This window comes from Cupressus sempervirens, chromosome 2, assembly GCF_028749045.1.
Source record: "Cupressus sempervirens isolate cs-2001-9-10 chromosome 2, ASM2874904v1, whole genome shotgun sequence".
Lineage (NCBI taxonomy): Eukaryota > Viridiplantae > Streptophyta > Pinopsida > Cupressales > Cupressaceae > Cupressus > Cupressus sempervirens.
In genome coordinates, this window is record NC_143119.1 from 169,580,224 (window position 1) to 169,652,312 (window position 72,089).

Below are 72,089 nucleotides of genomic sequence, written 5' to 3' on the forward strand. Positions count from 1 at the left end.
CTGGGGTAAATTTGGAAATATTAGAGATGCTCAACTCCAAATCTTAGGGTTACAACTATTTAAATAGTGGTATAGCTAGGGTAATCTAAATAACCCTAAATTAAATGAATGTAATTTTATTTGGCTAACCTTATTATATCAAATGTATATTAGGCTATGGAACTAATTTTAACCCTTATAGATAGATATGGTGCTGTGGAAAGAATTGTCAGGGAGGTAAGAGGAGAGATCTCAAATAGTATAAGTGTAGAATAAATAATAGAAGTTTTTGATACCATTCAGTTATCCCCTTTCCCTAGATGACATAGATCTAAATGAATTTTTGGCTCAATGGACTAAGACTAAAGATATAGTCAGGGATAAGTTCCTTCCCACTCATCTATCTAAAGAACAATATATCATGTAAATTTTTGGATAATTCACTCAAGAGCATTTTCTCTTTATTGGACTTTGCCAACCATCTTCAAGATACATATTATTCTCTAGATAAATTATTAGAGAAACGTACAGGTCACAATATTCCACTAGAGTGTATGGATATGACCATCCAAATATAGCACGCTAGCTTTCTAACAGTTTGTGATTACCCAGGCTTTGTAGAAAAAAATCCATGTTTCCCTATTAGATATGAAGAGGAGGGAAAATATGATCATTTTCTACTACTCCTTTTTGATCCACATGATGTTATTAAAGAATTTTGATTATTTGGTAAGATATATGGTGTTAAATAGGAAGTTGAAAGTAGAACATGTGTATGTATAGACATGGAACACAATGACATCCAAGGAGAGGGATGGGTCTAGTTATCTTGTTTTTTATGAAAACTTTACTTCTAGGATTAGGGCTAGGTTAATATTTCCTAAGTTAGCATAATGCCTAGCTAACTAAGACTTTGGAATCAACAACAATTTATAACAATTGATATGACTCTCTTATATGAATTCATAAAAACTTACCAGCTAGCAATCTCCCACTATCTATTACATTATCAATTGGGGCTAACCTCAATATCTAGATTTATATAATTATTTCAATTCTTCTACATCTATAATTTAGAACATTCATTAATAATATTTTTTACCTTAAATGTATAGTGATAAGAATTAATAATATTCATACAACATCATCATCATATATGATTAAATTAAAACAATAAGTTTGTTGTTGTACTCTATTTGTGATCTACATTCATTTACATATTTTACTTTGAACCATTACTTAAAATTAACTTTTAAACTAATGTATTATTCTGAAATTACAAGTCTCTCCTCTAAGAAATGTTATTCCTTTGTTTCCTTAGTTTGCACATGTACATGACTTTGTTTCTTTAAGAATAACATGAGTGAAAATATTAAAGTATTTAAAATTAAAGGATCCTTTCTAAATTCCTTTTTTTTTTATAAGAATAGGGAAAATTCAAAATTAAAACACTTAATATTTTTCTCTCGCACACAATTTGTCAACCATGTTGGATTTAAAAAAAAAAAGAAACTTTTAGAATGAAAGGAGTGTTGTGAAAGAAATATACATGTATAAAGAAATAGAAAAATATCAATCCTATGATATATTTCAACTATTGAAAAGTATGCTATGTTAAATTAGATGCTATACACTAATCCTAAAGTAAATTAACATGTCCCCATTTTAAGATAGAATTTTAATAATAATAAAATAAAATAATATTATTAAATAAATAATGATTATAAAATCATATGGTATAATTAATATAAAAATATAAAATATAGTAAATAATGATAAAATATTATTATAATATAAATAATATTTAAATAGAAAATAATGGGTTTCTACTATTCCATTCTATTCTTCTGAATTGAACTAAAAATATGGTTAGGTTCACCAATTTGATCTAGGGATTCAATCAAGGCATTCAAGACTATTGGTAATGGGGTGGCCTCCATAACTCCTATTCCTTCTTGCATGTCGAGGAGCATCTATCTAAGGGCCCTTCAGGGGCGAGTGGGGGAGTGAATTTTGAGGTCATAGAGAACACTTGTGCATAGAAAAATAAAATTAATAAGATATAATATGTTATCAATAAAATAAGATTGAAAAATAAATAATACTAAATGAATGAATAAATAAATAAAATTAACTTCAAGAGATAATATTGTAGAAAGTATGTTACCTTTCGATACAAAAATTTATAATAAATTCTAATAAATATAAAATAAGTAACTAACTAAATAATATAATATTTTTTATAAAGAGGTTGTAAAAATTAGATTGGAGAAAGGAGAGAGTTGTGTCTTGCAAGTTTATGTTCTTAACCACATGAGGGTTGGAAAATTGATGGTTAAAATTAATTTTAAAGGATTTTTCTTTTCATAAAAGTGAGAGGATCACTTTCCTATTAACTCCAAATCTCTAATATAGGAGAATCTTGGGTTCTTGGTTTTGTTCCAATTGGACTTTTTTAACATTTTAGTTAGCAAATTATCCAGTGGTTTGATTATCTCATGCAATTCTCATGGTGTCTTACAGACATCCCAATGAGCCTTTTCTAGCTTCACATACTATTTTATTCCTTCTTCGAGAAGTTATTTTAAATTTTATCTGATCCTATTTTGTTCTTCTTGTTCTAACAAACAAGATGACTTGATTTGGCTTGTGATGGTTTTTCACAATGGGTGAAGCTAATTGGATCATTTTACTATGTTTTTATGCATGTGGCCTTGAACCTCTTATGTGTTCGGAAGTCATGATGTATCTATTTGGGGGTGTTCTTATCAATTTGAGTCTTGACCTATTTGGCTGTAATACATTTCCTTATTGATATTTGTGATCTAATAAGATGACTTCTAGCTAGAGATCTTGTATAAAGGCAAGGTAGTTGTTCTTGTTTAGTAATAGAGAAGATATTGGATAACTTGAGGGTTCATATCTAACCTTGTAGACAATTAAGCCTATATGCCTCGAATGTTAGACTACATTTAGATAGGCCAATTTGATATAAATTATTGGTTCTTTGTCAATGTGATTATCAATTTAACTGGCTTAATCTATTAATTGGTATAAGTTATCATTGAGTTTTACTATTTTCCCTTGTTGTAAGGTTGGACATCTCCTTAGGTATTTTTGTGAGCTTGATTGCATCAACATTGTACACAACATTTTTGTAATGGGGTTATAACTCACCCTAACAATGACCTATAGAGTAAAATTTGATCTAAATTTAATGTATTAGGAATGAATGATTAATATAATGATATAAATTCATCTAGAAAAATTATTAATAGATGAAATAAAAATAAGAATTAAAATATTTTGTAGATTCTTAGAATGTATGCATTAAAATTTATACATATTTATAACCCGAATGCAATATTGAGTCTTAGAAATTTTAATCCTTCATCTTCAATTTGATTCCCTCATCTATTATCTATCAATAATTAATTTGTGTGTTTGAAGATAAATGATGTAATATTCATGATTTTAGTTAAAAATAATATAGATAGTATTAACCAATATATCATATAATGCTTTATGCACATGAAATAGAAACCATGAGACCAATATTAATGACTTCTAACCAAAAGTATATTACAATTCTCTATGTACATATGTACATGAAATAGAAACTATGTGGTCAACATAAATGGTTTGGACTATTTTGAATTACTTGAGATGGGATAAATAATTTATTTCCTATATGATTACTTCTCCTAGAAAAGTGCAATAAAATACAATATTTCAAAATTTACATGGCTTCAATTGTTACCATCCTTAAGATCAATACTCAAATAATTAATCTTATATTTGACACAAAGTTGAACTATTTCAAGGTAAATATGATTCAATTATAATCAATTTTTCAAACATGATTTGCACATATTGATATGTTCATGGTGCTAATAATTATGAAAAATTTACAAAGAATATCTAGTACTAAATAATTTGATGATTAATTATATCCTCATGTGAAGATTGTAGATGAAATAAATCTACAACATGAAAAGTAAAGACATGACAAAAAAGAAAAATGTTCAAAAGTTCAATAAACATTTTAACCTTTATTATTATTATTATTTAGTAGTATTTAACTCTTGGGTTTATCTTACATCATTATAACAATGAATGTCTAACAATAGAGTTTGGAAGTTATCTACATGACCTAAGTTCTTGCTGGGTCCCTTAAAAGTTCAAATGATTACTTTGGATTGTCATTGAGTACTTATAGTATGAAATATTGAAGTTTGTGTAAGAAAAGTAACTTTGATATTAGGTGATACATGTGTCCCGTTGAAGGATTGCAATGCAATGAATTGACATACTAAATAGTAAAAATACTTGAGAACAAGAACGACAACCTATAGATATATTTTTACTAACATGGACTATAAATATAGGTGGAATTATGACTTTAAATAACGAAAATAATCAAAAGAGAGCTTAATAAATTATGATCCTCAAATTAAAGAAATTAAAAATAAATAAAATATCATTCAAAATTAAATGACTTGCAAATAACTTGAAACCTAATTTATGTGTCTCTAATCTGTTTGTACTTTTTTTCTAACAAAAGAGAAAAAGAGCCTATATATTTATTATAGTAAAACCTTGAATTACAAGATTACTAAAAATAAAATGCTTGAGACCAAACCATAATACCCAAAAATCTGAACACGACTCATCAAATTACAAGCTAAATCTGATGCCCAAGACTAAAAAATAAAATCTGACAGGCAGTGGTAACTAACCCATAGACTATTAGACCCAGCTCAAGAACTATCCCCAAAAAGTCATCTAATGAATATATGGGCAAACCATATGAGTCAACAGCTATCTACAAGTGAGATAACATGGATGATTCGATACATGAAAAATAAAGTGAACTATCCAACGAAAAACAAACAGAACGCAAATGCCCAACTTGCATACTTACAACAAAGTTGATCGAGGGCCAAAATGTATTCGTCCATCATACTTAAACAGTCATTAGCCTCAAAGTCTAGAATGGGAAGAGCCTGACCCAACGCAGGTGGGTTTTCCTATCCAATGGCACATTGATAGAATGGGAGTCCGAAGCTGCATCATCTGCCAATTCACGCTACCAAGGAAGGTCATTATGTGAATCCAGCTCCAAATTGGGCACTACAAAAGGAGCAAGATGCTCGTCCCCGTGATGCAAAAATTTAGGCTGAAAAAAGAAGAAACCCTAACCCAAATTCACTTGATCACTAAAGGTTTGAGAAGCCAACAATACCTTGCCAAAAAACCATAGATATGCTCCAAATCTTGAGTTTGAAAAGAAATATTAATATTATATCAAAAGTTGATATGAACAGTATTTTCTAAAGAAGCAAGTCCCTTGAAAAAATATCACCCACAAAACTGTCATCCTTCCAAAGGTTATTCTTCAAAAGCTCTGAACACAATATATCATAAGGTACTATCCCTAGAAGGAACGTTTCAGAAAAACCATACGAACAAACTATGGATTTTGCGTAAGCTCATAAACATTCAACAAAACATTTTCCAAGGAAATAGAGCCTGCCATGAAATAGTAGAGAGACCCTCCTTCATCAATGATATTGTGAACAACATTTATGCAGAGTAAACATGAAACATTAAAATACTTGTCTAGTTCTTCATCAGTCACATTTCTCAATGGCCAACTCACAATCTTGCATAACCGGGAAGGAGATTCGCAAGTTGAAGGGATGGTGTTCCATCAGGCAACGAACACATAAACAACAACCTTTAGAAACTTGTATGGGATCCCTACCATTTAGCATCTCAAAACCAGTTGAACAACTAACAAGTGAGGAAGAAATGATTGTGAAAAGCCCAACTCCAAACGTGTGTAAATAAGGCATGAATTTGAATGTACCATCGAAAATACCACATGAGAGTTGCTAAAAATAAAGATCACCTTTCACATGGGATCAGGTTTGGCCTTGGGAAATAGCACACTTCAAATTAGAGGAAAGAGATTGAAAATGATTTAGCAAATATAGGAAGACTATCAAATCATCCAAAAATGGAAGCTTTGTGAAAGCGTTTTCCAAAAGTTTCATCAACCTGTCCTAAGAAAATGGTTTAGCATGATGCAAAGCAAGGTCAGGTCTGATGGATGGGCAGAGGACAAAAAAAAAAAAAAAAACAAAGACACAAAACAATACAATGTGCTGCCGCACAATAAACTGTATTATATTTCATTTCACTGTCTTGTCCATTGTAATTACACTAATTGATGCCTCTATTTATAGAGGTCTTAGATTATTTCTGGAAACATCTTCATTAGCAGACATAGAACAAATAGACTTCTCTAGAACTATTTAAACATAAACATCTTCTAGAACTTTACCTAATCCAATCCAATAATCTTGAAATTTCTAGAATCCTCTATTATTCATTTACTATTCATTTGACTTGAAATTACACATTTCAACACTCCCCTTTAATTTCAACCTCAAATGCTATTACATACAAATGCCAAAATGCTTTCTTTTGCCGAATGCCAAAATGCCATTTTCCAATAGTAATGCCTTAGTTAATGCATGCCTGTCACTTGCCTCATCTACCACAAATGCTGGAAATCTTTTTTCTTCTTCGATGCCATGCTGAAAACATGTTTCTTCTTTGATGACTTGCTCTAATCCATTTCTAAATGCTGCTATATTTCTTCTTACTCTTGAACATTTATACTTAAACAGGCTTTTGATCACACTTGTAATCTTCTGCCAACTCGATCCGTAACTCCATCCACAATTCATTTTGATACAACCTGCCATAGAATCACTTTTGCAATCTCTATTCCAACACATCTTTTCACTATGACTCTTTAAGCCACGAATATTGCATGGATGTAGATCCCAACATTTTTCTTTTGTGTGTCCTTTCCTATTACAATGTGAACATCGCAAAATATTTATGCCTTCAACCAATTTTCTTGAACCTTTATTCATCTTTCCACTACCTGCATCATATCCAAGACCTGCATATTTTGGCCTGACTATAGTCTCAATTGGATTCTTTAATCCTTGTTCATCCTTTCCTAGACCTTTACCTTTGAAATCCATTCTTTCCATAATCTTTAAACCAATACTATTATTATCATAACATATAAATTCTGCAAACTTTTTGTCATTTACTTTCTTACACTTTTCATCAAAAACACTTTTAGCTTCATCAAAATCATATTTCTCAATCCCATAATCACTCAAATAATTTGTGTCACAAGATACATCACACAAAGATGGATTAAACTTTAAATTTCTGCTCTCTTATTTTAGATTAAACAACTCAATCTTCAACATACTATTTTCTTCTTCCAATTTCTTCACCTTTTCTTCTAAAGCTTTGTTCTTTTTTTCAACATCATCAAACACTTTTAATTGTTCTTCTAAATCTTTATTTCTAATCTTAATACCATCAAACAACTTTATTTCTTGTTCTATTTCTTCATTTGCATTTATATAAACACTCATTTGATTTAGAAAATTTTGCCTTTCTACACTTAGGTCATTTCTTAGCTTTGTCAATTCTCCTTGCAAAACATCATTTTCACACAATAATTTTACATTTTCTTTCTTTGCCTTCTTTAATTCTTCTTCTAAAATATTTTTCTTCTCTTTCTGAACTCTACTACCTTTTCCCATTGGAACACAAGAATTTAACACACTTTTCTCTTCTTTCCTTTTAACAACAATAGGGAAATTTCTCAACTGAAATTAAATAAAAATTTGTACCATACCTATTTGCCAAATCCTTTCTCTTCCTTATATCTTCAGCTTTGCTCTCATTTTCCCTTTACCCACAATGAAATCTACTCATAAAACAATGTCAATATTTTTTTACTGCTTAACACTTCCTCTTTTCAAAACAGTTGTCTTTTTTATTACACAAATCAATCCTCCATTTTTCAGCTGCACCAAAACATTGCTTCCTCTTTAATCAACAATTTTGTCTACCTAGCTCTTTTATCACAATTTGAAATTATGTCCAACCTTCTATCCAACCTAGCTCTGATACCAATCTGATGGATGGGCAAAGGACAAAAAAAGAAGAAGACAAAAATAAAGACACAAAACAATATGATGTGTTGCCGCACAATAAACTGTATTATATTTCATTCCACTATCTTGTCCATTGCAATTACACTAATTGATGCCTCTATTTATAGAGGTCTTAGATAATTTCTAGAAGCATCTACATTAGCAGACATAGAACAAATAGACTTCTCTAGAACTATCTAAACATAAAAATCTTCTAGAACTTTACTTAATCCTATCCAGTAATCTTCTTGGAATTTCTAGAATCCTCTATTATTCATTTACTATTCATTTGAGTTGAAATTACACATTCTAACAGGGTCCATTATGATTCTCAATGCATTAGTAATTGCAATAGGTTTCGAAATCCAACATATTAGATTTGTTTTAATACAAGCTCCAGCAAGCCTTAATTCATCATTATTTTACATCAAATTGCTTAAATAGAAGGTTTAAGAAATGATAGTGGAAGTGGATTTAATAGCATTTCATGATCATTTGGGATAAAAGAGTAAGAAATCTTCTATGGAATGTCATGTCATTTAGATGCCACTTGAAACTAAGCTTTTTTAAAAAAATAACTCTAACCAGGCACAAATGCAAAATCTACCACCAATATAACTACCCATATAATCTTTAATGTCCTCATGCCAAAATAAGATTCTGAATTATGACTAGTTGGAAGCCTCTTTATCCAAAATATTAAAAAAATCTAGAAAGAGGTCCCAAAAATGTAAGTTAGATGTGATAGTTAATGGCCCCTTATCAATTGCAAAATTAGCCATGTAATCTACTAGTGAATTTCCCTCTTGATATGTATCTGAGATTGTAAAACAAGAAAATTTATTGATTATAACCCAACAGTGTAGGAATTTTCCTTAGGGAAAAATCACCAAGACCAAGAAGCACAATAACTAGCACAAAATAGACCAATAAAGTATGATCAAAATAACAATACAAAATTCAATTGATTATATAGTACACTAAGAGTGCCTGTACATAAAGGCCTCTAGAATGCTTCTAGAATATCTATGAGTTAACACACTAATAAGTCTTACAACCAAGCACATGTCCACCAGGAGTGGATTATCCTCCGTTAAGCACCAGAGTAAGTGCGATGATGAGAGGATAAACCTACAAAGGTGTATCATGTACAATTATGTTGTAGACACCATGTGTTGAAATAGAGTTGCTTACTCCTATGTTGTCAACATGACAACTCATATAAGTACACAAAATCCTAGGTGTCTAACTTAATAAATAATAAAATAATGCATTTATCCTAAGTAAACTTAAGTAAAACATAATAATAATTATTTACACTAACACCCCCATTTAAGTGCAACTTAGGAAAATGCACTTAAGTTTAGAAAAGCTACGATGAAATGCATAATGGGTCCTAGCTATGAGGCCATGTTAGGCACCCAAGTACAAATGCAATGAAATGAAATCTCTTTGCAAATGGAGAAAGAGGGAAAACCTCATGGGAAAAACCCTCCTCCAAAAAGAGAGATATGTACAATAAAGAAAGATGCATGTATGGATGGAGTAATCAAGATCCTCCCATAATGATATACATCATGGATATATAATAGAAAATCCCTTGATGAAATCCCCTCGTAGTGAAGGATCTCACGATGATGAGTGTTTGAAGATAGAATAAAATCCAATGTCAACAAACAACATTTCTCTCTTTTGGAAGAAGATACACCAAGTATAGGTGCAAGTATGCTTCCCACTATGGATAGGAAGATGGAAGAGGGATCTAGATGTAGTATGCTATCGATGTTGCCTCTAAAGTTTTCTCAAATGTCAACAAGTCCTTGATGAATATAGATGCAACAAACCATTATGGTGACTACCAAAAATAAGGCGGAAAATAAGGTAACATGTCCATGGATGAAACTAAATCAAACTCTAAAGATGACAAATCATCCAGATAGGAAGTTGTAGGAAGAGAAGCAATGTCGCCTCCCCTCAATAATAAATCTACACCCATGATAGAAGCTCCTTGATGACTAAAGAAGCTGGACCATGAAAGCTGAATGAAGTTCCTCCTTGTGGGAAGAAGTGGTGCCATAGGTGTAGTAGAGAGTGCTCCCCAACTAATAGGAAGAATCCTCAAAAAATATGATTTCTGAGGAAAATGGAAGACAGTCTCCAAAGAGTGATATGACTCCTCATAAGTGAAAGAGTCCTTCTCCATCTACTGTAAAGAAATGTCCACAAGCATGTCAAAATAATCAAGTGGTTGAGGGTCAGAGTGTACCCTTGCAATGAGTGAAGAAGTCTCCTCAAAGAGAAGATTTATGTCATTGATGATGTCTCCCACATCTTCAATGTAAGACTCCATGAACAACCCGACAATATCTGGAAGGAAGTCATCCCACAAAGTTGAAGGAGGAAGACATAGTATATCTTATTGCACTGAATCAAGAACATCTGTGGTTGGAACTAGATCAGCAGAATTAATAGGAGTATTAGGACATGTGATCTAATCTAGAGTTGGAGGTATTATATAACTGGAATGATTGAAGATAGAATGTCTTCTAGAAAGGGAGGAATTGTTGGATCTCCATATGCTTTCCAAAGACCCATCCAAATGTCATTAGGATATGTGAACTTGTCAATGACTTCAAAGCAAAAATGAGTGACACTGAAATAAATGACATCTAAAATTGTTTTAACAGGTAGTATATCAATGGTAGAGAGTAGTTTGTTGGAACATAGATAAGGAAATACTTCCTTATGTTCTCTTCTTAGATGGTCAATGATTAAAGCACTCCATTTCTGATAGTTCCTCTTTGTCAACCTCAATCTAACTCCACCCTAACATGTGAAACAAAAATACTTGAGATCAATATATGTATGCCCCCCCCAAAATGCAAAAAAAATCAATGAACCCCCCCTAATGCATGATTTGGCACTTTATAGGTAGTGGGATTAAAATAGGCCACTTGCCAATTTAGGCCTTAGTGGACTTCTGATTTTTCTATTTACAATCTCCTTTTATAGTTCAAATTTGGAACTTCACATTGTAGCTCAAAAATACAACACCTTTGAAGGAATACAAAGCAAAGAAAAGACCTATTTCTAAAAGTGATATTTCTATCCACACAAGCCTATAATTTGATTGCAGATCTAGAAAGTAGACGAAAAATTATGCACTTTAAAAAAAAATGGAACCTAATTTGGAGTCCAAATGAGCCCGTACGGAGCAATTGAAGTTGTAAAATGTAGGATTGGATAGGTATAGTCACCAAAAACTATAATTTCTTACAAATCCATGCACCAAAACTAGAGAATAATATCACCACTAAATTTTTTAGAAAATTCTAGCAAAAAAAAGGAAAATTGTACTTGATTTGGATCCTAGATGACTAATATGGCCTCCCAAAGTCAAATTGTCAAATCAAAATTGAATTTGGATAGGGGTCTGATCAGTAAACTATGAGGTTAAATTTGACATCCAAAAAACCATCACAACTGTGTAATTGTGCTTGCAAATGATGGTCAGATGACCATTAATTTTAAACTAGTAAAATGTTTACATCAACAAAAAATTGGCCCTCCCTAATGATGTGGTAGCGATGTCAGATGCTAATGTCAGTAGTATGGATTGACGTGTCTTGTATGGATTGTATAGTGGTTATGTGTGGCGTTGAGTGTATCCAACATGGTACATGAGTTGGTATTGAGATGTCTTCTCATTGTTGATACGAAGTCAGATATAACTTGGCATAGGTCAAAACCATGTGGAGGGCACTAACTAGTTTCCTTTGGTGACATAGCAAATGAGATATCACCGAGTCAGAGAAGGATGTGGCACTAGTAAATCTTTGCACAACCCAATGCTAGAGTATGTAGTAGTGATGGCTGACAATGAATTTAATATCACTAGGAAGTGTATTCAATGCCCCAAGCATAGTGGATTAGCACCAGGCTTTTGCAATTGCTTGTGAGTTCATAGCAGGGCTGGAAGTCAAAGGCGGTGCTAGGTATCTGAAGTTGCTAGTGTGAAGATGAGGGTCATTGACATGTGTGGGTTTAATCCCACATGTGCAATGTGAAAATTTTCAATGTGTTTATAAATAGTAAATAGTAGGCATTTAAAAAAAATGAAGCTGTCATGGTTTAGGCTCGGTCATCAGTAGTTTTGTGGTGTTGTGGGTTTGACTTGGCAAAAATTATTGTTGAAGCTTACCAGATGGAATAAGATGCTAGATTATGTGTTGAATTGCGATATGGACTATGCTGAAATATTAAGGAATATTCCATTGAATATCCTGGGAGGCTAGGATTTCACCAACTAGTTCCTACAAAAAAAATTCGCTTCAAGCTTGATGGCCTAAAAAAAAATTCAAACAAATTGCTTTCAAAATTGCATAGAAAAAAATGCAGAGAATATAGATCTATAATTAAATTAAATAGATCTAAAAATGATCATACCGTACTTGCAAATCAAGCCTTTGGGTGCTGCTTTGCAAAAAAAATTTGCCTCAAATTTGACTATGGCCTAATATAGGTAAATTTATAGTCAATTTTCACCAATCGATGCTCTAGATGCAATGGTGAGGTTCTCTTTGTCTTTAGATGATCTCAATAGCTACATCTACTCTGGATCTGAATTGAGGTGTCCTTAGAGAGGTGAAGCAAGAACAGTCTCCAATGGCTATGAAATGATACTCTTATGGCTCTAATAGCATGTAAGAATTTTTCTTAAGGAAAAAACACCCAAGACCAAGAAGCACAATAACTAGCACAAAATATACCAATAGAGTATGATCAAAATAACAATATGAAATTCAATTGATCGTATAGTACACTAGGAGTGCCTATATATAAAGGCCTTTGGAATGCTTCTAGAATGTCTAGGAGTCAACACGCTAATAAGTCTTACAACCAAGCACATGTCCACTAGGAGTAGATTATCCTCCATTAAGCACTGGAGTTAGTATGATGATAAGAGGATAAGCCTACAAAGGTGTGTCACATACAATTATGTTGCAGACACCATGTGATAAAATAGAGTTGTTTACTCCTATGTTGTCAACTTGACAAGTCATATGAGTACAAAAACTCCTAGGTGTTAACCTAATAAATAATAAAATAATGTATTTATCTTAAGTAAACTTAAGTAAAGTTTATATAATAATTATTTACACTAACAAACACTACTCAAGAATGTAAAGAATTTTCCAATTCTAGCACGATGTATACCAAGTAGGCCAAATTATCTATTGAGAATCGACCTCAATACCAATTTGTGATATTCCTATCAATAATGTACCTTAAAGACCATGAATACGGGTAAAGACTTTGCTTGGTTATTAGTTCCATGTATAAGTGGGAATATTTTTTCCAAAATTAAGTTCCCTTTAGAATCTTGAAAGCAATATCCATCCCTAGAAGACCCTAGATTTCTCCTTGAGGTATTATTAAAGTTCAACTTGATCAAGGGAGGAAACATACAACACCCCCTTTCTCCTTCCTATTCACCTTCAACTTTGAAATAGTTGAACCAATTCTCGGAATCCTAATACAAGGCTAGATTTTGATCACTTGATTATCCCATGGAGAAAAATGAAAGTTACTAGATGTCTTATTTATCAAGATAATATTTAATGTTTAACTATTGATGATTCAATTCTAGTTTGGACATACATTAAGATTGAAAGGTTATTATGAAATATTTGTTTATTCCTTTTCTACTAGATATACCAAATAACAATAGTAGGGATAATTAACCATAATTTTGCATAAAGAGAGTGTGAGTGCAAAATTGACCATACTTGTAGAAGGTCCCAAATCTTAGGTAGTAATTAAGAAAAATACTAAAGTTTTACCAACATGAATGCCCAACAATGTTTAGCAATATTGCATAGAAGGAAGAGAAGATCTAAGTCTTCAAAAGATTCACCACAAAATACGCATTTAAAAGGATCATATATTTGGGGTTGTCTTAATATATCAACCATGAGGACAGAATGTTTAAAAGCTATTCAAGTAAATGTACAAACTTGTGGTGGAATCCCATTACTCCAATAGAGCTTATAGGAATAATGCAAGCCAATTTGGAGCTGATGCTCTAGAAAAGCTTGGTATGCACCCTTAATCAATTATTGTCCTCAAGAAGATGACAACCAAAAAACTTTATTTAGCTATAGAGAAAGGGAACACAATTCTATTATCCAGAACATGTTTCAACTAAACTTTAATCTAATTATCAAAAGGGAGCACCTCTGCATCCTTCTGATAAACCTTTGTAGAATTGATTTCCACATATTCAACATAATTGAAATCAAACACAAACCCCATATCATAGGGACCCAAGTTCATATATGTCAAGAAATGTAGGCTCTCAAATTAAGGGAATATGACCAATCCATGAATCCAACTAAACAACACATCTTCACCATTGTGAACTTCACATAAAATATAATGTGTAATGAGATGATGAAAGTACATCATGAAGCCCCATATTTAAGACCCTTTTGGGGGATTATCATTAGTAGAACTCTGGTTGGGTTAATAGAATCAAGATATTTATCATGCATCAATCTACACCATGATAGATTTGACTTGCAATAGATCTACCACACTAATTTTGTGCCAAATGCTATATTTCTCTTAGCAATGTCTCCTAAACCCAAGGCCCCAAATTCCTTGGAAGGAGCCATCCTATGGATAGATAATGTGGAAATCCTCTTCTTCCCATCTGTATTATTATTCCATAGGAAATTTTGAATTATTTCTCAATCTTGTTTATAATTGAATCAGGAGGTTTTAAAATAGAAAATAAGTAATTTGGAATCAATGGAAGAACATATTTTACCAATGCTAGTCTTCTACAAAATGATAGCCACATGACAACGCAATTACAATTCATGTCTTGAGCCTATCAATTATTCCAAACCAATATTGCTTCTTGTTGGTGCCTTGGAAAAGTAGAATACCTAAATAAGAGCTGGGTAGCTTGTCTTTCTTGAATTGATTACATGATAATACTTCCTCCTTGATCCTTAAAAAATTGTTAAAAAAGAATATAGATTATTTGTGGTGATTAATTTTTTGGTTAGAATTTTTTTTCATATAGCGAAAGTACCCTCTTCACTTCACAGATTTCCATTATGGAACTACAAAACAAGAATGGATTTTTTGCAAATAGAGTGTGTAGAAACAAAGTATGTTCTTAGGATTCAAATACCCAACCACAATGCTACATGATGAGAAGGAATCATCATTTGACTTAATGCTTCTTTGATAATGATGAATAAGAAACAAGAGAGTGGATCCCCTTGTCTGACTCCTTGAGAGGCCTTAAACTTACCACATGTGACTCCATTAATAATTACCAAGAAACTAGTAACCTTAATTAATGCAAAGATCCACTTAAACCATTTTCTTGAGAAACAAAAATTTAACAAAACCATAATCAAGAAAGACCAATTGACTCTATCATATGCCTTGATCATATCGAGTTTGATAACACAAGTCAAGATATTGTTTTGTTTGATAGAATGCAATACCTCATGAGAACCAATTGTACCATCTAAAGTCTCCCTCCTAGGCAAAAATCTCTTTGATGGGAAGAGATCATGTGAGAAATCAAACCTTGTACCATTAAGTAGATTTCCTTGGAGAATATCTTATAAATAACATTACATAGTGAGATTAGGTAGAAGTCAACAAAATATTTCAGATTTTGTACCTTTGGAACTAGAATAATATTTGTGGTATTAGAGTGTGTCAACATAGAACCACTTTTCTTAGATTCGTCCAAAGATAATAAAAGGTCAAAACCAATAAATTCCCATTATTGTTGGAAAAATAAAGCTATTAAACAATCCAGGGCAAGGGCCTTATTAGCTGGCAAGGAAAAAATTAAACATATGATTTCCTTAAGAAAAATCATCTTATAAAATCAAAGTTATCCTCCCTTTGAAAAGTAGTTAGGCTATTAGCCAATAATTCTTGGACTCCTCAGTAGAATTGTCATCCATCACTTGCTGAGGGGCAAAATTTTATGAAAGAATTTGATTCTCTCTTTATCAATTTCATTCTTATTGAATAGTTAAATACCAAATGATAATTGTTATATTGAATGAATGGACTGGTTTTCTCTTTTAACCTTTTCATAATTATGAAAAAATCATGTGTTCTTATCTCCATATTGTAAGCATGTTTCTTAACAGTTTTTCTATCAAAAAACTTCTTCTCTAGAGCATAACATAAATAAATAATATTTATATATTAAGAAAATCTAGAATGATAGATAAACATTTAAGATAATTATTACATTGATAAAAATCCAGATGACATCAACCTTTCAAAAATTCAATTAGAATTTATAAAAGAAACATTCCACAACAATGAACAATAAAGTTTTCATCTTCTCACATTTAATTCTTTAATTTGTTTAAATTTTATTCTATTTAATAGTTCAACAAAAAGATAGATATAAGAAAAATTGTATATATATATATATATATATATATATATATGGCTACATAAATAAAGTGGGTACGATAAAATGAAAATATTATAAATTTCAAAATCAAGAAAACTTGTGGAAGCCTCATAGTTAGAAAGTGGTCCTTACTATAAGAAAGAAAGTGAAAGTTAAAGCCTATACATATGATTACAATGTTCCTTCAATTTTTTTCCTTTAAAATATTTATATAATAAAATAGGAAGAAATTCACATACATGTTGACATTCCTTGAGAGTGATCTCCCTCTTTGTTCTCAACTCTTGCTCAAAATAATGTCCATGAGAACCAAAATTATGGATTTGAATGAGATACCCTTTGATTCATACAAAAGACTCCTTGCTTGAAGGTCCAGCCATAACAAATGATCAATTTAAAGGAAGGGGAGGATTGGTGACATCGTCCCCATTTACTTCTAGAATTTAAACCACTATGCTCATGCTCAGTCAATCTCTCCAATTGTACTAAATGTACCACATTCCTGCTTTGTAGAGTCTTATTTCCTTATCCTTCTCTTTAAATTCTATTTCTCCTATATAAATTTTTCTCAACCCCCTCTCTAACTTCCCCTTATCCATTAACTCGAATGCCCACTTCAAAAAATATATCTTACTAGAGTGCCTCACTTGCATATCAGAATTATTCCTTCCTCCAACAAGTTCTAGTAATACTATCCCAAAAGCATAAACATTTGACTTGTCTGTCATAGGCCCCAAATCTATATTCCACACCTCTAGAGAAATATATCTTGGGGTTCCTCTTGCAATTTTCATTGACATGTGATCATCTCTCTTCGTGTAGAGTTTAACAAAACCAAAATTAACTATTTTGGGTGTGAGCTCTTCATCTAGTAATATGTTGTGGGGTTTTATGTTTAAATGAATGATATAGTTATCAAAATCTTGGTGCAAATAGGCTATTCTTTGAGCTGTATCCAAATAAATTGAGTACAACTGTGCCCAATTTAGGATTTGTTCCTTGTCTCTTTCTATAAATATAAACTTGTCTAAAGATCCATTAGGCATGTACACATACACCAAAGCATCTCAGTGTTCTTTGAAATAATATCCCATCAAAAAAACCAAATGAACATGATGGATCATACCGATGGTCACTATTTTATTCATGAATTCATTATCACTATGTCTTGATAGATCAAGCATTTTAACCACCACAAGATAGCCACTTAGTAGCTTTCCTTTATAAACCACACCAAAACCTCCTCCAATTTTTTGAGAAAATTTATTGGTGATTTTCTTAAGCTAAGAGTATGAATATATACATGAAATTTAATGAACATAATCTTGCAAGACCTTCCATATGTTCAGAAGATCGAGTTTCTTAGAAATTATGGATAACCTCCTCCTTTGATTAATGAACATAAGAAATAATCGAATCAATAACAATGCACTGGTTTTGATGGTTGTACTTGATTAAAATATTACATCAATGAAACACAAAGATTAAAAGGAGATACATATATGAGTAAACACAAGAAAGAAATGATAGTAGTTTTAGCCATTGAGCTGTCTAGAATGCCCCAATCTATAATAATTTAAATGGTATAAATCTACAAATCAATGTAAGGAATAGGTTGACAATGATGAAAATTAAATTAATATATAGTTTTAATATATTTTTTGTCATCATCCTTAAACATTTTATATTAATGAAAAAATTAATCTTGATAAAAGTAAATCAAATTTAACTACTTAACATTTTTAGAATTCTTAATGTGTGATGGTTAGGAAGGTCTATTTAGAATAGATATTATTTTTGTTGATCTCAAATTGATTTTGACATATGACTGACAATACACTTTAGTCATTTACTAGATCGAACTTATTTCATGCTAAGCATAAGTTGTTAGATAGTGTATGCCAAGTGAGTTATACAATATGTGTTGAGTAAATAGTTAGTGCCGAGTCACTCAAGTGTTGAGTAGACAGTTAGAGATGAGTGATTCAAATGATGAGTGATCAATGGATGTTGAGCTATCTAGAGGCCAAGTTACATCATTGAAGATACAATTTATGTCAAGCACTAGCGACTTCAAGTGTTTAGTAAACAATTTTGGATATAGTTGTTTGTAATGGCACAAACTTCTATGTAAACCCTTTTAAAGCTAAATTAAGGATTATTTTGCAATTCTAGATGATAAGAACAAATCCAAATTGAGTATTCCTATGTGGTACATGTAACCAATCAAATTAAGAGATTAATTAAGTAGCTAAATGGGTGAATCAAATCGTTGACTACTACCTAACCCTAAGTCACCTAGGTCTTCTTAAGGAAGGAAAACCCTAAAATATTGTATGAGTGAAGAGAGAAGTTTGCATGCATAGATAGAGCATTTATGATGACTAAGGAGTTTTGATTGACATATGAATTGAAAAATTAGTTAGAGAGAATAAAGGAAAGGAGTTAGAGGACATAAGTGATACAATTGATTAAAGAGGATCAAAGATAAATGCAAAGAGGTGAACTATTACCTAGTAGTACAGTGCTAACTGCAAGATCAAGTCTCAAACATTCCAATAGGAGAACTAGTAAAAATATCTTAACAGAGTATTCCTAATAGGTTTTTGTAAATCGTAGAGCAAGGTGCTTACTTCATTATAAGTTTAAGTCCTTTTACCAGGCACATTTCTAATAGGGCTTTGAAATCTTTTGACAAGGTAGGATCTAAAAATATTTTTAAGCCTTTAACAGGGCAAACCTTTCATAAGGTAGATCATAGTTTATGGTCAAACATTGTAACCTTCATTGGATACACTTTACAATTGCAGTAGTGAAGATTTTTAGGTATCATTCCCACCCTAGTTTTACCTTCTCATTGGAGGGTTTCTAGGTAACCAAATATCTTTAGACCATATGTGTGGAATGTTTGTTTGTTTTGATGCTATGGATGAGTGTGTTTAGTTTGGTATTTCAGTTTACATACAATTTGGGAGATCGATGTGTGGTGAATGATTTTGTGCTTAAAGTTTAGAAGTACTAATTCACACCCTACCCCCTCTAAGAGTTTACATTTCCTATTGTGTTTCATATACTTTTTTTTTTTTTAATCATGGTAAGCCTTGCAATGTTAATTTAATGCTATATTTTCTTTTTAATGTCTCAAATAATGAACAATTTATGAGATGTCTACTTTAAAAAAATTAGATTGATTGAAATAATTTAATAGATGAATTTTTTCTTAAACTTGTTGAAGAAAATACTTGTAACTATTCTACTAGTATATTTATCCTTGATGTATAAATTATAGAAATTAACAAGATAGGGATACTAACCTAAACCAAAAGCATCCTTAACAATGTTAAGATGAGATGACCACTTTGAAATGATAGATTGATTAAGATACCATAGTAAACTTGGAGAAGAAAATACTAATAACTATTCCACTAGCATATTTATCCTTGATATATAAATTATAGAAATTAACAATAACAAATACCTACCTAGACCAATAGTATTCTTGGTAGTGTTAAGCCAACCTACATGGTCTAAATTACCTACAATGACCTAGACTATATTTAGTATTATGCTTAGGAGATATAGGAAAATATGAAACAAAATAATCTTTCTCTAAATTTAAACATTTTATGCTTTTGCACCATTTGATTAAATAGACAAGGGAGTTACGTCTCTTACCAGGGCTCCATAATTACACTGAGAGGTATAACATTACAATGGTAGTGTTTTCCATTATAGGAGCCCAGAAAATATAACCACATAAGAAAAAATAAATTAACCATCCCACAAACATGACCTTAAAAAATGTTTTAACCATTTCAATGCGTGTTGGCAAAAGAGATAATGAAGTGCTCACTACACATGGCATTAACAATGGCAGCTACCATTTAGATACTCTAGCTATCACACAAGCATAAATATTGTTCAAATGCTCCATTACACCACCTATTGATCCATTTGAACTATGTTTCCATTTTTTCTTGAGAATCTCACTTCAGTACTGAAGACTTCAGTTTGAATTATGCAGTTGAGCATTGCAGTTTTTCATTAGGCTTTGTTTTCAATAATTTTGAAACGACATTCAAATAAGTAAAGCATGGACATTTATTTTAATGAATGTGTTCTACTATGAACAATAAGAAGAAATGGTAAAAGTATTTAATGATGTACAACCACTTACTTAAGCAAACTACAGAAGACAAAATGAATCAAGTGCTTGCTGCACGTGGTTGTTATTTATTATATTACTTCAATATCATTAAAAAACTAGTCAAACAAGAATAATCATCCATCAATTTTTAACATTATAATATGGGAGGGAGATGTCATTTTCTACTTAATAAGAGCTATTATTGAGTAGCTCATAATCAAGGCATTAATTCCAATACTTCAAAATTAACTACATATAAACATACATCGAGTCTGGGAAATGAATCTCCATGTTTTATAATCTTATCTTAATTATCTAGATCACTTAAGAAAGGCTAATGCAACATAAAAACTATAATAAACAACTATCACATGGAAGGCATTTGAGAAGCCTAAAAAGAAGGGGACAAAAGAAAGTATTTTCCATCTAGCATATTAGCTACATGTTTGGTCCAAGTTAATAATTAATCAAAAGGATAAGCATATTAATTTAGATTTACTATACCTACTTTTTTCTTTTAATAAATGTTTCAGCGATGCATTTCAACTTACCATGCATCCAAAATGCATGTGGATGGTGGTATGTATTTGACTATTTAGACTATAGGCAGGAGGTGGGAGATAAAAAATGCAAGTGGGGAAGGTGGAAGAATAAATATGACTGAAAAATAAATTAAGTGGGTCATCTACCCTATTTTGTCTTTCTCAAATGCATTAATAAATTGGAGAAGTAGCATTTTAGATTTTACAGGAAGAAGAAGCTTTCTATTCAACTCACAATCATAGAATTCTAAAATTGTGAGTTTCTTTAACTATATTTCATTTTGATTTTGATTGTGCTAGAATATTTAATTATATAACTTACATTTTCTCTCACTCATGTCTATGCACCAAGCGTGATACTTCACAGTCATATTTTAGCATTTCAGACAAGCATTATTACTGGTATGCTCTTAACATATATTCATTTTTTAAAAAAATAATAGATGTAGTAGAAACATGTTATAATTATATCTCTAATCTTGGAAAAACATCTATATTTTTAGCTCTACAAATTTGATTTTGGATGTTTAGAACATGTGTCTCAACCTTGCAATCTTCTTTTGGAAAATTCCAGAATTTGTTTGTGGAAGTTTTCCACTTGTTTATACATTGGAAATTGGTTAATGATTGTCAAAAATGAGTCTTGTCCATAGTAGAATATAGGTAGGTCATTTTTAGATCCTTGATGACTCATTTTGTCACTTTTATGGGGGTCTAGACAAAGAGACAAAATTGTGGACGGGATTACTATTTTAACCTAGTTCTTTTTCCATATTGGAAATGTAAATGTCAAAAATGGGTAACATGTGTCATGGTAGTTTTTCCCATGGTTTTGTAAAACCACAAGTGGTTTCTAGGTTGTAAAATCGCTATAAAAGAAGGGCTTGGGGAGGTGTTTGTGTAATTGAGTTCAGTTTGCAAGACTGGTGCTAGAAGGAGTCTCTTCGAGTTCGAGTTGTGGTGATGTGCTCCTGTACAAACTTGCATTTCAAGTGTATTGTAATAATCTTGGTTTGATAATACATTGTGCGGATTTTGGAGTTTGGGGTTTTTCTCTCGAAAGGGTTTCCCCATGGTAATCACTATGTTATGTGTTCTTTGTTATTTTGATTATTTTATTATGCATTTCTTGAGATCTCTGCAATAGTTAGTTGAATTTGCATAATCGTCCTCACAAAGATTAGCATAGGAAGCAATTTCGTGCAACTTTGCTTCCTTACAAGTGGTATTAGAGGCTAGCCAATTTTGGTTCTATTTGTTGGGTGTAGGATTTTTTGAGCTAATCAAGGTTTGAGTGGGAGCTTGTGCAGAGCATTTCATTTCTTTGTTTTAGGATTGAAAAAATGGCAAGCATGTCAAGGAGAATCGATGTTGAAAATTTTTTTGGCACAAACTTTGAGATGTGGAAGCTAAAGATGGAAGATCTATTGATTGATCAGGATCTATGGGATGCGATTGATGAGAACAAGTTGAGGCCCATAGATCTGACATTAGCCACATAATATGATGTGACCGATAGAAAAGCTAAAGGTCTCATCGGATTGTGTCTTGGAGACTTGATTATGATTAATTTCCATGAAAAACCTATCACGACGAAGCTTTGGAAAAATATAAGTGAGATCTATCAAGAAAAATCACTTGTGAATAAGATTTTCTTGACGAAGAGGTTGTATTCCTTGAGAATGGAAGAAGATGGAAAAATTTCTAAGCATTTGGAAAGGTTTAATATGTTGGTGACTCAGTTGACCTTAGTAGGGGTGCCAATGGATGAAGAAGAAAGGTGTCCAATCTTGCTATGTCCATTGCCAAACTCATGGGATAGTCTTGTGATAGCTATAGGGAGCACTTCAATTATTTTAAAGATGGAGGATGTTGTTGGTTTTCTACTTTTTGAGGAGATGAGAAGGAAGGTCTCTCTGAATGCCAAGGAGGCTTTGAGTGTTTAAGGAAGACCAAAAGAAAGAGGCAACAATCAAAAGAAACATGGCCATTCTAAGTCCAAAAATAAAGGGAGATCAAAATCTCCTAGTAAGTCCAAGGCAATCTGCTGGAATTGTGGCAAATCTAGACACTTTCGAAAGGATTGGAAAGAGGAGAAGAAAAAGAAGAAGAAGAATCAAGATTCTGATTCTGAGTCTGAGAAGGAAGATGGAGATGCTTTCATCATAGCCTTGGCCACTCATGTAGGTGAAAATGCATGGTTAATAGACTCAGGTGCAATTTTTCATATGACTCCTAATAGAAATTGGTTTAGTAAGTATGAAAAGAAGATTTGATGGTGTCTTGCATATCCCTAGACTAGCAAGGAATTTGTTATCTGTTAGTAAGCCAATAGATGCAATTGTGCATGTATAGTTTTCTAAAGTAGGTGTAAAAATGGTGAGAGGTGCTATGGTAATAGAAAGAGGAAGAAGATTGGGTACATTGTACCAACTTGATGCATGCACAGTCGAGTGCAATAGTACTTCTGATAAGATTGTAAAAAGGACTACTTTGTTGGAGAAGGAGAAGATTTATCTTTCAATAGATGGTCATGGTTTTTGGGTACCCAAGGGTGCTTTGTCTACTGAGTCAAAGTTGCCTACAGAGAAGACCATGTTATGGCACTAGAGACTTGGCCACATAGGTGAGAATGGCTTACAGACCATGAAAAATAAGAACCTTGTTGATGGGTTAAATGACTGCAATCTTGAATTTGATTTTTGTGAGCATTGTATCTATGGTAAAAAAAACCACATTTAGTTTTACTCGAGTTCCCATAATTCTTCATGCATTTTGGATCTAATCCATTCAGATGTATTTGGTCTAGTTGATGTTCCTTCTATTGGTAGATCAATTTATTATGTTTCTTTCACTGATTATTTCAGTAGAAGAACATGGGTTTATTTCCATAGGTGTAAAGCTGAAGTTTTCAGTATTTCAAAGAATTTAAAGAAATGGTTGAATTTTAGACTAGAAGAAAATAAAATGTTAGAGAATTGATAATGATGGTGAATTTTTCTCCAATGGGTGATCCCACAATAATGGGTTCCACTTTTTGACCAATTTTGACACTGAAATCAATATTTTTGCAACAAACGTCATGTTCAAGTGACTATATCTCCAAAACTATAAATAATTTCTAGATGACATAAACTAGTGATTTTGAGTACTTTGTTCCTACTTTGTAACCATATTTTTTAATCTAAAAAAATAAATTATTTATGTCAATTTTTTTTATCTCCTCCAAAAAGTGGTACATAATAAAATTCAATATTTTAAAAAGTGACAGTCCATTTGACACACATAACTTCTTTTCTAGAAATGATAATGAATTAATTCTTTTGGCGTTGGATTCGTAACATCAATATCCAGTGTCTGCATTTGGTTTGATTTATTTTTGTTGAATATTGTATAGTTTATGAAGTTTTGAACTGACATGAACTGTAATTTAGACATACGTTCCGTTTGACACAGATAATTTGAAGTCAATTTATCATAAACCATTTTATTTATTTTTGAATAGAAAGGTATTTGAATAAGCCAGTGCCTCCATATTTTTTAAAAAAATTTTGACCTAATTTACTAATTTTCCCGAGGTGTCAAAGCCGGTTGATGTTCAATCAGTAATGAACCTATAATGAGTTAAACTCATATTTGAAAGTCTTAATGATTAAATTATGTAATAAAATTATACTCGTTGGAAAGCTTGCTCCGAGAAGCACATTTTGAAATTTTTTATTTTATAGTAGTAGATCATTCTCCTGCAATTATGGTATTCAAAAGAGCAAAAACAAAAAAAAGGTTAAATTTTTTGTGATTTTGCATGTTCGTGCGAACATGGCATTCACGCGAACACGTTTACCATGTTCACATGAACGTATGTTCGCGCGAACATGCAAATCATGTTTGTGTGAACATATATATCACATATGTTCACGCGAACATGATTAAAAAAAATTTTCGCGTGAACATATGGTAAACTCAATTTCTCATTTCGCAATTTTTTTCATTTTTGTTCATCCCACTAAAGTGGAACCCATTATCGTGGGCTCACCCAAATGATTTTGACACATTTTGTAAAGATTGTGGTATTAAAGAGAGAAGAAAACTCCATATTCTCCACATCAAAATGGAGTTGTAGAAAGAATGAATAGGACCCTGATGGAGAAGGCTAGGAGTATGCTAAGTGGTGCTAGATGAGAACAAAAGTTCTAGACTAAAGCTGTAGCCACTACCTGCTACATGATAAATATGTCTCCTACATTAGCTCTTTTTGATAAGATGCCAATGGAAGTGTGGTTGGGCCACAAGCCTTCACTTAGACATCTAAGAGTATTTGGTTGTGAGGCATATGCTCATGTGCCAAAGGAGAAGCGAACAAAATTAGACAATAAAGCTGTCAAATGTATCGTCATTGGATATAGTTATGGTGCAAAAGGATACAAGATTTGGGATCCTATTGCACAAAAGGTATTTTATTCTAGAAGTGTTATTTTTAGAGAAACTAAGCCTTCTTCTATTAAAGTGTAGCCAAAATAGATTGAAGAAAAAAAAGATGTGATTCAACTTCTTGCTATACTTGAGAAAGTTAAATCGAGGCCCTTAGAAAGATGAGATGTTGAAGAGAGCTCTATGAGTTTTGAATCATGAAAGGAAGAGGGAGAACCTAATCATGAACCTGAACCTCTTGAACCTGAACCAGATCTTGTTCGAAGATCTACTAGACAAAGGAAACCACCTAAAATGTATGGTTATTCTCCTAATGATTGGAGGTGAATATTTGCATTCAATGCTAACATTGATGAACTAAGATCTGTACAAGAGGCTCGTGGTATGAATGATTTAGAGTCCGAGAAAATAGCCATGGATGAAGAAATGGCAGCTCTTAAGAGGAATCAAACATGGGACCTTATACCATTTCCTAAAGGATGGAAGCTTGTTGGTTGTAAATGGTTGTTCAAAAGGAAGATGGGTTCAAATGGAAGCATTGAGAAGTATAAAGAACATTTGGTTGCAAAAGGTTACTCTCAAGTTGAGGGAGTAGATTATGGTGAATTTTTTTTTCCAATAGCCAAAATGACATCCATTAGATTTTTTCTTTCTATTGTAGCATCTTATGATCTAGAGATCAAGCAAATGGATGTGAAAACTACTTTCCTTCATGGATATTTGGAGGAAGAAATTTACATGTCATAGCCAGAGCACTATGTGTTGAAAGGTAAAAGTCATTTGGTCAGTAAATTGAAAAAATCCTTGTATGGTTTAAAATAGAGTCCAAGGATATGGTACCAGAAGTTTGATACATATGTGTTGAGTTTGGGATTTGTGCAATCTAAATTTGATCATTGTATATATATTTCAAATATAATGGTGATGGTTTCCTAGTTATTGTCTTGTATGTTGATGACATGTTATTTATTGGCAAAGGAAAAGGTTTGATTATAGAGTTAAAATATCAACTCTCAATAAATTTTGAAATGAAAGATCTTGGTGCAGCAAGGTACATTCTGGGAATGGAGATTATAAGAGATAGACAAAACAGAAAGATTTGGCTAGGCTAGAGTAAGTATGTTGGTACTATTTTGAAAAGGTTTAATATGTAGGATTTTTGACCATTGAGTGTTCCTGTTACTAAGGGAACAAAGCTATCTAGCTCACAATGTCCTACATCCCCATTGGAGATGGAAGGGATAAGTTGAGTACCATATCAGAGTGTTGTTGGAAGTTTGATGTATGCTATGGTTTGTACCCATTATATGTCTAATCTAGGAAGAGCACATTGGGATGCAATAAAAAGAGTTTTTAGATACTTGTGGGGCATCTTAGAGTACTCAATATGTTTTCATGGAATAGGAAATGAGCATTCCTTGGATATTTGAGGCTATGTGGATTCAGACTGGGCCAATGATGTTGATAGAAGAAGATCCACTGGTGCATATGTGTTTACATTATTTAGTGGTGCAATCAGTTGGATGAGTAAGAAAAAGGTTGTGGTATCTTTTTACACTACTGAGGTAGAGTATATGGTAGCTACTCATGCTTGCAAAGAAGCTATCTAGCTAAAGAGATTGTGTTCAAATATAGAGTTCAAATAGGGTGTAGTGACAATTTATAGTGATAGCCAGAGTGTAATCTGCCTAGTGAAGAACCCAAATTTTTATGTGAGGACCAAGCACATTGATGTACAATATCATTTTGTGAGAGATATGATCAAGGATGGCAAGGTGAAGTTGGAAAAAGTAGAGACTTTGGTGAATGTTGCTGATGCATTGACTAAGCCCATGAGCATAGAGAAATTTAGATAGTGTTTATAGTCTATGGGCCTCTCGACCCCTAGCAATTAAGTCCATGATATTTAGGATCCCCTGACTGTTGCAAGGTGTTCGACAAGTGGGAGAATGTTGAGAACATGTTTCTCAACCTTAAAATCTTCTTTTGGAAAATTCTAGAATTTGTTTGTGGAAGTTTTCCACTTGTTTATGCACTGGAAATTGGTTAATGAGTTGTCAAAAATGAGTCTTGTCCATAGCAGACTATAGATAGGTCATTTTAAGAGCCTTGATGACTCATTTTGTGACTTTTATAGGGGTCTAGACTAAGAGACAAAATTGTGGACGGGATTACTATTTTAACTTGGTTGTTTTTCCATATTGGAAATGTAAATGTCAAAAATGGGTAACATGTGTCATGATAGTTTTGCCCATGGTTTTGTAAAACCACAAGTGGTTTTTAGGTTATAAAATCTCTATAAAAGGAGGGCTTGAGGAGGTGTTTTTGTAATTGAGTTTAGTTTGCAAGATTGGTGCTAGAAGGATTCTCTTTGAGTTCGAGTTGTGGTGATGCACTCCTGTAAGAACTTGCATTGCAAGTGTATTGTAATCATCTTGGTTTGATAATACATTGTGCAAGTTTTGGAGGGTGGGGTTTTTCTCGTAGAAGGGTTTCCCCATGGTAATCACTATGTTATGTGTTCTTTGTTATTTTGATTATGTTATTATGCATTTCTTGAGATCTCTGCAATAGTTAGTTGAATTTGCATAATTGTCCACTCAAAGATTAGCATAGGAAGTGATTCGACACACCTTTGCTTCCTTATATTGGAATGATCATATATAAATATTTTGGCTTTGATGAAATAGAAATGGTTTATTTATTTACTTTTTACTATTTGTTTTGGATATATTCAAAATAGAGATAAATTTTATAAAAGTTGTTCTATGATGACTTAAACTCAATATTTTTTTGTTAGCTAAAGAATTAGAGAGACCTTTTCTAATAGTTGTTTGATATATTCCTTATTGTTTACAAATGAAATCTGTCATCTCGTTTTATTTTTAAGCATGTACTATATGTAAATAGAAATTATGAGAGCCTTTTGTTTGCAAAAGATAAATCATCAGATTGGATATTGTAGCATAAGATCTTGAATTTCATTAAAGCACATGGATAGTAAAGAATTAGTATTTTTTTTTTCATTTTTCAAATTGATATGGTTTTTATATTTTCTTTGGAGTCGAGGTTACCTTAGTATATGGGGTTTAATATGGTAATCATTAATATGAGAGAAGAGTTGGACTGCTGAAATAACATGTTTTAGAAGAAGACAAGTTAGTTTGAGAAGGAGCAACAAGATAAATCAATTTCTGATTTTATTTGAAAACTTAAACTATTTATAGAAATTCAAAATTTTATTTAGAAATTTATATTTGGAAACTTAAACTTAAGCTTTTTTAGAGATCTTAAAGATTTCATTATATCTAGGCAATCATAAAAAGAAAAGAAATTGACATTCATTTCATAATCCACTCATCATTAATATATATGAAATGCAATCTAGAGAAAAAAAAATCCTTTTGTTATGCAACAAGAGAATAAGTAGGATGTTTTGAAATCAATTGTTTTAAATATAATTTAAAAAACACAATGTTTTTAAAATTAGAATTACTATTAAATCATTTTAGTAGAATATAATACTTTTTAAATTAAAGTAACTACTAAATTATAGAATAAAATGTTTTTAAAATTGAAATGAATAAATTTTTTAAGACAAAATAAAAGTTTTTTATTTTAAATAAAATTTTAAACATAATATTCTAAACATAGAATATTTTAAATAAAGTTCTAAATAGTATTTTGAATAGGGTAATATATAGGGTTATATTTACTATCATAATTTAATTGCAATTAGGGTATAATAAATGTAATTTTGAATAGGATAATATATAGGATTCTAGTTACTATCACAATTTAATTACAATATGGATATAATTTAAAATGTTGGTTCCTAACATAAGAATAAGATTTTAAACATACATATTTTATTTACGTATGTAAATAATCATTTTATTATTTAATCTAGGTCGTGGAAAGTTATATTGATGAAATAGAATGGTTGAGAATCCAAGCATCAAAAATCATCTAGAAGAACTAAAAATTTCCAAGATTGCAGACTTCAATTCTGAAAATTCAGCCATTAGCCCACTTTCGAGTACTACTTCAAAGGATTTTACAATTACAAAAGTTCAAAAGTTGGAAAGTAATGTTCTGAATCAACATAGGGAACTCATTGATAGGCTTAAATTCATAACATCACATCTACATGTAGTGAAGATGTTACATCAATTCAAGAAGCAGTTGAAATTGGTTGCAAATCAAATGATCTACTTGTTGCATTTGGAGGCCTTGTTAGGGAGATATTCTATGATGAACAGTATGAACAAGGGGACTCTTATTTGATTATACAAGGGTTTCAAAGATACTTGAACCAAATTTAATCAAAGAAACATCATATTGTTATGCAACAAAAGTTTTGGTTTTGTAAGAAACAATTTTGTAGTTATGAAAATTTGAATACAATTTTGGTTGTATCAAAATAAAAAATTAGCACTTTGTATTTATTTATATATGTTTTATATTATTTAAATAAAACTTTACCATTTGATTAAAGTTATTTTATGAATTTGTACTATTAGAATCATTTGTGAGTCAAAATTATTATGTTATTAAATAGTTTTATACTTCAATATTTACTAGAAAGTCTATTTATTTATTTTAATTCTATTTGTAGCTATGGTTTGACCAAGGAAACACTTCTTTGAGATGAAAGAGTAGAGAAAAAAATACAATAGAGAATATCAACAAGCATATCGTAGCTTAGATGTCACTATCGAGCAATTATGAAATGAAACAAATGTAGGTCATGAAATCCTTGGGCATAACTCTAATTTCAAAAGGCATTACATTGACAACCCACAAAATAGAAATATATGTCAACATAAATCTGAGGAGGAGCATTCACAAGTAATAAGAAAAAGGATGTTGTAGACTATCCTCCTCAAATTGAGGGACATGTACAAAACAATCTTGAAATAAGAAAAATTGAACAAATGAGACATTGTGATAATGATGAATTGCATTTACAAAGAGAAGATTTTGAAAGGAATCAACAAGAGGAAGCTTCTAGGTCTATAGATTGTGTTGCAGAAACACCTAAAAATGAAAATCAACAAGCACAACAATCAAGTCCTAAATCACTTCCACATGCTAATGGATTGATAGAAACAAAATTTATGAAATTTTAAATATCATTTCATAATAAATTAGATAGGTTGGCATCACCAACCATGTGCTACATCTGTCAAGAATGTTACATTGAAATTTCTATCTCTTGTACTCCACAAGGTCCTATTTTTAATAGATGAAGACAAGAAAAAGGTGGTCATAGATTCTCAATTGAAAATAATGTGGATCCTAAAGCCCAACTGATAGAATTGAAAAATCTAACTCGAGTGGAAGCAATGCTCACCTCACGTGTGAGCCCAATTCTACAAGTGACACATGCAACTGGAGGTCAGTTAAAATATCAAGGTCACACAATAAGTTTTCCATAGAATATTGAAAGTGTTGCCAAGAAATTGCCACACTTAGTTAAAGATCTTTCAATCATTATAGTGCATAGAAAGGATCAATGTGGAACATAGTACAATTTTATAGTAAATAGAGATCATTTTTATGCTACCTTATGATATAAAATAATACATGATAAATTTTACTCAAATGTTATTGTTGATGAAAATGATTTGGATGATATATCACCAAATATAGACCAAAATATTTTGAATGAGTTACAAATAGTGCATATGGAGTTTGACTCAAAAAAATGACATTATATTTGTGGGCCTTTTAGTGGAGATAGTTGAGAGAAATATAATAGAGCACACAACATCAATGACATCAAAACCAACAAATATCTAGTAGGAAATGGAGTTGATTTTTACATGGGTAAGAAATTCTAACATAGAACCAACACTATGTTGACACATTAGTCAAGTTTTTTATTAGTGACACACATTTATTCAGATTATATAGGTTTATGAAGCTCATTGTACTATCTTTAGTTGTTGTCAAGAATTTTAGTTGCTACTGAGTACTTTGGACAAATCCTAGTGGTTATCAAGAAGATTTAGTTAATGTGAAGATTAGTAGTGTAAACTATGCATCTCATTTGATGTTGAGTTTATCAGTGGTTACCAAGCAGTGTAGTGTTCACTGAGTTCATAGTGTATGTGATGAGAGTCTAGTGTTAACCAAGCTTCCCAATGATAGTAACTAAATTTAAACTGAGATCAAGGTGAGAATGTTTACTAAGTCATACAATGTAAATCAAGAGACTCAATTTATATGATGAGTTTCACAATGTCTACCAAGTCACTAGTGTAGACCAAGTTTAGGACCAGTAGGAAGTGATCAGTATGGACTAAGCTTCTATTTTTATTGAGTGCATGATGATGCCAAGCAATGATAGTGGATGTCATGTATCAGAACCTTGTCAAGTCAATCTTTAGAACCTAAGTGTCATCATATGAGATGACTTTGTAATATTTGTGTAAACTTGTATGATGGCCAACTTTGTAATTTTTATAATTAGATTGATATATATATATATATATATGCATTGTATCGTATCCAATATACGCATGTGTGGAAGTTATGAATGCAATTTGAATATAATAGAAGAAGAGTGAAATGTAAAGGCCATAATAGCACAAGAAGTAGCAAAGACATCTCTATCATAGAAAGGTGATTAGTACTTAAAGGAATCTCATTCAATAAGCCAAGTTGAAAAATAGAGATCGTCTATGGTTTTATCCCATTAGGTGGATCAGTCAAATCCTTTCATAAGGTAGACCTAACAGTCTTTTGTAAATCTCTTTACCAAGTGCATACTTAATTGTATGTTTGTAAATCCTTTCACAAGGTGGACCTAGTAGTCCTTATTGCTCCTAATAGGGAAAATCATCAGAAGTTATCAATGTAAGCTTTAACATGCTAACTTTATACTACAGTACTAAAGTTGTGGGTATCTTCCCCACCCAAGTTTTACTTTCTATTTGAAATATTTTTGGATCACAAAATCTTTGTGTCTAAGTGTTATGAATGCTTTCATGTTTTTAGTTTCTTATGAATGCAATTAGATCAGAATTTATATGGTGGATTAAATGATAATTGAATGTTTGGATTAAGAATTGAAATTGCTAAAGTTTTAGAAGTTACTAATTCACCCCTCCCCTCTTAGTAACTTAGCATAGTCTTGAATATTTTCAACAATTTTTATTAGAGCATTGTGGTTCTCAAGAGAGAGTTTAATAGCTTGAGAAAAGATCAAGGCCATGGAGATATTTAGACTTGAAAAATCCATTGATAATCAAAAGTTGTATTTAGAAATGGCCGTTTCCTAACTCAATAAAGAAAAGGAGCAACTCTCTCAATCCTTGAAAAGAAGAAAAGAACTTGCAATTCAAATGAATGATCATCTCTACATTGAAGAAAGAATTGAAGACCTTCATTCAATTAATTTAGATGAAGCCAATGAAGAAATCAAAGAACTCCTAGAAAATAATGGTTCCCTGCAAGAAAAGTAAGAAAGCTAAGAGAACAAGAAATTTAGTCAGTAAGGTTATGTGAAGTCTTGGAACAAAAAAAAAAGATAAAAGAAGTGATAGATGGAAGGAACAATGAAATCCAAAATCAATCCCTTCAGTAAGAAGATCTTATTGATTAGCTCTCTAATGCATATGAAGAAATCATGAGCATAAGATTTGAAAAATGAAAGAATGAGAAATGATCTAAAATTTGAAAGACAAATCAATGAAAGATTGAAGAATGATCTATTCTTTGAGAAGAAAATCAATGAAATAATGATGAAATCTCAAGCAAAAATGAATCAATTGAATGTGCAAAACCTTTATAGGAAAAAAAAAAACAAAGAATTGGATATATAGAAGAAGGAAAATCATCCAAGCAAGGAGCCCAAAAGAACCAAATACCTACTTTCAATCACTATGGTAAAATAGGTCATGCATTAAACAAGTGCTGGAGTAATGGAAAAGGAAAATTCAATAGAAAATGCTACAATTTCAATCAGCATGGTCATAAGGCTAATGAATGCAAAGAGAAACCAAGATTTGAAGGCAAATGTCACAAATGCAAGAAACATAGACAGAAGTCATCAGAATGCAAAGCCAAGGTATTGAATCTAGTAGAGCAAATTGTGAAAGCAATATTTGGATGGGACTACAACACCTAGTGTAAATGTCATTACTATGGAGAATTTATATACATTGGTATGAATTGTGTTAAACATCATATGAGGAAAAGAGATACTATGAAAAGATGTTTCATTTGCATAGAACTTGGTCATATTGCCAAGAACTAAATGAATACTAGTAGAATTGAAGATGAAAAGAAGGCAAAAGCTGAAAACATCTAAAAACAAATTAGATGACAATGGGTTCCTAAGTCTACCAAGGATACAAGTCTGAATAATGATCAAGTCACACAAGAATTGGGTGACTCTACCATTTCTAATTACGTTCTTGAGGGAGAACTAAAACTAGGCTATCATAGATGACATCCAAATCAATTCCAATTGAAAGGTGACAAAGATCCAAATCTATATTTAGGATACAAAGGGATCACTGAGTGAGATTGGTATTAGTTATTATTGAGTTACTTTTTCTACTGAGTGAGGTTGGGTCATAGACTCTACTGAGCAAGGTTGGGAGTAATAAAGATACCTATGGTTACCAAGTCATGAAGATTTTGCCAAGTGATCAATGCTAAGTAGTAGATGGCAGTTTGTCAACATATCTACTTTCATACCAAGCATTAATGGAAATTTTTTTTTTAAAAAGCATTAAGCCAAAGTCATTTCTTGCTATGAAATTTTAAGTGCTATTGCAAAGAGTGATTTCAGTGTAACCAAATTGATTTTGAGAAAATTTCTAGCGAAAGCTTTTCAAATTCTCTCAATCTACTGAGTAAAAATGGCATCTAGCAGCAACAAGGTTAAGTGAGGATCTGACATGTTGTTTTGTGGAGTTGAGTGGAAGGTGTCATATTTTAAGTTCACTCCTATAGTTGTTGAAACCATAGATCCAAGTAGTGTACAATCCCAAATTCCTCCAAAGGTTCTTCTTATCAATGATATTCACACTCATTTTAAATGCATTATTCAAGAGATTGGTAGACTAGAAATAGATGATGCCCTAGGTTAGCTATGTGTGAATGGAGTCCTAAAACCTAAGCATCAACATCTAGAAACCAAAGGGTTGAAACACATCCCTCACATGCCCAATGAATTTCAAATCAAATGGATTAGGTTTATCCTCAACTAGGTGCATAATGGGTAGCTATGGTTAGAAAAACCAATTTTGATAACTAAGAAGATGATTCATTGAATCATTAGCCTCCCAGTGCTAGCTAAAGCCAAAACAAAAAAAACCCTAGGTTGGCCAAAACTATGAAATAAAACCTAGCTAAAAGGGATGGCAGAGGAATGAAAATTAGAAGTTTCATTGATGTAGAGTTAAAGTTTGGAATTCACATTACTACGTACAAGATATATAGTTCAAGCAGATTGAACAATGTGTCATGTGAAAGTAATGATTTGGCATACAAGGTAGAGAAGAACAATTTATTATATGACCTTGTTGACCTATTGTTAAGATAGTTTAACAAGAACATGGAAAGCATAAGAACTTCAAAGAATAACCCATGTAAGTTCAGTTCCTTGTTGACTTGCCTATTCATTTATGTTGAAATATTCTTTCCTTCTAAAGGCACTGTAGTTTGGAGAAAAGATGTTCTTTTGATCTATCAAATCAATGAGTATATTGTCAAGATGGGTGAGAACTATAATAGCATCATGAACAATTATTTTGATGTATTCAAAAAGAAAACAAACAATAGGTTTAGAATTCCCAAGAAGCTAGTTGAAGACTATAAAGAAGATATATGTTTCATGGTGGATAGTGACAAGGTGTATATTTAGGCAGCTAAGCCTAGAATAGTGTCAGTAAAACCTCTTGGTTATGAGGTCAACATTGATGAAACAAAGGATATCATTGAAGCTCTTATCAAAGAACCAGTTGATCCTAAGGCTACATACTTTGGAACATATGATGAAGCAAAGGCCAAGATTGAACTTAAAATAAAGCTCCCTTAGGATGTCAACAAAGGGAAAAGAAGGATTGCAAAACTAAAATCAAGTTCACCTATTTTGTTAACTGAGGGAACAGGTGAGGATGAGCAAGGTGAAGAAGCAAAGGATGAGGAAGAATATGAGGAAGAAGAGCCATTAAAGAAGAAAGGCAAGATGATTATCACCAAACTAGCAAAGCCATCCACTACAATTTTCGCAAGGAGATCTTTAAGGAAGAAGTCTAAAAAGGAAGGAGGAGACATTGTATTTAGAAAGCCTCCACCCACCTTCCGAGATACACTAAAATATCTAGAAGTGGGGGCAAGCATAACAAATTTCAAGGCTTTAAAATATGAAATTAGAATATATGAAGAGAAGAAGTAAATTGAAGACTTGGTGTTGAAAAAAATGGTTAAGTGGAAATACTTACTAGATCAATTCACTTCTCATGTTCCTGGTGAGTTATTGAAAAAGATAAAGCCAAGATGGGATTTTTCTATGAAAAATATTAAGGACATATACGGGAAAACCTTGAGGTAGCTATTACCGAGCATATCAGATGCTAAGGTAAAAGAGTCATTGAAGAAAAATGAAAAAGAATTGACTCTAAAGTTTAATACTTGTCTAGTTTTGATTAAGGACATTAAGGATGTTGTTAGGAATGCAACAAACACTAGGAAGAATATTTATCTGTTACATACAACAAGTGATCTTGTAGTCAATGTCAAAGATGATGATGATGTTGAAGATAAGGAGAAAGATGAAGAAGAGATTGTTGAAGAAGTAACTCACTTTGACAATGAAGAAGATGAACAGGATCAAGGATAAGAGGATGTTGAGGTAGATGATGAGGAGACTGACCTAGTAAAGCTAGCTACAACAAAAAAATCAAGTGTGGAGACATCATCATCAAGTTTGATTGTGACCACTAGTGACATCTTAAATGTCCAATCACTCTTTGCCCCTACTCAGCTCAACACATCACTGATAGAAGTGATGTCCACTTCATCTACTAAGTTACAGATTCCTTGTTCATCTATTGAGTTGAGTATTTCAAATTTGACTTCTCCAATTTTGACTTCTTTAGTTTTGAGCACACCAATTTTGGGTTCCTCAAGTATTTCTATAGGCATTCCTTCAGTTAGTACAATATTAGTTTTTACTAGAATCTCTAACATTGTTTATATTCTGGTTACAAATGCAACAAGTGTAAGGACAATTGAGCCCAAGGTTCAACTAAGGAAAAAAAATTTGGGAAAAGGAAAGGAGATAGAGGAATATATTGATTTAGATGAGGAAATAGTAATCCCCAATTGGGATATTTACAAGCTTACTCTAGACCAAATGTAGACATTTGGTGAATTCCACTAGAAGAAGGCTAAACAAAAAAGGCTAAGAGAGGAGAGGGATAAAGAGTATAAGATAGTTGAAGATGCTAAGAACATTTTGGCAGAGGCCATAGGTATTGATATTGATTCTTCTCAACCTATCTTGTATCAGCTAGTAGAAGCAATCCAAAAATTTAATGAAGACACTAATGGACAAGATAAGCTGGTGCAAAAGGCTGAAACGAAGTTTGACAATAAAGTGTTGGAGCACATTGCTCAGCAAATAGCTATTCATCAAGTAGAGCTTTCTACAATTTTTGATAATTCAAAAACATCTTGTTCAAATGTGTCATCATTTTTTGGGAAACTATGTGATATTTCTAAGTTTACAAAGGAAACAAAGAAAAAATTGTCCAAAATAGATGAACATCTAAAGGCCAGTGCTTAGTAACTACAACTTGACCCTAGTATTGTTGGAAATAATCAACACTAGCTAAGTCACTGAGAGGAGAGGGGTGAATCAGTATTTTCAAAAACTTCAAATTAATTTAGCACTTAATCCATTCATCATTAATTCATCTAATCTACTACATGCATGAGAAAAGATAAACATTCATAACACATGAACATAGAATTTGGTGACCCAAAAACCTTCCAAATAGAAAGTGATACTAGGGTGGGGATGATACCCAGAAAACTTCACTACTATAGTATAAAGTTGGCCTGTTAAGGCCTACATTGACCACTTCTGATGATGTACCCTGTTAAGAACAATTCAGATTGCTAGATCCACCTTGTTAGATGTTTTACAAACATACAATGAAGTATGCACTCTGTTAAGAGATTTAAACAAAGACTATTAAGTCTACCCTATTAAAGGATTTAGAAAACTAATTCACCTGTCAGGATGAAATAATATATCTAACTTGCAACTTGATTGCTGATTAGATCTTGAAGTATAGATCACCTCTTGTGATTGATATAACTTTACTGCTCCTTGTAGACCTTGTTGAATACTTTACTCTGTTGGTGATTCACATTCACTCTTATCAAAACATTACATATCCATCATCCTTACTCAGTCATTCATTCATACATTGAAAATGATACAATACATTACATAAATATACCATTCCAATGTTTACAAATACAAGGTTTGCTAAAAAAAAACTAAAAAAAATTTACTGAGTCAATCGAATAATAGAAATTGAGGTTCTGTAAGTTGACTTGGTGACCTTTTGATACTTAGTCTCTAGTGCATTACTCAACATCATCATGCACTTGGTAGAAGTAGAGGCTTGGTCCATACTAATCACACAATGTAGCATCAAATTTGGTAACCATTAGAGACTTAGTAGATATAGTGTCACTTGATAGATACTGAATCATTTGTTTACCTTGCAAACACTACACATCCATCACTTGGTAGACACTAGCTTCACATCACACAAACTGATCACTTGGTAGACACTATGAAGCTCAATGAGCACTATCTACTCAATGATAATTGTTGAAATGCACACTATCTCCTTTCACTTGGTAGCTTTTGGAATGCTCGGTATGAACTGCTTAACTGATGAACTTAGTTGGCAACCATTAAATGCTCAATATAAACTATAGACTAATTAATGAGCTTGGTAACCATACAAAGTTGAATACGTGTTGTCACTAATGACAAATATAACATAATGCCAACAATCTCCCCCTTTGGCATTAGTGAGAGAAATACTTATAAGCCAAGACTTATGTACACTAACATACTAATTTTGATTTTTCAAAATTTATCTTTGTAAAGCTATTGTATATATATTTTCACATATCTCCCCCATACATAAGACATAATATATACATAGTATCTTACCTTTTTTATTCCGTACATATATTAATATATTCTTTCCCCCTTTGTCTCTACATATCTCTTACTCTCTCTTACTCCCCCTTTTTGACAATAATGCCAAAGATTTGTACAATATATTCAAATAGAGACACCAAAATGTGAGAGAAAATCAGAGTGTACATTGAGAATAAGAGCTAATGTCTTATCCCAGTTGTCATACAAAATTGTGCAAGTGGAGAGTGCCACTTGAACTTTTGTGGAAAGTTCAATCATATGATCTACAATAGAAAAATTGTTATCCTAGACCAATATCTTTGAATATGCAATATGTTTTTGCATTTTGTCCAGAACTAGAAGGATCATGTTTTGTATATCTATCAATGTGGACCTAATCCTTGGTTCATCTCTCAACAATTCTTCCTACATATTTGACAAAAAACTCACCTTAATGTGATGTGCTGAGCTTGAGCTGGGGTCAAGTTGTAGCCTTTGAGCACTAGCCTTCATATTTATATCAATGTTATTTAGTTTCTCTTTTATCTCCTTGGTAAAATTGGTAACATCACAAAGATTAGCTAAAAGTGATGTCACATTGGTGAAAGAATGTTCAAGATTCCTCAAAATTGAGGATAGTTCTACCTAGTTTATGGGAATGTTCTGAGCAATGTGCTCAAGCACTCTATTATCAAACTTTTTCTCTGCCTTTTCAATTATCTTTTCTTGACTAGATGTATCCTCATTGAACTTATTGACTACTTCTTCCAACTATAGAAAAATGTGTTGAGATGAATCCACACCAACACCTATAGCCTCTATTATTATATTCTTTACATTCTTAATTATTGTAAACTCTCTATCTCTTTCAACTCTTAACTACTTCTACCTTGCCTTTTGTCCAAAAGCTGACTGAGCAGTCTCATTTCTTCAACTATAGCAGTATCTAGATATAACTTAAGAATTACAATTTCTTTGTCCAAATTAATGTCATAAAAAAAAATCCCTTACCAGTAAGCATAAGTTTTAGAGGAGTCCTTGGTTCTAATTTTGACATTACTATCTTGGATGTAGAAATAGAAATAATTGAAGAGATAGCTAGACTTGCAGTAAAAACTCAAATAGGACCAAATGAAAAGATGCTTCCAGGTATGCTAGAAGAATCCAAAATTGATGTGCTACCCAAAACTAAAGTGATAATAGGTGGAGCACAAACTAGAGTACTTACAATAGAAGAACTAACTGGAACAAAAATTGGTGCTAACAAAGCTATAGTAGTCAAAACTATAGAACATGATGGTGAACATACTATAAATGCTACTGACGAAGTTGACAAAGTTTTAGAATTGGATGCTTCACATAGTCTTGATGTAATTGACTCAGGAGCTAATGAAGAGGGCTACAACTCAGTAGATGAAGTGGTAGACACTTCCATTATTGATACTTGGAGCTAAGAGGGAGAAAATAATGATTGAATAGATGATGTGTCTATTATAGTTGCTATCATGTTTGCTAAAGCTATCTCCTACCTTTATGATGTAGCAGTCTTTAGTGGAGAATGAAGAAGGGAGGCTATAATATGTGTTGCTATTCTCATTGGATCATTTTCTTCATCTCCTTCCTTGTCTTCCTCTTCAGCTTCTTCCTCTTTCTCTTCATCATCATCCTTCATCAACTCTTGACATTTCTTAGCATCAATGGTGACACAAGGTGTGTTATCATCTTTGTCATCATCACAGTCATCATCATCATCCTTGATCTCTACTAGATCTTCACTAGGCTTGTGTAGATGATAGGTGTTTTTCCACATTTTTTTTGCATCCCTAACCACATGATCAATGTCTTTGATCAAAATCAAACATGTATGGAATCTAATCATCATTTTACCTTCATTCTTTTTCACTGCTACCTTAACTTCTGCATCTGTAAGGTTAGGCAGTAACTTTATCAAAGATTGCTTGTATATATCTTTTGCTACCTATTTAGCTAATCCCCACCTTCGTTGCAATCTTTCCAATAATTCATTTGAAATTTGAGGGGCAATTTGATCAGGGGAATATTTCCATTTTCCTATTTTATTGAGTACTAGCTCCTCAATCTGCATCTTCTTAGCATCTATTCTTGTCTCAAACTTTAAGGCTTTGAAGTTTGTGTTTCCCGTAACTTCTTTCATTTGTTTCAACCTTTCTTGGAAGGTAAGTGGGGGCTTGCTCAATACAATTTCACTACCACCTTTCTTCTTTGATCTCCTTGTGAATACAGTTGTGGAAGCCTTGGGTGGCTTAGTAATGATTACCCTGCCCTCTTTTTTCATAGGCTTTATCTCCTTCTTAGATTCCTACTCTTCTTCTTCTTCTAATTCTTCTTCATCCTCTCCTTTTCCCTTAGTGAGCATAACAGGGAAACTTGAGGCTTTCAACTTGACTACCTTCCTCTTTCCTTTGCTTGTAGCTTGGGGTAGCTTAATTTCAAGCTCAATTCTAGCTTTGGCTTCTTCATAAGTTCCAAATATAGGTAGCTTTGGATCTATTATGTCATTCACCAGGGCTTCAATAATATCTTTAGTTTCGCCAATGTTAACCTTGTATGGAAGAGGTTTCACCCATGCAACTCTAGGCCTGATTCCCTGGATATACACTCTATCACAATCAACCATGAAACATACACCATCTTTATAATATTCAACTAGCTTGGGAGGAATCTTGAACCTATTGTTCATCTTCTCATTGAAAAATTCAAAGAAATTTTCCATGATACTATCAAAATTTTCACCCATTTTGGCAATAAATTCATTAATTTGATACAAAATGGGAACATCATTCCTCCATACAACTGAACCTTTTGATGGGAAAAACTTTTGAACATAAAAGAAATGACATGTTAACAAAGAACCAAATTTATAGGGGTTGTTCTTTGATGTCCTAATATTGTCCATATTCTTATTCAACTACTTCAACAATACCTTTGATAGATCAAATTCTAGATTTTTCTTTACAACCTTATATGCCAAATCAATTACCTCACATGACACATTGTTCAAACAACTAGAGCTATAAATCTTGTGAGCAATGATGTGAATACAAAACCTTAATTCTACATCAGATACTATGCTAATCTTTAGACCTCTGCCATCCCACTCAGCTAGGGTTTTCTTCTAAAGTTCTTCCTAACCTAGGGTTTTGGTTGTTTTGGCCTTGTTCAACATAGGAAGACACGCGATCTTATAAATCATTTTCTTGGTGATCAACACATGCTGTTCTAACCACAATTGACAACTATGCACATGGCTTAGAATATAACTAATCCACTTAATTTGAAAACTCCTTGACATATGCGGGATATGGGTTAATCCTTTGACATCTAGAGGTTGATGCTCAAGTTTCAATGATCTATCAACATACATTTCTCCTAGGGAACTATCCATCTCCAAGGTTCTAATTTCTTGCACAAAACACTTAAAATGAGTGCGAACATTATTAATAACAAGTATCTTTGAAGGAATTTGTGATTGAGCTCCATTAAGGTCGATTGCCTCCACAATTACTGGTACTAACTTGAAGTTTGGTACTTTCCATTCCACACCTTTTACCAACTTCTCAAAGCCTCTTTTTTCCTTGCTACTACTGCTACTTCTAGATGCCATGGTTGCTCGGTAAATGAGAATTTTTTTTGAACAAATCTTTGCAACAAATTTTCTTGAGATTGCTTGGATGCACTAGAAATCACTCTGCTCAAGGTATACTGAAGTCACGATGAAAAATGAAGTCAAATTCTTCCCTTTTTGATGAAAATTCTCCATTAATGCTTAGTACCATAATGATGTAGTGAGTGATAGATTGTCATCCACTCAGTGTGCTTGGTAGAAGCTTGTGACTCGGTAATCAAACAAAACTTTAGTACTCCTGACCTAGCTCAGTTGAGTTTATGACCAACCTTGCTTGGTACGACTTGATTTATTGTGATCCCTCTGTATCTAAAATAGTGATTTGGATCTTTGCTTCCTATCACTAGAACTACTTAAGATATGGCTTGAAGATACAGTTCCAATTCCTCTTATAAGAATCTAATTGAAAATGGTGGAGTCACCCACTTCTTGAGTGACATGACCATCATTTGAAGTGTCTTGCTTGGTAGATTTGGGAATCCACTACCATTTGATCTACTTCCTAAACTTATCAGCTTTAGCTTTCTTCTCATCTTCAAAATTTCCTATATTTATACAATTTTGAGCTATATGACCAAGTTTAGTACATGTATAACATCTTATTGTTGTATCCTTCTTTCTGAAGTGATGCCTTGTACAGTTTATGCCAATGTGTCCATATTTTCCATAGTAATGACATCTACACCAAGTATTGTAGTCCCAACCAAATATTTCCTTTACAAGTTGTTGAGCTAGATTGACTAGTTTATATTTGCATTCAGATGCCTTGTGACCTTGTTTCTTGCATTTGTGACATTTACCTTCAAATTTTGGTTTCTTCTTGCATTCATTAGCTTTATGACCATGTTGACTACAATTGTAGCATTTTCCATTGAATTTTTCCTTTTTATTGCTCCAAAATTTGTTTGATGTATGACATAACTTACCATAGTGATTGCAAGTAGGTCTCTAATTTCTTTGGGCACCGTGTTTGCAAGATTCACCTTCTTCTTTGTATCCAATTCATGCTTTACCTTTTTGCCTATAAAGATTCTGCTCACTTTACTGATTCAATTGATCCATGTCTGCTGGAGATTTCATTATTCTTTCATTAATTTGCTTTTCAAAAATTAGATAAGCTTTCAATATTTCATTGATTTTTCTTTTAGTGATTAAATCATTCTTTAAACTTTCATTTTCAGATCTCAAACTCATGATTTCCTCATTTGCATTGGAAAGCTGATTGATAAGACTTTCTTGTTGAAGGGATTGACTTTGAGTTTCACTGTTCCTTGTCTCCAAATCTTAATTTTCCTTCACACAATCTTATTGACTAAATTTCCTATTCTCTTTTCAACTTTCTTACCTCTTCTCGAGGAGAGCCATTCTTTTCTAGGAGTTATTTGGTTCCCTCATTTGCTTCATCTGAACTGCTTGAGGGGAAAAAATCTTTAATCTTTTCTTCAACATGTCATTCATTTATTTTGCAAGTTCCTTCTTTTTAAAGATTGAGAAAGATTTTCTTTTGCTTCCTTCAGTTGAGCTAGGGCCATCTCTAGATCTAGCTTCTCATTGTCAATGGCTTTGTCAAGTTTGAATATCTTCATTGTCCTTGATCTTGCTCAAGCTATCAAGCTCTTTCCTGAGAACCATAAAGCTTTGATACCAATTGTTTGAAATAATCAAGACTAGCTAAGTTACTAAGAGGGAAGGGGTGAATCAGTAACTTCAAAAACTTTAAATTAATTCAACACTTAATCCATTCATCTTTAATTCATCTGATCTACTACATGCATGAGAAAAGATAAACATTCATAACAAATGAACACAGAATTTGGTGACCCAAAAACCTTCCAAATAGAAAGTAAAATTGGGGTGGGGATGATACCCAAAAAACTTCACTACTACAGTATAAAGTTGGCCTATTAAGACTTACATTGACCACTTGTGATGATATGCCTTGTTAAGAGCAATTTGGATTGCTAGATCCACCTTGTCAGAGGTTTTACAAACATATAATGAAGTATGCACTTTGTTAAGAGATTTAGAAAAAGACTATTAAGTCTACCTTGTTAAAGGATTTAGAAAACTAATTAACCTATCAGGATGAAATAGTAGATCTAATTTACAACTTGATTATTGATTAGATCTTGAAGTACAGATCACCTCTTGTGATTGATATAACTTTACTGCTCCTTGCAGACCTTGCTGAATACTCTGCTCTACTACTAATTCACATTCACTCTTCTCAAAACATTACATATACATCATCCTTACTCATTCATTCATTCATACATTATGAATGATACAATACATTACATATATATACCATTCCAATATTTACAAATACAAGATCGGCTAAAACACAAGTAAAGAAAATATTACTGAGTCGACCAAATAGTAGAAACTTAGGTTCTATAAGCGGACTTGGTGACCTCCTAATACTTAGTGTTCACTACATTACTTGAAATTTTCATGCACTTGGTAGAAGTAGAGGCTTAGTCCATACTAATCAGACAATGTAACTTCGAACCTTATAACCTTTGTAGACTCGGTAGATATTGAATCCTTTGTTTACCTTTCTTTTACTTAGTAAACACTACACATCCATGACTTGGTAGAAACTAGCTTCACATCACACAAATTGATCACTTGGTAGACACTATGAAGCTTGGTGACCACTATCTACTCAGTGATAACTACTGAGCTACAAACTATCTACTTTCACTCGGTAGCTTCTAGAATGCTCTGTATGAATTGCTTAATTGATGAACTTACTTGGCAACCACTTAATGTTTAGTATAAGCTATAGATGAGGTGATGAGCTCGGTAACCATAAAATTTGAATAAGTGTTATCACTAATGACAAATATAACATAATGCCAACACTGATCTTCAAGAAAATAAGTTTTTTTACAGATATGCAAGCAGAACTACTTAGAGAAGAAGCAAGGATCAGATCCACATTGATTGACATACATAACATGCTCCTTCCCAACATGGATGCACTACAAAAACATATTACAAATTCTTCTAATCAAGGAAAATAACTTCTCTATTGTAGAGGATATGATAGAATTGTCAATAGAGGTACAAATTACACTTCTTACATTTAAGGTCCTATAGGAAAATTGGGATAAAACCTTGGCAATCATTCTCAAGCTACATTCTAATTTTCTATCTCATTTTGTTGTATCTATGTAAATAAAATAGAATAAATCTTTGGCATTACTATCAAAAAGGGGGAGAGAGACACATAGTTTGAAGGAAAAGATAGAAGATAGTAAGGGGAAGAAATATGCTATAGGGGAGAACTTGCAATAAGTAAGAAATAAATAGAAAGACATGTTGTATATTGCAAGAAGATGTATAGTATATTATATATACCTTACAAAATCAACTTTGAAGAATCCCAAAAATAATATACTCTACAAAATAGTATCTCGTGGTGATGGATATAAGGTATTTAGTTTTGGTTAATAAGTGTTTTTGTCACTAATGCCAAAGGGGGAGATTATTGACATATCAGTCAAGTTTGTTATTAATGGCACACACTTATTTAGATTGTATATGGTTATTGAGCTGATTGTACCATATTTAGTTGTTGCCAAGCATTTCAAATGCTATTGAGTCCTTTGGAAAAATCCTAGTGGTTACCAAGTAGATTCTGTTAATGTGAAGACCAACAATGTAAATTGTGCATTTTAGTTGATGTTGAGTTTATCAGTGACTACCAAGCAATGTAGTGTTCACAGAGTTTGCAATGTATGTGATGAGAGTCCAATGTTAACTTAACTTCCCGGTGATAACCAAGTGACTCAGTTTATACCAAGCACGAGATGAGAATGTTTACTAAGTCATACAATGTAAATAAAGAGACTTAGTTTATAGAATGAATTTCACATTGTCTACTGAGTCACCAGTGTAGACTGAGTTCAGTTTTACTTGGAAGTGATTAGTATAGACTGAGCTTCTATGTCTACCAAGTGCATGATGATGCTAAGTAATGATAATGGATGCCATGTATCAAAACCTCACTGAGTTAGTCTTTGAAACCTAAGTGTCTTCACATGGGCCAAATTTGTAATATTTGTGTAAACTTGTATGATGGCCGACTTTGTAATTTGTATAATTGGATTAATATTTATATGTAATGCATTGTATCATATCTAATATATGCATGTGTGAAAGTTATAAATGCAATTTGAATATAGCAAAAGAAGAGAAAATTATAAAGGCAATAACAACATAAGGAGCAACAAAGACATATCTATCACAAAAAGGTGATTAGTACTTAAAGGAATCTCATTCAAAAATCCAGGTTGCAAATTAGAGATCATCTACTATTCCATCCTAATAGCTGGATTAGTCAAATCCATTCACAAGGTATACCTAATAGTATTTTGTAAATCTCTTTACGGAGTGCATACTTAATTGTATGTTTGTAAATCCTTTCACAAGGTGGACCTAGTAGTCCTTATTGCTCCTAATAGGGTAGATCATAAGAAGTGATCAATGTAAGCTTTAATAGGCTAACTTTATACTATAGTACTAAAGTTGAGGGTATCCTCCCCACCTATGTTTTACTTTCTATTTGTAAGGTTTTTTGATCACCAAATCTTTGAGTCTAAGTGTTATGAATGCTTTCATGTTCTTAGTTTCTTATGCATGCAATTAGATTAGAATTTATATGGTGGATTAAATTCTAATTGAATGGTTGGATTAAGAATTGAAATTGCTAAAGTTTTAGAAGTTACTTCCAACACACTAATGATGGATTGGCCCAAAATTGGTACATCTCCATAAATGAATATACCACTTTTGGTTTGCTTGACATGACATTCCCCTTTTTATTTGCCAATGGTAAATGTGATTTGTTAGAATCACGATTGAAGAAACTAATTTACATGAATATGTTAAGCAGTTAATTTGATATAGAGAGGATAGATTTGGATAACATCCAAGGTTTCACTACTACATGATGAATATGATCATGAGACACTAAGACCATAGCTCCACAAGTATTTGCATGAAAAGAAGCTTGCATGAAATGTCAATCACAATAAAAGAGTTGCATGAACATATGGAGAAAACACCACACTCCCATCTAGTAGATAGACTAATGTGATTTGGAAATAGTTTAAGGGGAACGCGATCATATTGGACAAAGTGTCGAGTAGAATTAACAAACATGCTTCATCAACTTGGAATGCCAACAATATTTTTTACATTAAGTGCAACAGACTTTTACTGGCCAGATTTGTGTGCAATGATTCTTGGAACACCACTAATTGATACATGAGAAGAAAAAATGTGGAGGAAAAAAAATCTCATTGAATATCTACACATTGTTGTACAATACATGCATTTGCGAAATACAACTTTCAAAAAAGAGATACGTGAGAATGGGATGAATGTGGAAGACTATTGATTCAGATATGAATGGCAACATAGAGGATCTACACATGTCCATGGATTTATAAGGTTAAAAGGAGCACCAAAAATATAAATTATTGATTGGAATGATCAAGATGAACTATATTTTGTTGCATCATATCTACATGATTTGGTTCATGCATGTAACTCTTAATGAGACTCACACCTTTGAAATATATAGGTATGACTATAGAAAGTTATAAAATTAAACATTCTTTATTGTGGTAAGTTTAAATAAGAACAAATATGATATTAAATATCTAAATTTCTATTTTAGGCATATCAAAATTTTAGTCTACACCCATGTCTAAAAAACACCAAACAATTGGTTGAAAGTGATTTCAACACAGACTATGATGAGATTATAAATATTGTACAAAGACACACAATGTGTAAAGAAGGTGCATGTGTGCACAAAAAAAGAGGGAAATTGGTTTATAGGTATTTCCTAAAAAAATTTGCTCACTTGAAATGTTAATATTTTTATCCTATAATGTGTCATTGTATTTACCAATAAAAATATGTTAATGAAATATAGGTATAATACACCATGGCCATTAAATTTACAAGGATCCAAACTAAAGAAATATTTAGAAACTAGTGAGAAAATATTTGATCCATTCATAAATGATGATAGAGTTAACTCATATAACCATTACATACTTTAATTATGGAGATAAAATATTGGTTGGCAACCTATTACGTCTAAGCATGTGCTAATTAAGTATATTGCCAAGGATGCAGCTAAAGCTCAAAGAAGTTCAGAGACATACCATCAAATGTTATTTCAACTAGAAAATGTAGAAAATCACAATGATTTATCATCAAAAGATTATAGAAGACTTCTCAATAAAACATTGATAGAAAGGGATATTGGGGCACAAGAAACAAGCCATATGCTACTACAACATCCATTGGTGCAGAGTAGTAGAGTATTTGTCAACTTAAATGTTTCAAAGGAAGTATTCAAATGTGTAGACCTAAATGTTGATGAAGAAAGTGAGGAACAAAACATATCTTTCATTTATGCTTATAGAAATAGGCCAGACCTTATGGAAGCTTTGTGCCTTATTGATGTTGCAAAATCATGGATATATAACAAGAAAAAGAGAGGTGAAGGTAAATGGAGTCTAAGAGAAAAATCAGCTATTGTAAGAGTATTTCCTAGATTTTACTCAATTACTATACAAGTCTCAATACACTAATTCATCTAGCCCTCTAATATGTTAAATTACTATTTAATGATTTAATCATGTGCGAGTTTCATTTACTACATTCCATGTGGTTTCTTTGAAACTTTTGATTAACAATTATAGCAATAACATCTGGGTTCTGTGAAAGTTAGGAACGATAGAGACCAAAGTTCACACAATAATTATAAGTAAAATTTGGGATATTTTTATGATGATCATTTTCCTAGCAAGAATGTAAATAGAATGGATTATTTCATTATAATCTATCGTTATATTTTATTCTATGACAAGTATAATTTCAGATTTGAATGAATAGAGATATTTTATACATATTATTGAAAGACGAAATTTAATTATTAATTTTTTTTAGAGTTGAAAATTGAATAAATGTAACTATTAGGTCAATTCTCTATGCAAAGTTATCATATGAAGTGTAAAATATAATTATGTAATGGTGATATATGTGTGTGTATGTACAAAATCACAGTAGACACAACTATGTGTTTAAGTGGTATTGAAATTTCAACAAAATAAAGATAGATAATTTGACATAAAAATTTGCATAAATTATCAATTTTGAATTTTTATTTAAAAACATGTAAAAATCAAAATTAAAGTAAATTGATCCTGGGCCTCTTTTTGTGAATATGTATCTTTAAAAATTTTATATAATGGAAAAGGTCTACTCATCAAAAATTATTAATTGTTTTCTAAAAATAATTTATTTAATAAGTGAGTATTTAAAATTTCAATGCACTAGTACTATGATTAAAAGAAAATGATAAGAAGTTTTATCTTTAGGATGGGGGTGGGGGGTGGGGGGTGGTGAATCAGAATCTTAAGCACTTTTTACTTTTCACCAATTCATTCACACATTCACTAGTTATCCTATGCATGTAAAACTTGTAATGATAAACTTACTATAACATGTAAATATGATCTACGACATGCATAGAAATAAACACATAACATAATATTCATTACCTAGAAACCCTACAAGGTGAAAGTAAAATTGGGTTACGGATGAGACCCAAAAATCTTCACTACTTTAGTAATAATGTTAACTTGTTAGGGCTACAATGTTTGATCATAAAATATGATCTACCCTATGAGGGGTTTTCCTTGTTAAAATCTTAAGAGACTGCTAGGTCTCACCTTGTGAGTGGGTTTAAGACTTACAAAAAAAAAGGACTTTATTAGGAGATTTGCAAAGATATGCTAAGACCACTTTTTTGTGAGATTTACCCTCATTCAACTCGATTAGAATTGATTTAGTATCTAACTCTTGGTATGCTCTTTAAGCTAATTTTGAGTCTTATCCTTACTAACTAATCCTCTTCTTTGATGTGATGATACTTTTCTTCCCCTTCACTACTATGATTAGGTCACTTTATTTTTTAAGTGATAACAAAACCCTTTCACTAACTCATAATATGATCTCAATCCTTCACTTTATTATTTACATATTATTCCTTATTTGCATGCATACTCTTCACTTCTTTATGCCATACTTCTTGACACTTTGATCTAGGTTCAGATCTTCTCTATTTAAAGAGTTTTGTAAATGGTTTTCTAGATGCTTCCGTAATATCCTCTCCATTTGAATCATTGATCATAAACATAGAGATATGTAATCCACATCATTAAGACGTAAAAATATCTATAACAACCTCTACAAACATTAAATGTTCCTTCCAAGTCAGCTCAAAAATGTTTCACCTCAAAATATGTTCCATTCCTAACTTTTATCTAAACTTTGCATTGCTCGGCCTCTATTAGCATATGATGCTTGACATTTCTATTTCTCAATCTATATTGTGCTCAGCACATACTATGTAACTCAACACTTGTATGCTTGAAACTTGCTCAGTCATTGTTGAGCTTGACTCGTATAGAAAATACTTGGTGACCATACACTTACTTAGATCCTATACAGCTTTGTACATACTTTCTTATGTACATGACTTAGCCTATATAGCTCTTGTAGCTTAGTCACAATGATGATCGTTAGACTCTTCCTTATAAATGACTAAGTGATTAACACTAATAGACAACAACAGGTAGAGATTCTAACAATCTCCCCCTTTGACATTAATGGAAAAAACACTTTGTCATATACATCATTACATTTAAAACTTTATATAGATTCTCTCCCTATGTCTTATGACTTATACCAATGAATAATAACTAAACAATGTAAAATTAATATGAATCCATTTCCCATAACAAATCTATTCCCTTAATTCAATGCCCCCTTGTTTTTGAACACTTAAGGACCACAACTACTAGGTTTGAATGGGTGGAAGCAATGAATGTCTGGTGAACTTAGGTGATCATCGATAGTGCATGATCCCATGTGGTTCTTTCTACCTCAAAATTTTGAATCTACAACTATAATCTTCTGGCTAAACAAATTAAGTCATTAGCCACTAAAAGATTGTGATCTTCTTTGATAAGATCTCGAGCTAATTGTAGCTCCCTCTACATGACCTACAATTGAAGTATCATCATGGCTTTAATATAGATCAATTTGGATGTCAAATGTTTGTCAGCTGACTAAAGCTCAACCAATGTGCCTTGAGCATTCAGTAAATTATAGTAATTATCAATTCTTGATCCTACCAACTCTAAGAATACTACTAGATCTCTTCATCTTAGCTTGAATATGGTTTATTTGTGCCTAAAAATCATTTGTTAATCTTGGCACATCTGGAAAAATGTTGTAGAAATATTGTACCTTCTATATTAGTTCAATCATAACCTATATTCACTCTAGCAATTTCACTTGTTGCTTGGTAATGGTTATGGAAACTCTTTCCACAACCTTTTTCTTGAATCTTCTTGTAGACCAATCCATCATTTTTTCATTTGAGTCCATATTTCCAACATTGACTTGATAAACTATATCTACAAGTTGGGTGATGATTGGCACTTCTTCATCCAAATTTTGAATATCAAAAGCATCAACAAAAGTATGTTTTATATCATAGAGTACCTTCTTTTTCTTCAACTCTTCTTGTTTTTTGTTCTTTGCAAAAACTTCTTGTAGAAATTATTTTTTCTCCAAGGTGAGATTTAAAACAAGTCTAGTTGTGGCATCTCAATTATTTCATAAAGACTAACTTCAATATCTAGTGAAATATCCTTTATTGTTCTCCTTTTCCTCAGTGACAAAGTGTTACTTCTCAACAATGCTTTAGGAGTTGGTGAAGGAGTTTAACCACTTGGTCATGCTTGTGCATTAGTGCTTGAGAAAACAATACTCAAACTTGGTTCAACCCTAATTGACTCTTTATTTTCCTCAATATGAGGTTTTGAAAAAATCTTACTATCTACACTTATTTCTTTCACTTCACCTTATGCCTCTATACCTATGAGCCTTGACTACTTGGCCTTTGGAGTATCAGGGGTGTCAATATGTATTGGTGACATGATACCTTATGGACCTAGTACACCTAAAATTTCTGCACTAATATAATCATATTTGATGTTTACAATGTCTTTCTTTGTCTTTTCTCCCTTGGTTGATAATCCAAAAATTATTTTCCATAGAAACTCATCTATCTATTCTAGAACTTCCCCTTTATTCTATAAGATAAAAAAAAATTGTATTTAGGAACAAATCAACTCCTATATTGGTCCAACAATGTTTCCTATTTCTCATGGGATAGATCAAGCATGACTTAGACTAATGTGTCAATTCTTATCTTTTACTCTTCCTCCTCTTCCACAACCATCTTCTTTCCAATCTATCATGTAAATCTTGGGATATCTTTTTCTCATTTTCATAGGAGCTAGCTTATGAGTTGCACTCATGTCTACCATAGCCCCCTCATTTTTTTTCTATCAACATTATCCAATGTATCACACTTCACAAAGCCAAAATTAGATAATCCTAGGGAATTTCTTATGTCTATAGATACCTCTTCAATAGACTTAGATATCCCTTTAGGTAGTCCTCTAACCAATATCATTCTCTTAATTTTAGGGGCACTTGGCTCTATGGTCTCTAATGCTCTCTTTATAGTCTGCTAGGCACTAGCACCTACCCTAGTTCTTGGCTTATTTGGTGGTGGAGGATAGTGGGTGTCACTACTAGATTTCTTGGTTCCTTTAGCCATCTCTCGTAGTGGAGTGACAACAACTAGGGATTTTCCTTTGTCACCTTATTCTTCTTCCTCTTCCTCATCAACACTATCTTTTTCCTCATGTTCTCTAGGATCTTGTGTCAATTGTCCCTTGCCTAGGGTGTATAGTTTTTCTTCTAGGTCTTCAATCATTTCTTTTCTTTAGAAGATATCTTGATATTTATAGTTATCATTGCTTTAGCTTACTCATATTTCCCAAAATGTTCAACCTTAGTGTCTATTTCTTCTTTCAACAGTGCAACAATGTTTTCACTTACTAGAACACCATTAATTTTATAGTAAAAATTTGTAACCAAGCCTTCCTCATCTCTACCATCTATATAAATATATTGTCTATGTCTACAAGAAAACATATGTCACTACAAAACCTTGTGACCAAGTCTTCAAGCATCCTCATCCATAATTCCATTCTTTTCTTAAATTCATCAAATGAAGCATCCATTTCATTCTCAAAATTTTCTCCTAATTGAGGAATGTATTCATTTATTTGTCTTTGGACTAGTTTATCTTGTTCCCAAACAACATCAATAGCACCAAGAAAATAATTTTGGATATAAAATAAAATACATACAGCAAGGGATCCAAACTTACACATTGAATTATTTTCTCTCCTTATAGATGACATATTCTTAGCAAGTTATAGTCTTTGCAACTTGGCAAGATCATACTCATGATCTTTCATCACTATCTTCCATGCTTGATCCACTCCCATACATGACACACTATTCAATCTTCTTAATTGGTAGAATTTGTGATCTATAACTCTCATTGGAAATTCAATAAGTGGATCAAAAATGTTTGTGATGGAAAAACCCCATCCATTCCACTTGGCTCCAATGTTTTCTCAACTTCCTCTCGACTCAGGCATCACATAGTTTTCTTATTTTCTAGGATTGAATAGTGTGTAATCCTATGAATCATTTTCTTCATGATTTCCATGGATCCATTCCGTAACCAATACTACATGTCATGGATTTAGCTCAAAACAGTTTTAATCCACTCAATCTAGAAATTCTTTAGGAATTCTAAGGCATGAGTTAACCATTTCCTCTCAAAAAATTTAAATTCATCCTTCAAAATTCCCTCATTACACAACTTCTCATATGCTTTTTTTGTCTCATAGTCTACCACTTCTTTGATTTTACACATGTAATAACTTATAACATCACAGATCATAATGAGTTTGGGTAATATCAAGGATAACACACCTATTGAATCTCCTTTCATCACAACTTTTGGAATAGCATGAAACTTTCATGGATGATAAATGAAACTCTTCACCAGTTGAATTATACTAACCTCTTGGCTCATTCTAGTGGTGGATGAAGTTTCCATATTTTTTGTTAGGTTTTGAAGTCCTTTCTTCTCTAAATTACTCAACACAATTCAAATCTTCATTTGTTCAAGATTCATGTCCAAAATGCTCTTGAGATCTTTAACTTGTTACTCAAATCACCAAATTGCTCTATTCTTTTGAAATCTATATGTGTAGTATGAGATAATGTCTTCAAAATTTGATGTATGCCTTCTTTTGATCAATTTAGGGTCTCCATTAATTCTATTTACTTAGGTAGGTGGAAGCTAGTTGTCTTGTCAATATTGGTGCCTTTTAACTAGGTCTTTAATTTACATCTTGGTCTCTTCCTTACCACTTGGTCTCTACCATTTTACTTCTAAATTGATTGGTCTATGTTGCAATGCTTAGTTAGCATAGATAATTTTACTAACACTTGAGAACCTTTCATAAATATGTTCTTATGCATCTTGACATATGAAAATATAAACTTTGGCAGATTTCATGTGATGAAATGATGTATGGTATATCAATTAAGTACATATTTCCATACATAGCTTTCTTTCTTAGTTTGAGGTGACATGATCACCTTCTCCACTAGATTGGGTGACCTTAGCTCCATTAGCTTAACCATTTCCATCTTCTACTCACTTTTTCCATTTTTGATTAATTTCCTTCCTAATGTGTTGATGTCTACTTTTCCTTTTCCCTTAGTTTTTGTTAGATTTTCTTAATGTACTTGAGTCCTGCAATTCTTGCTTAGATTTCCAAACATGTGACATTTGGTGCATGCATTGTTAGGTGCATAGTTCTTCCTCCGATTTTTCCAATAAGGTTTTTTCCTATGATTTGCATTCATATTCTCTATTCTCATACTTCTAACAATTATAGAAATGTCCTTCAAATCTAGGTGTAGTAGATACATTCCTCATTCTTGAACTACACTCACATACTTGATACCCTTATTTCTTGTAGTAAAAATAGTAACCAATAAACTTAGTTTTAGGACTTTTATACCATGTTTTCTTCAAAAAATATTTTAGGACTTTCATACCATGTTTTCTTCAACACATATTTATAGTATGACCATGTTTTCCATAGTGACAACATGTTGGTTTGTTCTTTGATATTGTATTCATTAGTTCTCCATTCTTGGATGATTCTCCTTGTTTAGTGCATGAATGTCTCGACCCATTGGAATAGCTAGATGACTTCATAAGTTCTTCAAAATAATTCATTGCCTCTTTAGGTTTGTTGAATCTCTCCATAGATTCTTTCTCAAATTTTAGTTCATTTTCCACTATGTCCTTTTGTGACTTGAGATTTGCAATTTCCACATCCTTGTGATTTAATTCCTGATTTGCAAGCATTATTTGATTCATTATGTCTAGTTGTGTGTTTTTAAGCTTATGTATATCCGATATCTGTTCCTCAAGTTTGGTATCCATTACCCCTTTTTCTTTTTCAGCTATAGTCTTGTCTTCTACACCTTTCCTCTTTTGTTCAGTCACTGCACATAGTCTTACTGATTAGATTTCATTTTCTCTTTTCAATCCTCTTATTTCTTCATTTAGGTATTTTTTCTTTTCAAGTAGATCTATAGATGCTTTATAATTTGAATTAATCGACTCAAATAGTCCTTTAGTTTCAACTTCTTAATAAAAAAATTGTTTTATCTAGATGGCAATTTCCTTTCTCTTTTTTGGGGAATCCTTTAGATCTTGTCTTGCTTTTTCAAGTTTCTACAGTATGAGTTAGATGTCAGTCACCTAATTGTCAATAACCTTGCTGAACTTGAAAGCCTCCATCTCAAAGATCTAATCTCCAATTGATTAAGCTTATCATAGAGAACCAATGCTCTAATACCACTTGCTGAATAATAGAGGTATCAACAAGATAAACAAGATACTAAGAGGGTGAGGGGGTTGGGGGTGAACCAGAATCTTAAGAAATTTTTAATTTTCACCAATTCATTCACACATTCACCAGTTATCCTATGCATATAAAAATTGTAATGATAAACTTATTGTAACATGCAAATCTGATCTACCACATGCATGAAAATAAACACACAACACAAAATTTGTTACCCAGAAATCCCCCAAGGTGAAGGTAAAACTAGGGTGGCAATGATGTCTACAAATCTTCACTATTGTAGTCATAAAGTTAACTTGTTAGGGTTACAATGTTTGATCATAAAATATGATCTACTCTATGAGAGGTATGCCCTATTAAAATCTTAAGAGACTACTAGGTCTCACCTTGTTAGAGGATTTAACACTTACAACAAAGTAAGGATTATGTTAAGAGATTTACAAAGATCTATTAAGACCATTATGTTAAGAGATTTACCCTAATTGAATTTGATTAGAACCGATTCAATACCTAATTTTTTGGTATGCTTTGTAAGATGATTCTAATTATTCTCCTTGCTAACTGATCCTCTCCTCTGATATGATAATACTTATCTTGCCCTTCACTGCTATGATTAGGTCACTTATTTTGTTAAGTACTAACAATACCCTTCCATAGAATTACACTATGATCTCAATCCTTCACTTTATTATTTGCATATTACTCCTTGTTTGCATTTATACTCTTTTATTCTTTACACCATACTTCTTCACACTCTATGATCTTGGTTAATATTTTCTCTATTTAAAGAGTTAAGTAGAGTTATCCAAATGCTTCCATACTAGCCTATCCATTTGAATTGTTGATCATAAAGATATGGATATGTAATCAACGTCAGTAATTCATAAAACTCTTAGTAACAACCTCTACAAACATTAAATGTTCCTTCCAAGTCAACTAAAAAATGTTTCATCTCAAAATCTATTTCATTCCTAACTTTTATGTAAACTATATATTGTTTGACCTTTACTATTTTCCAATGTTGGGCATTTCTAATGCTCGGTTTGTATTATGCTTAACACATACACATACTATGCAACTTGACACTTGTATTCTTGAAACTTACTCAATCACTATTAAGCTTGGCTTGTATAGAAAATACTTGGTGACCATACACTTACTTAGCTCCTATAGAGCTTGATACATACTTGCTTATGTATGTGACTTGACCTATATAGAGTAGCTCAGTCGTAGTGATGATCGTCCGACTCTGCCTTATAAATGACTAAGTGATTGAAACTAATAAAAAAAGGTAGGTAGAGATACCGACATTTTGAACAATTGATCCATAGTTAAATGATAAGTTAGTTTTAATAAGATTCTATATATAAGTATAATATTCATGTTTGGGTGTCATGCATTTTTTTGTAATTCTTTCAGAATAAATAAATAATTTTAATTTTTTAAAATTTATATAAAATATAAAAAATTCTATTTCTAATCACCATAACTTGGTCATAACTTTATAAAATCATTTTTTAATTCTATAGTATGTAAAGCATAGAATGTTACATATGTTTGAAATATTAAAAATGTGATACCATTTAAAAGTTATGGATGTTTTCAATTAGTCTATAAATTATTAAATTAGAAATAAGTTAATTAGAAATAGATAGTAATAATTATAATTAAAAATAAGACATAATTTACATTGGTGGAAAGTTGAGAGCATTGTTACAAAACCCTTTTCATTTCATCAATTTTGAATAAAACAAGATGAAAGTTGCATGCTTAAAGTTTGGAAATGCAACAAAAGCTCATGCACATATTTTTTGTTCTAAATTTTTAGGATTGTCATGTCCTAGCCAAATTTTAAATCAATTATATGGAAAATCCCAACCAATGGTGGAAAATTGTGTTAGAGGGTATCACAAATGCAATACATATTGGATATCTGATATTTATAGGATATCTGATATTTACGAGTTTTTTCACATAGTATGTCATAAATCATACTATATAATGTGTTATATTACAATATATATAATATGTTATTATATTGTATAAAATTATATATAATATATACTAAACTAAATTATATATTACTATTATGTATCATATTTAAATTATTCTATTATAATTTTATTTAAAATATAATATCATGTTGAACAATATATTCATTACTAGATTATGTGTCATACTTAGGAAATTTTATTATATATTTTATTTCATATATAATTATTCTCTCTTCCCCCTCTCTCTTGTTGGAAAGATGGGTGTTGTATAACTTGCATCACAATAATTTATTATTATAATAATTTATTTTATTATATAAATGTTGCATTTATGAGCACTTAGATAGATATGAAACATGTAAAGTTCTTTGGGAATATTATTAGGAAAACTTGAGGAGTTATACTATAACATTATAATATTTTATGATAAATATTTTATCGATAAATGACTATTTCTAGTATTTTATTAATTAATTTTTAAAAAATACAATATTGTTTTACCCCATTCAAAGAGCAAGCACTAGGGAGAAAAGAATGAGGTAAAAAAACCCCAGTCTAGCCTAGGACATAAAGATCATGTTTATACATAAATGCAATTTTTTATTCAAGCCTTTGGAAAGGCATTCCTTTCCCAACATATTCATAAGGACTATTACAACAAAATTTTTGTCTTTCCATAAGAGGGTTTTGTAAGTTTCATATTTATAATTGACTCTAATTATAGGCAAGGTCTTTGGGAGGCATAACTCCCTTGTATATTTATCCTTTTGTTATGACAATGCTTTAAGTATTGAGTAAGATAACTTAGACTGGGGGAGGAGTAAACCAATTATAACCAATTATCCTACAGGCCTTAAAATGCTTTCCAAAAAACTCAAATTCTTTAAACTTTCACCTCAATAGCTCCATAATTGGATCTAATATTCAACTTAATCATTCAACAAACTATTAACTTCATATACTGAGTAACAAAATAAACTTTCTTGTGTTTACCAATTTGTACCAATAAACAATAAATTTGAAATAACATGAAACACAATAAACATCTAAACAAGTTTGAAACAAGTATTTAATTTGGAAACCTTGTTAAGGGAAAAGCCACCAGGGAACTTGCAACCCAAAAATTTGACTATTGTGAAGGGATCTCTATTAGGAGCCAACCTTGTTAAAGGTTACATATACATTGTTAATATGACCTTGTTAGAGGATTTTAACCAAAGATCATGTAGATCTAATGCGAGGGCATTTGAGGGTCAAGTTTATTGACTTAGATGAGGCTTTTGGTCAAGATTTATTTTTACGGGTCATAACTTTTGACTCGGATGTGGGTTTTGGCTAAAATTTTACAAGCAGTTGCACTAGAAGGAGTTATTTGGATTGTTGATGAGCTTAGCTCAATAGGTGGCCATTTTGACATTTTTCTTGGAGCCTAAAATCTCATATTGACCTCTGAAATTCACTTTTTGTGTTTTTTCCGAATATTTTTAGAAATTTGGTTTTGTAATAAATCTGAAATCATATTTTTGATTTCATTGATTAGTTGGCAATTCATCTTGCCTTATTTGGGGGCTTTTCCTAGGAGAAATCAGGATTCGTAGGATGAGTTTTAAAATTACCAAATATGGAAAAATTCATTTTTCCCAAAAATCTACGAAATATGGTAATTTTTAGAATTGTAATAAGTAGGTGTTGGTTTTCATTGTAGAGGTAGAGTAGAGTTGCAGAAGTTTTAATAAAGAGTTATGGTATTCTAAATGATTTGTCTTGTGTTAATTTCTAAATTGTTCTTTGATAAGATTGGGTTACATCAAAACCTTATTAGTAATGAATATTTATAGCATGGCTTGCTTTAAAGGACTTACAATAAACTCAATAGAATGTCACAATAAAATGGATTTACAAATAAGACTATTTAGTCTACTTGATTAAGAGATTTTCTACTATAATTGTTAGAGAGTAACAATGAAATGATTTTTTATGGTTTAACACTACCTTGCTTGTTCAACTATTTAATTTTTTCCATCTCTTTCCTCTTTCTTCCTTCTACTTCCTTCTAAATGATCCACATATTGATACATCAACTGATAACTTCTCTTGCTTGATCTTCACAATCCATTCATGCTCTATTATCCTCTAGCTATCATCTTCTTTTTTCTTCTTCTTTAATAAAAAATAATGAATAATTCATTTGTCCTTTAAATAGAACTTTTTTATCCCTCTTATAGAATCTTTGAGGTTCTGCCACTTAATCATAACCATTAGATCTTTATCCAAATAAGATTCACTAAATCTAGAGAATCGGGTAATATACCTTCACCTTGAACTTTTTTCTTCAATTCAAATCATCAGTTCTCCTTCATCAAATCTTATTTTAATTTCTTCAGTCATAGAACTCATAACTAACTTCATCCTTATCTTCAAAAATTATGGAAATAATCTTTAGTTTCACCAAATATTAGTCTCATATTAATTTTTTTCAAACCATTCTTCTTTTTCATCGTTTAGGTAATAGTACATGTTCTCGGTCAATACTATGCTTGGTTGACACTGATCTTGCTAGATTAATACTACACATCCTTCACTTCTTTCTCTATTGCTCAATGATAACTATAATAGTTCAGTTAATACTTGAATTGTTTACTCACCAACCAAAGTGTCTTTCTTAAGCATGATCACAACACTTAATCAAATTGTTTCAAACCAACATTATACTATCAGATTCTAACTCAATCAAGTGCCCATTGAATACTATACACTTTTCAACATGTACATCATCATTATACTTTCTTTGAATCCTATTTGTCAACTAAATCTTCATCATCAATCAAATGATATGTCACTTTACTAAATTTCCACAATGTCTCACCAATTAAGGCTTGACATTAATTAGAACATTAAAATTGATATGGCCCATTCATATACATTAAAAAGAGTATGAATTGGGCTAACAATCTCACCCTTTGGCATTGATAGAGAAAATTCATGCATTACATTACATAAAATTTAGAAATTATGAAATAATATACTATATACCAACATATCTTCAACTCTTTGACTTTATTTAGGTTCTCTAGAACTTCATGATCTCTGCATCATTTTTTCTTCACTTGGTCTTTATGCTTCCCCTTTTGGTATATTTCTCTATTTATTATTATCAATAGTTCATTCTCCTCTTTGAATATCTCTTTCCATCAATCTTCTTCAAAAATCACTCTTTTGTGCTCACAAAAGTCTTCTTACTCACACATCTCCCTCTCTACTTGTACTTCTCTCATGTACTACTTCTCTCCCTTTTATGTTTGTTTCATGGCTTCCTAGTCTTCTTCTATAGGCAATCACTCCCTTTACTAATATTGTTCCCCTTTGATAGTAATGCCAAAGGTAACTTAGAAACTTATAAAACTATGTATTTATACCTTAGACCTTGCATGTACTAAATAAATATTCTTCAACACAATTAATTTAACAACTCTAGGAATAATCCTAAAGAGAAAAATTTTGCATCAACTCTAAAAATATTTCCTTGTCATCCATGAATTGATGCAAAATAAATCCTTGGAAAAAAATTCTTGGATAGGGGAAGTGTAAGGAAACTTGAAAGAAATAATACAACCATTTTCACATAACCCATAATAGATCTTAAATAAATATGCAATTAAAATCCACATGCAAAAGAATAGACAACTAACCAACAAAAATTGTGACATAGGATATACCATAGGAAACCCTCATTGATGGAAAAACCCAACCTCCAGAAGCATCCATCACCATGTATTACTTAGCAAAAAACACCATTGCAATACAAACATGGAAGCCTTCAATGCCATAGCCACAACCAAGCAATCTATGTGAATAAGCATGAATCCACACATCTCGTGCCATGCTTCCAACCCTCACAAATGCTCCCTTGGCTAACCTATTAAGCCTTATCCCACTTGACTCTTTCCCCTTTCTGCCATTTTTTCTTCACACACAACAACTACCCTTGTGGCTGCTTATATAATAGCAAGTCTCACAAAACGACCAAGTGGTATTACATAAATGATGTGCTAAGACTATATTGTAACTAACCCATTGACCCCACATTTGATATTGGAAATTTAATCATGTTCCCCAATATTAAATATTTACATGAAATATTATCACAATATTACAATACAACTCATTGAGTATATCTCATGAGAAACTTTACATGTTGCACATCCATCCAGGTGCTCCTAGGTGCAACATTACATATTAAAATAAAATATTACAATATTGTGCAATGTGTTCAACACCCATTATATGAACAATCTCCCACTTGTTGTATACATTGCATAGGGTCAATATGTAGCCACATAACAAGGGAACAATTTGTCCTAGCATATCCACCATCATGGATCAAAGTACACAAAGTGCTCTATCTTGGTACCCACAACAAAATCAAAGTATCTAGCATGATCTCAAGCATGAAAAAGCCAACTTCTATTATGTCACTGTCATCGAACATACATAGAAGCCATCCAAAGAAAAAGTCACCAAACTTGTTGCATTAGAAAAATCCATATCTCCAACAATTTCACATGCCCAAAATATACCAATATCCCATCATAACAATAAACAAAAAACCCTCAGATCTATAATAAACAACTCATATATCTTGCCCTTTCTTTTATCCTCTCATGCATTCCCATGGATTCAATCTAGGTTTATAATAATAAAACCATAGCTTTGATACCACTTGTAAGGAAACTTGCAAGAAATAATATAATTGTTTCCACATAACCCATAATAGATATGAAATAAATATACAATTAAAATCCACATACACGAGAATAGACAACATACCTAAAAAAATTGTGACACAAGATATACCCTAAGAAACCATCATTGAAGGAAAAACCCTACTTCCAAAACCATCCATCACCATGTATTATTCAATTAAAAAAACCATTGCAATACAAACATGGAAGCCTTCAATGTCATAGCTACAACCAACCAATCCATGTGAAAAAAACATGAATCTACACATCCCATACCATGCTTCCAAACATCACAAATGCTCCCTTGGCTAACCTATCAATCCTTGTCCCACGAGTATATTTCCCATTTCTTGCCCTTTTTTCTTCACACACAACAACTACCCTTGTGGCAACTTATATAGTAGCAAGTCCCACAAAACCACCAAGTGGTATTACATAAAGCATGTGCTAAAACTATATTCTACCTAACCCATTGACCCTACATTTAATACTAGAAATTTAATTATGTTCCCCAATATTAAATAATTACATGAAATATTATCGCAATGTTACAATACAACTCATCGAGTATATTCCATGGGAATCTTTACATGTTGCATGTGCATCTAGTTGCTCCTAGGCACAACATTACATAATAAAATAAAATAATGCAATATTATAAAATGTTTACAACACCAATTATTTCAATAGGAAGAACCCTTGACTTGCCTCTCAAATACTCAAAAGAATCCTTAGGCAATGGATTTGTGAATATATTTGCAATCTTCTCCTTGGACTTCACATACTCCAATCTAATTTATTTTTCATAAACTTATTCCATCAAGTAGTGGTAATAGATAGATATTTGTTTTTTATTTTTGCATGCATCAAAGGATTGTTTGATATATTAATAGAAGTTATATTGACACAATAGATAGTAATAGGTTCCATGACTTCCTCTTGCATACCTTTCATTAGTTTCTTAATTCATACAATATTTGAGCACTTAATAACAATGATAACATACTCAAATTCAGAAGTGGACTAGAAAATATAACTTTGTTTCTTGTTTAACTATGCAATCAACCTTGCTCCTAACAATAAATATCCACCACTGGTACTCTTTTTTTCATCAACATTTCTAGCCCAATCAACATCATATACACTCTTAGCTCCAAGTTACCTTCTTTGCTATGACATAATCCATAACCTTTTATTCCTTTCAAATATCAGAATATACACTTTAATGTAGTCATATGTGTCTCCTTGGGATTGGCTGAAAATCTTACAACTATACCAATTGCATGAGCAATATCAGGTCTATGGTGTACAACATACAAGAAATTTCTACTCATTGATTTGTATTGTGTCTCATTTACATTAGATGTGTTTTCATCCTTAGACAATTTGTATTTGGTACCCATAGGGTTGCTATCTAGCCTAACTCATCTATGAAAAATATTTTCAATATGTCCTTTATGTAGTCAGATTGGGTCACTTATATTCCTCCTTTTATTTGATGAACTTGTAAAGCATAAAAGAACATAATCTCACCAAACATAGACATTTCAAACTCTTTTATCATGTGATTAGGAAATTACTTGCATGACAAATAATTAAAAGAAAATATTATCTGATAAACATGTTGGAATGTTCAAATGGGAAGAGTACTTTTGAGAGGGGGGATGGAGAAAATTAGAAGTAACCAATTTTTATCCTTTCAAACCCTTATTAACACATAACTGAAAGAAATGTACATGCATGTAAACATATAAGAAAATATGAGATGAAAGCATGCATCAACACATAACACAAAGATTTGGGAATCCAAAAACCCTCTAGGAATAAGAAGGTAAAACTAGGGTGGGGATGACACCCACAAAAATCACTAAAAGAATCACTTTTTAATGACTTCTAATGGTTTGCCTTGTGAAAGGCCTACCATATTAAAGTGTCATGTCCCCTTTTCAAATAATTAAAAATAATAATCTTTTCTAAGGTAGGCAGGCCCAAAAAGGTGAAGTTTTGGAAAAAGGGGATAATCTTTGGAAGCTAATGGACTAATAAATGAAAATTATTATTAAAATATGTTTTATTAACCCCTCTTGGATGTGAGTTAGGGTTATGCCATCTTTTAAGGGGTTTGGATGCATTTTGGGCTCATTCGAGAACTTGATTTTTGCTCATTTCTTGGTTATTCTTCAAAGGCTGCCAAACCTGTGGAGAAGGAGACCCAAGAATGGGATTTTTTAGGTTTATAAGAAGGCTAAGGATGGTATTTTGAAGCCATTCCATGTGCATGCTCATGAAGAGTTTGCCTTTGTGCTGAACAGTGCAGATTTGTGGCTTTTTCGAGTGTGTTTTTTTGTAAGAGTTTGGTGTTTTCAGTTGAGTATTTCATATTAGTTTGGGTTTCTGTTGTATTTCATAATTTTGGATGTTAAAATAGAGCTGAATATATTTATTTGGTCATGATTATACTTCTTTGATAGATTATTAGTGTTTTTGTGGTGTTTCTGGGCTATTCTATGTTGTTTTCGGGAGCCCGATGAGCATTGTTTTTATCCTCTATTTGGGAGCTGTTGTGTAAATGTTATACAGATTTGAAAATGAAATTTTGTAGGCTGTTATGTTGCTGAAATTTCTATAAAAAATTTCACTTTCAGATTTACTAATAATATGTAAGCTGTGAAGTTTTTGGCACTATTTTCGGCATACCCGATTTGGGGTTTATTGAGAAATTGGTGGATCTTTGAAAGATTGGTTGTTTGATCTTAAAGATCTTATTAGAGGCTTGAATATCATATAAAATTAGAAAAGGGACATTTCATTGATATCAGAGCTATGATCTTGCCAGCCTAAGGGTTTGTAGAAGTTTGCATGTCAGTTTTGACAACTACCCAAATCTTGCATGTCATAATTTATGGTTGCATGTTGCTTCTAATTAGCTGCATGTCAAAATTTATAGTTGCATGCTACTTCTAATAATTTTCATGTTAGTTCTTGGTGAATTTGGTGGTTGCATGTTGCTTCTAATCAACTGCATGTCAAAATCTATGGTTGCATGCTACTTCTAATCATTTGCATGTTAGTTCTTGGTGAATTTGGTGGTTGCATGTTGCTTCTAATCAGTTGTATGTCAAAATCTATGGTTGCATGCTACTTCTAATCAATTGTATGTTAGTTCTTGGTGTTTGAAGAAGTTATAACCTATTGGGGTTACACTCTACTTTATCTAGAATGGACAGGTATAGTACAGAGTCTCAGAGGACACGATCTTGGACAATTGATATCCAGAGTCAGAATAGTAGAAAGGATGGTTATTTAGAAATTTGAGATAAACTTAAGAAAATAAGCCATGACATGTCTGAACAGTTGGTAGAGCACCATCGTATGATGAATGACATGTTGTCCGACCCAACTAAGGTGGATAAGTTGACCAAATTTCTATTTGGCAGATTTTCTCACAGGGCAGGTGATACAATTACCAAGAACTTGCATGAGGAGTTTGAGAAACTAGCTTATAGCTAGGCAGAGGTCTTAGATTCTACTCTGCCACAGGAGGTAGTGAGAAAGGATATTATACAGATTAATAGTAATGGTCAACTTGATACTCAAATTGAGAAAATTGTATACAGGTCATTAAAGGGTGATATCACAGGTATTCAGGATGGTATAGTTACAACAAGTAGTGACTACAGTGTAGTGGGTTCAGATGATGATTATGAGGATGTTCTTATGCATGATGGTGAGATACTTGGTAGAGATGAGAAAACATTGAGCATTCATGACTTTGCTGAGAAAGAGTACCAGAAATAGTTAGATGCTTTGACACATGAGGTTGAGGCTGGTAGTACTTCACATGATTTGTCCAACTGGCTGAAAGTGAACAAAGACAATATTGTGACTTCATTATCTCATCATGATAGGTATGTGGAGTTAGTTGGTATTGGTCATATTACTCAGGTGAGGAGTTTTCTTGAGTTACCAGCTGATTCTAGTTTACAAATATGGACTCGAGATTGTTATATTGGCGTTTGGGATTCAGTTGATTGGAGATCTTTAACACTTTTTGGTAGCAGTGTTTGTTTGCGTGCTATCATGGATTTGATTAGCAGATTGCATGGTGTTGTCTTTTCTTGTGCCAGCAGCTTGTCCGATGCTAGTATTAGTTTTTATACACCAGTTTTGGGCTTCGTTCATATATCATGTCGACCATACTTCCTAGAATGTGTGAATGATCTTTCATATTTGGCAGTGTGTACAGATGAGTCCCAAGATCATATTGGCATTGATGACATCCAGGAGGATGCAGTGGGTAGTTTCCTTAGTAGTTTTTTTTGGTATAGAGGAGTTAGACATCAGTGCTACAATTTTTGATACTCCATATGTTGATATGAGCTTTGGAGTTGATTCACAGGATATGGATGGTAATACTCTAGAGACTAGTAACTTTGAGGATACTCCTTTAGACAGTGCATCAGAGGAGGTTTGTAGGAGACAGTCTAGCCAGTGCCATCATGTTTCTAATTAGTTAAGAGTTAGTGAGTGAGACATTTCTATTGCTTGCTAGCATTTTGATGTTGCTCGTCAGTTGTTAGTAGTTTATGGATGGGGTTCTCCTACTAGTGATGAGTAGGAAGGCAGTTATCTTTCCTTGATAGAGATCCACTCTTTATGGGAGGCTATTTAGATTTTGAGACAAAATTATATGTAGTTGGTAGCTGACAGAGATTATCTTACAGAGTGGGGGAGTACAGCATATGATGCATTATTGACCAAGGAAGATGAGGTGAGTGAGCTTACTCAGCAACTCGAGGTGACTTCTGAGATTCTTGAGAGTACACAGTTGGCTTTCAAGGAGTCATAGTTTCATTTGGCTAAGGTGACCATGGAGTTAGAGCAACTACAATCTTTATCAGATTCTGTATAGTCAGTGGTGTCTAGTGATCTGAGGATGTCCATGGTCAAGATTATCAAAGATAGTGGAGATGGGGATGCATCCATCCTTGATACTAACATTGGCATACCGGGTTCATCCCCACTAAAGTCAGGTTCAGTTGAGTTAGGTGCTGCAGTAGATTGTTGTGGTATGCTTGACATGGTGGTGACCTCTAGTATTAATGGCATGAAAATTAGAGATGTTGTATCAAAGACCATGTGTGATGTTGGTGAGCCAACAGTTGGCATGATTCTTGCTAGTAATACTACTCCCTTGGTGATGTCTTTAGAGGTAGTAGTTAGTTCTAACTTGGTTGGTGATCGATTGCCATTAGTTTCATCTGGATTGTAGTCTGAGCCACCAACTGAGATTGTGCATTCTATCAGCACTACACTATGAGGTATGCTCATCAATTTACCTTTGATGACCATGTTGATGAGATGATGATAAAGAGATGTAATTTGGTTCATAGTGCTTTTCATCAGTTATGGGATGGTTTGACGCCTCGGGATGAGAGTTGTGATGGGCATGACATGGCGATAGGTTCTGCACTTGACAGCTTGATAATACATGACTTAGAGCAGGAGTTTGGGAGTGATTCTTTAGCAGTTGTTGTTATTGAATCTACTCCTTTAGCTATGACATCTCCTAACTTAGCTGGTGGTTAGTCACAGTGGGCAGTATCATTTGTTCATGGCAAATTTGGTTTGGGTTCCATTTCTTGCTATTTATCTTATAATGTCTTTTCACTGTCAGTAGTGCATGGGAGTTATGGTTATGAGATAGCGGCTAGTGATTTGTAGAGTTGTGTTGATTGTAGGAGTTGTACAGTGTGTGGATTCTGCATACTTGGTACAGTTTCATTTGGGAGCATTCACCATTGTTGCAGAGTTGGATTGTACATTCCGTATAGGCCAGTGGGATGTGTTGATGGTATTTACTTTGTTGACAGTTTGATTTGTCCACTTTACTTGGGTTCTAATGTTCTAATATTTTGTGTCTTGTGGGTATCTGACTATGGTAGTGGTGATTTTGGAGTTTGGTTGAGCTATAATTGTCAGTTTGGTTATGGATTCCTCTTGGTTATATTGCAGAGGATATTGCAGGAGCCTTTGTTAATTGATAGTAGTATAGTTCATGACTACATTTGGGATCCTGGTGGATTGATTGGTTTATTTTTCAGCCATTGCTTGAGGACAAACAATATTTGGAAGGGGAGGACTTGTCATGTCCCCTTTTCAAATAATTAAAAATAATAATCTTTTCTAAGGCAGGCAGGCCCAAAAAGGTGAAGTTTTGGAAAAAGGGGACAATCTTTGGAAGCTAATGGACTAATAAATGAAAATTATTATTAAAATATGTTTTATTAACCCCTCTTGGATGTGAGTTAGGTTTATGCCATCTTTTAAGGGGTTTGGATGCATTTTGGGCTCATTCGAGAACTTGATTTTTGCTCATTTCTTTGTTATTCTTCAGAGGCTGCCAAACCTATGGAGAAGGAGACCCAAGAACAGTATTTTGTAGGTTTCTAGGAAGGCTAATGATGGGAGTTTGAAGCCATTCCATGTGCATGCTCATGCAGAGTTTTCCTTTGTGCCAAACAGTGCAGATTTGTGGTTTTTCGGATGTGTTTTTTTGTAAGAGTTTGGTGTTTCGAGTTGAGTATTTCATATCAGTTTGGGTTGCTGTTGTATTTCATACTTTTGGATGTTAAAATAGAGCTTACTATATGTATTTGGTCATGATTATAATTCTATGATAGATTATTAGTATTTTTGTGGTGTTTCCGGGCTATTCTATGTTGTTTTCGGGAGCTCGATGAGCATTGTTTTTATCCTCTGTTTGGGAGCTATTGTGTAAATGTTATACAGATCTTAAAATTTCATTTTGTATGCTGTTATTCTGCTGAAATTTCTATAAAAATTTCCACTTTCAGATTTACTAATAATATGTGAAGCTGTGAAGTTTTTGGCACTATTTTTGGCATACCCGATTTGAGGTTTATTGAGAAATGGGTGGATCTTTGAAAGATTGGTTGTTTGATCTTAAAGATCTAATTAGAGGATTGAATATCATATAAAATCAGAAAAGGGAAATTTCATAAAGGCTTTACATTGTGTCAATAGTGACCTAGTTAGAAGATTTACAAACACTTACATGAAGTGTCACCCTATTAAAGAATTTACAATAGGTTGTTAAACACACCTAATACATAGGTTTTTCATGACCTTCTCCAAAGGTTCTCCTACCTATTTTTTAAGCTAATCTATCAACATAGGATATCAACCTCTAATACAATTGTGAGAGAGTATTAGTACATTTGACCAAATTGAATGCAATCTCAAATTGTTGGGTTTAGGTACTAGATCTTCTCTTCTTGTTCTAATCCTGGCTTGATTTGATCTTTGTATGTACTCCTTGTCCCTTGTGCTATTCTGATCAACTTGATATGACATTGCTGCTCTATTCCTGTAAGTCTTTTCTCTTCTTCATACTAAAATTTCACTATAATCTCCCATTATACTATTCTCTTCCACACATGCAATGGTGCATTTTTTCTCCTTATAAAGAATGGAAATACTTAGGGTTAGGTATGGATCTACGATATTGAATATCAAATTCCCACTCATACCTTGGATTTTCTTCATTGGTTGCATGTCTTCTCCATTTTTTTTCTGATTGGTTGTAGACAAATTGCATAGGGAATGTAAATGATTCATCCTTATCATTTTTATCCTTTGAATTCTCTCTTAGTCAGCTCCAAAAATGGTTTACATCTTAGTTTGTGCAAGTACAAACTCTTATGTTAATTCTAAGTTACTTGACACTCATTGCATTACTGATGCTCAGCATGAACTGATTCCTGGATTGCTTACCATCTATTACGTTCCTAGTTTTCTCGGCACCTGCATGTTTTGTATTGCTCAACATCTAAATATTTCTAGATTACTTGACACATGAACATTTCTTAGATCACTCGATGCATACTATGTTCTAACTTGCTTGGCACCTATTAAAATTTTGGCTCGGCATACATTGTATACTCAACATATATAATGAAAATGGTTAAGTTTGTTGACACTCAATTGTCAAGACTATTCTTTTAACGAACAATCTCTCTCTCTGACATGAGTGTCAAAAACACTTAACTAAGCATTTATGAACTTAACTTTATTGAGTACACCCTTTATTTTCTTGGAATTCATGCAAATTTTAAAAAATATTTTAACAATATACCTTATGACTGCCCTTGGGTTGATTATGCATTGTCCATTCTTAAGACTGAAATTTTATGCTAATGTGCTTGATCCTCTCTTATCCTTTTTCTTGTTTCTACATTCTGAGCCTATGTGATGTGTCCGATATATATCAAGTTCAAAATTTTGCATTTCCTCCTTTCTTCTTTATTACTAATCTCCCCCTTTTTGGCTATTTACAAACTTTACACTTTATTCTCAAAAATGAATGAAAGAATGTAATTAAAAGTGGTTCAAAAATGTGCTATCTCCCATAGTATCTACATATTGCATATATCTCCCCCTTATTTTACTATCTCCCCCTTTTTGAAACTGATGTCAAAGGGTTCCATGGAGTAATACCATGCTTAGCCAAAAAAATATTATTTACCTCCAAGAGTATCTTTAGAGTTGCATCCCAGCAAATGCAATGTCCAATGACTTATGCTAGATGGTAAACTCTACTACTAGATGTTCAAGTCCATTTGAGGTAGAAAGATTTGAATCTTTCTTGAGGACTATCTTTGCATAAATTTGCTCCTTATGGAGTACCTCCAAGTGATGGGTTATAGAGGACTGGATTTGCATCAACTTGGCTTTTGTATTTGCCTTGTCTACTATTAATATAGCTAATTATCTTTAAGTGTGAAGAATTTGAACAAAATGCTTCTCACTCTAAGCTAGATTGGTTGGGAGTTGCATACTAGAAATCTTTAGATTTCTCTCCAAGCTCATTATTCTCTAGCTGGTCTCTTGTGTGAAGTTGGAAAAATCACACAACTTTTTATATAGGGAGAATATATTCACAAG